The sequence below is a fragment of the Zea mays genome, chromosome 5 (genome assembly GCF_902167145.1).
Source record: "Zea mays cultivar B73 chromosome 5, Zm-B73-REFERENCE-NAM-5.0, whole genome shotgun sequence".
Classification (NCBI taxonomy): Eukaryota; Viridiplantae; Streptophyta; class Magnoliopsida; order Poales; family Poaceae; genus Zea; species Zea mays.
In genome coordinates this window covers 203899103-203970023 of record NC_050100.1, presented here as the reverse complement: position 1 = coordinate 203970023, position 70921 = coordinate 203899103, and the positions used below count along the sequence as shown (strand labels likewise).

General features: G+C 47.1%; 3 protein-coding genes across 7 annotated transcripts; all 3 read right to left on the bottom strand.

The window, feature by feature from the left end:
- Positions 1-27967: 27967 nt before the first annotated feature.
- On the bottom strand, positions 27968-30337 carry LOC100283366 (protein HOTHEAD). Its single transcript, NM_001367101.1, has 4 exons — positions 30216-30337; positions 29449-30096; positions 28857-29266; positions 27968-28761 (listed from the first exon to the last, which is right to left on the bottom strand). The coding sequence occupies exons 1-4, from the start codon at positions 30271-30273 to the stop codon at positions 28147-28149; spliced, it is 1731 nt and encodes a 576-aa protein (NP_001354030.1). The 5' UTR covers positions 30274-30337; the 3' UTR covers positions 27968-28146.
- A 627-nt stretch (positions 30338-30964) lies between these two features.
- On the bottom strand, positions 30965-36552 carry LOC100501893 (SPX domain-containing membrane protein). 4 transcript variants are annotated; one of them, XM_008645991.3, is made up of 12 exons: positions 36145-36547; positions 36003-36061; positions 34446-34518; positions 33934-34054; positions 33506-33817; positions 33321-33425; positions 32772-33223; positions 32383-32687; positions 32106-32272; positions 31787-31977; positions 31535-31668; positions 30965-31415 (listed from the first exon to the last, which is right to left on the bottom strand). In XM_008645991.3, exons 3-12 carry the CDS (start codon positions 34496-34498, stop codon positions 31177-31179), a joined length of 2079 nt encoding a protein of 692 aa, XP_008644213.1. In that variant the 5' UTR covers positions 34499-34518; positions 36003-36061; positions 36145-36547; the 3' UTR covers positions 30965-31176.
- Positions 36553-40575: 4023 nt separating this feature from the next.
- On the bottom strand, positions 40576-46965 carry LOC100192554 (nucleic acid binding protein). Of its 2 annotated transcripts, none has more exons than XR_566510.4 (9): positions 46230-46965; positions 46049-46144; positions 45864-45953; positions 45537-45638; positions 45299-45445; positions 44288-44435; positions 44144-44203; positions 41140-41237; positions 40576-41056 (listed from the first exon to the last, which is right to left on the bottom strand). XR_566510.4 is itself a non-coding variant. In NM_001137770.1 (9 exons), exons 1-9 carry the CDS (start codon positions 46662-46664, stop codon positions 40921-40923), a joined length of 1284 nt encoding a protein of 427 aa, NP_001131242.1. In that variant the 5' UTR covers positions 46665-46908; the 3' UTR covers positions 40577-40920. The 2 variants fall into 2 exon arrangements, 1 of the variants encoding a protein (NP_001131242.1); NM_001137770.1 differs by having other exon boundaries at positions 40577-41056; positions 44316-44435; positions 46230-46908.
- Positions 46966-70921: the final 23956 nt, after the last annotated feature.

Genomic DNA, 70921 nt, shown 5'->3' with positions numbered 1-70921 from the left:
TCAGCAGGTAGCACTGCCTCCGACCCATAGACCATGAAGAAAGGAGTGTTTCCATGCAGGGCCCGGCTAGGTTGGGTTCTCAGGCTCCAAACAACATAAGGCAGTTCTCTTATCCATTTTCCCGCGAATTTTTCATTCTTATCGAAGACCCTTTTCCTGAGTGCCTCCAATATCATTCCGTTGGCTCGCTCAACCTGCCCGTTGGCTCTTGGATGTGCTACGGATGCGTACTTGATCTGAATGCTCTTTTGCTCGCAGAAGTCAAAGAATTCTGAGCTGGTGAAGTTGGATCCCAAGTCAGTAATAATACTGTTTGGTATCCCAAATCTGAATATTATGCTTTGAATGAACTCCACGGCTTTAGCAGAGGTTAAAGAAGCAATGGGCTGGAACTCTATCCATTTAGTGAATTTGTCAATTGCCACCAATACATGGGTATATCCTCCTTGAGCTTTCTTGAAAGGTCCAATCATATCCAATCCCCAGCATGCGAAAGGCCAAGTTACTGGTATGGTCTGTAGCTGCTGTGCTGGCATGTGCTCTTGCTTTGACGGGTATTGGCAAGCTTCGCATCTCTGAACTAACTCGGCTGCATCGTTCTTAGCCATCGGCCAATAGAATCCTGACCTGAAAACCTTCCCGACTAGTGTTCTGGATGCTGCATGTACTCCACACTGCCCTGCATGGACTTCCTCCAGAAGTTGCTTCCCGGTGGACGGGAGAACGCACTTCATGAGGACGCCTGACGCGCCCCTCCTGTATAATACCTCCCCAATGTGTGTATAGTGAGCTGATTGTCTGGCAATGCGTTCCGCCGAGTGCTTGTCATCTGGTTCTTCTTCATTCTTTATATACTTAATAATCGGCTGTCTCCAATCGTCAGAGTCTGACTTGGGTTGATCTATGATGTTGCACTCTTCTATTTGATCCGTCGAGATACTCGGCTGGAGAATTTCTTGCACGAAGACCCCGGGCGGGACCTGAGTCCGACCAGATCCGAGCTTGGACAGTACATCGGCCGCCGTGTTCCGATCTCTTTCTATATGATGAAACTCCAGACCCTCGAATTTATCTTCCAGTTTTCGGACGGCGGCGCAGTATTTTCCCATTGAATCACTTGAACAATCCCATTCCTTGTTTATCTGGCTGATGACTACTAGAGAATCTCCATATACCATCAGTCTCTTGACGCCCAGTGATATGGCGATGTTTAATCAATGTATCAAAGCTTCATACTCGGCTGCGTTGTTAGAGGCCGGGAATAGCAACTGGAGAGCATACTTGAGGTGTTCGCCTCCAGGTGCGGTGAAGAGAATCCCTGCTCCTGCTCCCTGCAGCTTCAGCGAGCCATCAAAATACATTCGCCATACTTCTGCCGTTTCTGGATTGTCTGGAACTTGCTGTTCTGTCCACTCTGATATGAAATCGACCAATGCTTGAGTTTTGATGGCAGTGCGAGGTCGGAATTCGATATCATGGGATCCCAACTCGCAGGCCCACTTGACTATTCGGCCAATGGCTTCCTTGTTGTGAAGAATGTCCCCTATTGGAAAACCAGTAACTACTATGACTTTGTGGTCGTCAAAGTAGTGACGCAGCTTACGGGCAGTTAGAAGTACTGCATATAATAGCTTCTGAACCTGAGGATACTTTTTCTTCGAGGGGCCTAGAACCTCATTGATGAAATAAACAGGATGTTGTACTGGATAGGCATGTCCTTCTTCTACTCGCTCGACTACCAACGCAGTGCTTACCACGTGAGTCGTGCAAGAGATATACAGCAACAAATCTTCAGCCGGTTGAGTTGGCGTAGCTCGCCGGGGTGGTTTCAATACTGGCGGTGTTGTCAAGAATTTCTTCAGTGCGTCTAGAGCTTCTTGTGCTTCTGAAGTCCACTGAAACTTATCCACCTTCTTGAGTAGTTTGTAAAATGGCAAACCTTTTTCTCCCAGCCTGGATATAAATCTGCTCAGGGCTGCCATACATCCAGTGAGTCGCTGAACCTTCTTTTGTGACCGAGGAGCTTCCATCTTCATGATAGCTTCAATCTTATCTGGATTAGCCTCAATTCCCCGGTGGCTGACGATAAATCCGAGCAACTTTCCTGCTGGTACCCCGAAAACACATTTTTCAGGATTGAGCTTCCATCTATATCTTCTCAGGCTATTGAAAACCAGCTGTAAATCTTCGATGAAGTTTTCTGGATTCTCTGTTTTGATCACCACGTCATCTACGTAAGCCTCCACACGCTTGCCCCAGTGATCGGCTAAGCATGTTTGAATGGCTCTCTGATAAGTCGCTCCAGCGTTTTTGAGGCCGAACGGCATGGAGGTATAACAGAAAGCACCAAACGGGGTGATGAACGCCGTTTTTTCCTCGTTTTTTTTGCCAAACTAATCTGATGATACCCGGAATAGCAATCTAAGAAAGACAGCACAGAACATCCAGCAGTGGAATCCACCACTTGATCTATCCTCGGGAGCCCGAAGGGATCCTTCGGACAGTGTTTGTTGAGATCAGTATAGTCGACGCACATGCGCCAATCCACTTTATTCTTTTTGAGTACAAGAACAGGGTTGGCTAACCACTCGGGGTGTAATACTTCTCTAATAAATCCAGCCGCGACCAAGCGAGCTAACTCGACACGAATGGCCTCTCTCTTGTCGGGCGTGAAACGACGCAGCTTTTGCCGGATCGGCCTCGCCTGAGGATAGACCTTCAATTTGTGCTCGGCCAGTTCTCTTGGGACTCCCGGCATATCCGCAGGTTGCCATGCGAATACGTCTCGGTTATCTTGCAGGAACTGGACGAGCGCGCTTTCCTATTTGTCATTCAAACTAGAGCTGATGATGGCCGTCTTGCGCTCATCAGCAAACCCCAGGTTGATCCGCTTGGTTTCTTCAGTCGGCCGCATAGAGGTCACGGCCTGAGCTTCGTTTGCCGGTACGGCGAGGTCTTCCTCAGGCTTAGAGTTCGCCGGCGTAGAAGGAACCGTTGACGGCTTGGTGGTGAGGGCTGCTTGGATGGCCACTCGGAAACATTCTGCGGCGCCTTGGAAGTCGGCGCGCACAGTTATGATTCCTTGCGGTCCTGGCATCTTCAGTATCATGTATGTATAGTGCGGAATGGCCATGAATTTGGCCAGCCCCGGCCTCCCGATGATGGCGTTGTACCCGCAGTCGAAGTTCGCCACCTCGAACCTCAGGAACTCGGTTCTATAGTTCTCCGGAGTCCCGAAGGTGACCGGCATGTAGATGTGGCCCAGCGGGTATTCCCCTTCCGTCGGCACGATGCCGAAGAAAGGAGTGTCTGACTTGTGGAGCTCTTTGAGATGAACTCCCAAGCCTCGGAGCGTACAGGGGAAGGTGACGTTGATGCTGCTCTCCCCGTCCACTAACACCTTCTTTACCCGGCTCTCTCGGATCACCGGATCGACGAGGAGCGGGTACTTGCCTGGATGGTCAAAGTTGAGCCATTGATCCTCTCGAGTGAAAGTGATCGGGTGCTCCGACCACCGGTATGGGGCGGGCGGTCCGGTGGTCGCCACCAGTATCTGGCGGTCGTTGAGCTTTTGTTGTCTTTTGCTCTCCTGCGACCCATGTCCACCGAAGATGACGTTGACCTCCCTGTCAACGCGTGGGAAAGCTCCTCCTCCCCCCTCCTCCTGCTGATGGGGCTGTCGTGGTTCATCTGGTCCTCCCCTCGGCGGAGGAGGCGGTAGAGGTTGGAAGGGTCGGCCGTGCCCGATGGAGTGCTTGAAGTCCCGGCAGTTACGGAGAGTATGGCGCATGTCCTTGTGGTACGGGCACTGGGCGTCGAGGATGTCGTCCAGCGTGCGCTCGCCTCCACGAGGCCCTCCTCGGGCGTGAGAGGCGGGTGGTCCGGCGGCGTGTACTTCTTCACGAGGCCTCTTCTCCCAGCGTTTGTCGAGTGGCTGGTTCGCGTCGCGTCGTGGTGCTGCTGGTGCAGGCTTTGCTCCTCCGATGAGATCCTGGGCCCGCTCGTCGGCGGTGATGTAGAGGTCGGCTTCCCGGAACAGCTCCTCGGAGGTAGTCGGCGCCTTTTGTAATATGGCTCGGACGAAAGCTGAGTCATTGGATCCTCTGTAGAAGTCCTCGATCACGGCCGCCTCCGTGACCTCGGGGATGCGGTTTCTCATGGTCTGGAACCTTTTGAGGTACGACCGGAGAGTCTCGTCCCCTCGGCGCTTGATGGATTTGAGGTCCCATGGTTGCGCTGGCTTGTCGGAGAGGGACTGGAAGTTGGCGATGAAACGTCGACTGAAACCTCCCCAGTCGTCGATGCAGTGTCGGGGTAGATGTCGTAGCCACTGCAGCGCATCTTTCCCAAGGACGATGGGCAGATACGCAGTCATGACGTCTTCGGATGCTCCGGCAGCCCGAGCAGCGGTGGTGTAAACGGCTAACCAACCTCCCGGATCCTGCTTAGGTTCATATTTGTCGACATTGGATACCTTGAAGTTGGGAGGCCATTGGATGGCCCTAAGGCGCGGAGTAAGAGCGGATACTCCGCACGTGTCCTCCTGTCGTCGGGGATGTCGTCTGTCCCGGGGAGGGGAGTTGTGATGGTGGTTCCTCGACCGTCCCCGGGTGGTACCACCAGTTGAAGCTGTTGCCGACTCAGTCCTGGTGGCCTGGCTTTGAGTCGGGAAGCCATGATCTCGGTCATACTCCTCCCGACGGCGAATTTCGTTTTTATGCCGCCGTTCGCGCGAAGCATTGATAGAGCTTCGCGCGTCTCGGCGACTGTTGATGGCGTGTCGCAGATCGTTCGGCGGGTGAGCGAGCATATATTTTGTCTCTGGCAGCCGAGTTTGCAATCCATCCGTATCTTGCTAGGTAATGCAATTTATTTGCTTCTGCGACTTGATTGGACGTTTGATGGACGTTCTCTGTCTAGTCCTCACATCGCTTCTGTCGGCCATCTCTTGTACTTTGCTGGCTATATTTGGCCTTCCTCTGATCCTTACTGATGTCTCATTTTTGTCTTGAAGTATTTTACTGCGCGCCCTGCACGGATGTGACCGTTTTGAAAAATATACTGATAATTCCTGGGCGTCCCCCCCCAATGGGTGTGGGCAGGGGATGGCTTGGTACACTGAGTGTTTTAGCCGGCTGTTTCTGAGTAGTAATGTGATGGGACGACTAGTGTAATCATATCCTTTGCGCTGTTGACTGGAGTCCCAATGGGTGTGGTGCTGCATGAAACGGTGTCCGCCGTCTGACGTGTCTTCAGATGGGTGGGAGTGCTTATTGAATGCTTTGCGACTGTTCAGTGACCGCGGTTGGAAGTGAGCGGTTGCCTTTCCTCTCTATAAATAACGCCTTTGCTTCTCTGGTTTTTTCACATCTCTTCGCTGTTATTTACTGCCTTCTTCTCCTCCCTTCTGTCTGCTTCCACCATGGGCAAGGGCACCAAGCGCAAGCGCGAGCCGACTCCTCCGTCGGATGATTTCGGTGACTCGGAATACTCGGAGGAGGAGTTCTCCTCCGAGTCCGAGGGATCTCCGGCTCCCGCCTCTCCCCCGACGTCGTCTGATGATTCAGACGACTCCCAGGGGATTGCCGCGGAGGTCTGGACGTACATCCGGGCCGTCGAGCGCTCTGGGCTCGAGGGCTCGGATGAGTCGGAGTTCTCCTCGGAAGAGGAGGACTCGGACGGCGACGAGGGGGAGGATGACGACGACGACGACGACGACGGCGATGGCGACGGCAGTGGCGGTTGCAGCGGCGGCGGCGAGGTGAGCAAGGGCGGCACCAAGGGCGGCAGCAGCGTGGGCAGCACCGGAGGCGGCGGCAGCAAAGGCGGCACCAGGGGCGGCGGCGGTGGTAGCAGCAGCAAGGCCAGTGGCTAAACGCCACTGGTCTTTAGATATTAGTATAGTTAGAATAATGTAGTAGTAATGTAGAGTTGTATAGTGTAGTTTAGTAGTAGTAGTAATGTAGAGTAGAAGTAGGGAAGCACCAACTCGCGAAGAGTTGGTTTGTAAACTTATTAACTTCCCCTTAATGAAGAACTGTTGTTGGCCCCATCTCGATGATTCGCTTTCTCTGATTGTTGAACTGGTTCTTTTGATATAGTAGATGAATAACTTGCGCATCACATTAACGCTTCCAGAAGTAGCTGCCGAGTAATATTGTAGTCGGTATCGGCATTTTAGAAGCAACGCCGAGCGATTGAAGGTTGACATCAGCGTTTTAGAAGTAACACTGAGCAATCGAACACGAGATCGGCGTTTTAGAGGCCACGCCGAGTGACTGAAGGTCGGTGTCGGCATTTTAGAAGCAACGCCGAGCGATAGAATGCAAGTTCAGCGTTTTGGAGGCAACGCCGGGTGATTGGAGGTCGGCGTCGGCTTTTTAGAAGTAACGTCGAGCGATTGAACACGAGGTCGGCGTGTTAGAAACCGCGCCAAGTGATTGAAGGTCAGCATCGGCATTTTAGAAGTAATGCCGAGCGATAGAATACAGGGTCAGCGTTTTAGAGGCAACACTGAGTGATTTGAAGGTCGGCGTCGGCATTTTAGAAGTAATGCCGAGCGGTAGAATACAGGGTCAGCGTTTTAGAGGCAACGCTGAGTGATTTGAAGGTCGGCGTCGGCATTTTAGAAGTAATGCCGAGCGGTTGAATACGGGGTCAGCGTCTTAGAGGCAACGCCGAGTGGTTTGAAGGTCTGCGTCGGCATTTTAGAAGTAATGCCGAGCGATTGAATACGAAGTCAGCGTCTTAGAGTCAACGCTGAGTACTAGCCAGCCGCGCGGGTTATTTTGAGGATAATATCCGAGTGATGAGGTGGCACGCCGACTTTTTCGGAAATAACTGCCAGATGTCCATGTGGCATGCTGAGGTTTCGGAAATAACCGCCGGGTGATGACTGGGCACTTTTTGAAGCGGTATCTGGCTTAAGAGTATCCCATAAGAGTTGCGCTTTTAGCCGCCTTTGCTTTCCGTGCCCTAGTTCTTGCATTTCCGCATCTGAATCTTCTCTGCCACTCGTCTCCTACTCTGTTCGCCAGTGAGAAGCAAGATGGCGCCCAAGAGGAAAATTGCGAACTCGTCTTCTGCAGTGATCCCCGCAATCGACCCCAACAGTCAGTTACCCTTTGCAGGTAACCATATGTCTGTTATTTCCGAAGCTGAGCTTCTCCGTCTTGTCTCCATCGGGGTTCTTCCTCCGCGGGAACTCTGTTCTTGGCGGATTTGCCACGGGACTACTGTCCCAACCGAAGATACCCACGAGTCAGTAGTTTACGCTCCTTTCCTTCTCCGCGGCCTCGGCCTTCCCATCTCTCCTTTTTTCCGTGGCCTCCTTAATTTTTATCACATCAACTTGACTCATTTGAACCCTAATTCCATTCTTCAAATCTCCATTTTCGTTCACCTATGCGAAGCCTACCTCGGTGTGTTGCCGCATTTCGGTTTATGGAAGTATCTGTATCACTGCCGTCCTGGGATGGCCGGGGGGCAACATCAGCTGGTCGGAGGTGCCAGTTTAGAGATGCGCCGTGGGCGGAAGACCGAGTATCTCGAGATTCCCCTCAAAGATAGCATTAAAGGTTGGCGTCTGGAGTGGTTTATAGTTGATAATTATGGAAATTTTCTCCCCTCCCGGTCAGGAAGACAGCCAGACGTTCGTACTCCGAGTTGGACTGAGTCTCCCACGGATCAGGAAGTGGCCGAGGCAGGCGTGTTGCTTACTGAAGTCGGATTACTGAAAGAGAGAGGTCTGACTGCCGAAGCTGTGGTAACAGATTTCGTTTTCAAGAACATTCAGCCGCTGAAAGACAGGGCCTATCCGGCATATCTGTATCGAGGGCTGGCCGACTCAACCCGGGTTACCAATAGGAGAATTCCTTCTGTTGACTTGGTAAGCCGACTTGAGATGATCCTCAGGGGTAAAGTTTCAAATGTTGGTGCTCCAGTTGCATACTCGGCTTGGAACCTACCTCCTCCCAAAGCTTTCACCCTTTTTGTGTCCAATCCGCCCGTGACTGATAGCAATTTGGGTCTTAGAGTGCGACCCTCTGCTGAAGAAGTCTGTACTTTGGTTGCTTCGCTCGGGGAGATTCCTGATGATGAACGGCAGGTTTATTTTGAAGTGCCCCTGAACCTTAGTGATGCAGACATAAATGTCATGCTTGATCTGTTAGCTGAGGATTCATCTGATGCTGCTCCTGATGGTACGTTGGCAGTGGTGTCACTTCTTTAGTGGACCCAGGGGATATCTATTCCCCACACTTGTTCCTTAACTAATCTTATATTGGAAATCAAAAAGTTGTGTTAGATCTTTATCTTAATGTCATACAAGCCTCTTATGCAGTCTGTCTCACTAACTCTTTTACCCTCTGACTAGATGATAAACCCCAATGGAAATGAAGTAAATGATGCCAATGACAATACTCCTACCTTAATGACTATGAACGAGAAAAATGAGTCACAGAGATATTCAATGAATGGAATGAAGAACAACAAAAGGAATAGGAAAATGTTTGGATACATGAGTAGTCCACCTCAACCACAAGCAAAAGCCCTGAAACACATGAGTACCCAAACAGAAGAATCAATCCAGACTCAGCTATATGAGATACAGATACCCAATCATCCCTCATCACATGTTGGTCAAGCAAAGTTGACTCGCAAAGAACTCAAAGCAAGAGGTGCTTGCTACTACTGAAAAAATGAAGAACATATTATTCGCGAATGCCCCAAGAAGCGTCTAGACCAACTAAAGAAGAAGACAGTGAAGCAAGACCCAAACAATAACCCAGAAGACCAACCAGTTATAAGTACAATGATGAAGATCGCTTGATTAGTAGTCATTGCGGAGCGAAGAAATAATTAGTTCCCTACATTTAGAAGAGTTAAAGTGTGAACCAAGGACCTACGAGTAACCATATATCACCGTTGTTTTCTTGCTAGCCTTCCCTAATCTCGAGGACGAGATTCTTTTTAAGGGGGTAGATTTTGTAACACCCTAAATCTAACAATTGAAAATAACTTAGTCTATATTATTAATTTCCAGTAGAAAAGGAAATTTTTTTTTATGTTTTCAATAATGAAATCATGGTATAAATAAATTGAACGATTTCTTGATTACATAAAATTCTACTAAATGTTTGATGCATTCATGCTGAAGCATAAATTTTTGGTTGATTTGAATATCAAAATCTATTTTTAGATTTAGGTTATGTGAAAGATCTCATTTTATAATACATTAATGAGCTGTTAAAATATTATTTTTGAAATTATATAATTTTTTGGAATATATATATATATATATATATATATATATAACTTACGTTAAAAAAAGAAAGAAAATAGAAAACGATTTTTGAAATTTAAAAAAAAACGACACACACCCAGACACACCCATCACGCATGCTCTCTCCCCTTCATTCTATATGACATGTGAGCCCCACCATCATTTTATTCTCTGCACCAGCTTTTCCTTCATTCGTTGCCCGTACGGCCAGGAACAACAGCTGCCACTGTGTCGCCCGGCTCTTCCTCTCCCACACATCATCCTTTCTTTTATGTTCTTCTTCCCAGAAGCTCACACGACGCTGGTTCCCTGGCGTTTCCTCGCAGCTGCGAGCCGTTTCCGCGCCGCTCGGCCTCCTCCGCACGCACGCTGCCTCGCCATCCATAAAAAAATGGAGCACGACGCCACACCTGTTCCCCTTCCTCTCCCCTCCTCTATTGCGCTGCGCAAGCGTTTCTTCTCCACATCCGTTTCTACTCACAACCATTACAGTCGTCTTTAATGGAAACGAAAGCTTGAATGCAATTCAACCGGACCCATAACTTAATTCTCTCTCCCACGATTCTCTCCTCCTCAACCAATATAAAGCCGTCCTTGAGCCGTCTCTCCTCGCCACTGCTATTGTCGCACTCGTCGTTGTTCTATGCCACGACGTCATCTGTCCATGTTCGTCGGTCGTCATCCGTTTGTTGCCATCGACCACGATGAAGCCCCATCACCGGTGCACAACTGTCTCTGCTCTGTGCCGACCAAAGGTAGAAGAAAGCCCATCCGTACTACCCTATATTATGCAAATAATTGTGATCTAGCCATTACGCTAATCTTCGTTATATATAAAAAAGTAATACTTAGTGTTCCAATAAATTAATTATAAATCTGCTAATTTTATAAAATAAAGATTAAGCATTTTAACTATTGTTTTTCATCAATTTTTAAGTTCACGAAATTTGTTTGAATCATAGTAAATTTATACACAGTTTTCTAAGTATGAAGTTAAAAGAAATTTTAGACCACATTTTCATAACAAAAACATTAGATAAATAATTATATGACTATCTATACGCATAAAATGTTATTTAGATTTATAATAAAAGTGTTATATGCATAAATATTGTCTATTCACACTAAGAAATAATAAAGTTTTCTAATAAAGTTAAAGTGGCTTATTTAAAGTGCTCACGTCTTTATAATATTAGTAACAAAAAAATAGTTTATATGTTGTTGAACATAGTATCTTTTTAACGATATAGATCATTTGTTCCAAAATAAAAACTAAAGATAATTAAAAGATTAAGTATCCTTTCTCATAATTTATTAGTCAACCCTATTGTCAACTTGTGCATAACTAGTTATATAGGCTTGATTAATCATTGTATCACATTTAGTCCATGCTGTATAAATCACTTAGTTTTTCTTGAAGAATAAAATAATGAAATTAGTGTTTATGTTCTTTTATAATAACTAAAGATGTTAGTTTACATATATAACTATCTTAATAAAGAATATAGGCCATGTACTTTCTAATAATAATAAAAGATAGTCATTTGTACATTGTCTTTTGCATGAAAATCCACTTAAGGGCCTATAACCTAGTTTGTCATAAAATAGGTATTTAATAATAATGATCTTTTCATATAAAACCTATTTAGACTTATATCTTAGTTTATCATAAGTGAAGGTTTAACAATGAATTATAATATGTTCCATAATACTTCTAAAATTAATAATGTGATTAGTAGCAGATTAACCTTAGATATATAACATATATCTTTTCTAAAAGGTTAAAAAGGTTTAATATTGTTATAACGTGTTTTATTGTCTTATAAACCCTTAATTTTAGACATATCACATATGACGTTTTATAAAAGATTAATTTGGTGCACCTAATATTTGTATATTTTAATTAAGATATTTTAAGCTCATGTCTTGTTTTATAAAGTATAGGATCACACATTTTTGAAAAGAATACCTTCTTATTATAACCATTACTTGCGACGTTTTTGAAAAGCGAATGCTCTTTTTGTTAAGCTTTCTTTAAGCTTTGCGTATGGTGAATGTTGTATGTTATTGAGTGGTGCTTGTTTCTTCTTGTTTGTTTGTGTGATATTCAGTGGTTGATCTAGTAGTTAAGAATCAAGATCTATTCCGATCCGTGGAAGAAACTCAAGTTTTCAATAAGCAAGGCAAGTGGACTTCTCCCTCTGCATACTCTGTTTGATCCCAAACAATACATTTAATAAAGTTTATTCTTCAATGAATATATGCATAATTTGACGGGTTACCTATTTAGATAACCTTTCCAACCTTACTCCTTGTTTAACTTGGGATTATGATCTAATCAAGTAGCTATGATATTGCTACACTTAACTTTATGCAGTCACTCCCGCTTATGATATTAATGTTCTAAAATGGTAAGTTTACATTACTGTTGTTAACCCGATGGTTAAACAAGATTATTGCATATTAATTGGAACATGGAGTGACCACCCGGGAAAACAGTGCTACCATGAGAACTATCATGGCTCTGGTCTTGGCTAAATAACTAGGAAAGTCTTATGTTGGGTGCTGGTCGTGGTCGACCGGAACGGGGGCATCTGGCAAGCTCTTATAGTTCCGGCTCAGGCAGATTGGATACGGGCATAGTTCCAAAAGCTTTACCCTGAGTCTGGACTATAAGTTGGTTACGGTAGGTGTGCCTTATGCAGTTTGACCATTTCCAGCATTTGCGTAATGATGACTCTAGGGAGAAGCCTCGTAGTGAGACCCTGGCCATTCACCTCGGAAGTGAATACGGGTCTAGCTAACCCGGGCTAGAAGGGAATCGCGACTCATGGGTAAAGATGTGCCACCTCTGTAGAGTGTAAAACTGATATATCAGCCGTGCTCACGGTTATGAGCAGCCTGGACTCCTCACATGATAATTGAACTTGAAGATGGAAATAAATCGAGATCCGATGATCTACCAATGGTTTGCTTAAGTGGTTTCACTTAAGTGTTTTTATATACTCTTATACCTTTGTTTAATGGGATACTTGGGATTCACACTTATTAGTAAGACAGGTGTTGTTAATAAAATGTTGACCAACTAAAATGCTTACTGCTCAACCTTAGCCTCACCTTGTTACCTTGCATTAGTTTTTCCCCCACTTGCTGAGCCCCGACCATAAGTGAGCTCACACTTGCTTAATTTTGATCAGAAGTTGTAGATGAAGATATGATGCTGAACTCCATGGATGCTAGTCTAGTGATACCCCCGGTCATCTTCCTGTGGATGGATGTCCTTGTTTCGCTGTACTTTGATGAATAAAGGTTAAGACATTATGTTCGTTCAAAGTGTAATATGTTAATATAATCCTTATTTACGCTTTTATGCATTATTCTTTTGATATATTACACTTGTGACGTCAACATATGTGTGGAAATAGATCCTGGCACACATATGCGATGCACCCGGCTCTGCCCTTGGGAAACGGGTGTGACAGAAGTGGTATCAAAGCAATGTGACCGTAGGTCGCTAGATTAGTTAGAAATGGAAAGCCCAGTCAGTCTTTCAAAACCTGATATATTTTCCTCCATAAAAAAACTTACTTTATATCAAAACTCGTCTCTTTTATCTTCAAACCTTCTTGTCTGATTCTTCATCATAAGAAGGTTCTAATGAGAAGCATTGCAAGATGATCAAGCTATGATTACGGAACTTGAAGCGAAGTTTGCTAGAAGAAATCTTTTCGAAGCTATCAACGATGTCCTATTCTTTGTCTTATCCCCACTCCACAAGAAGTTTTGTTATGGATCCCCTGGATCTATTATTTGACTTCTTGGCTAGGTTGATAGGATTGTTCTTTAGTATTAAGATTTTCGACTAGATCGGTAAAGACGACATTATATTATAGTGGTTTTCTAATCCATAATATTGCTATAAAACCCTTGACTTCTTATACTTTTGTTTCCTTGCCATTGTATTGCCATCCTTAGGCAATATCTACCTTGATATATTAAACTTTTGCCTCTCTACTTTTCTCCTAGATAATGCTTTCTCCCTATTGAATTCTTATACTTTTGTTTTCTTGCCATTGTATTGTCATCCTTGGACAATATCTACCTCGAGATATTGAACCTTTTGTCTCTCTACTTGATAATGCCCTTGGTATTTTGTATCCTTAAAAAAAGGTAAAAAAAACTTTCTCATATCCTTGGTTGTATAATTTATCCTCGCTTCACCAGTTAGTGGTTATCTTATTTCATTATTGGTCATTAACAATAATGTTTTGGTCTTGTCTAACTCCTTGATAATTCTTACCTGACTCCTTGACTTTATAATATCTTTCTTATTCCAAACCTTGTCTCACCTTTTGTTTTGGTTGAATGAGTAGAATTGGATTGTGTTGTGCTGGTATACTTGAATTCATTGTCCTTTGTGTTCATGTTTGATTTGCTTCTTTGAAATGATTGTTGGTGTATTGTGTGACTTTTGTCCACAATGGCATCAGTTAGCTAGGTAAAACCTTAGATAAATGGGTTTTTTTCTCTGCTCTCCATAATATGTCTTTGCTCAACCCTTTCGTCCCTTCCATTCTTCCATACCCATACAGATGTCAGACCTTGGAATGTCAACGACAAGTGATGTCACTAAGTGCAAAGAATGCGGTGTGTTGGCAAGTCAAAACAACACTATAAATAAAACAGCTGACGAACAGACATTCAAGACCCAAAAGGATGCACAACCAAACCAATAGACAAGTGAACTTGGAACGTGCTGTTGTTGTGAGTACTATGGAATTCCTTGTCGCCAGATCAATATAAACGAAAGTGAAACTACAAAACAGAAGAACCAGATTTTATTTTCTGGCATAAACAGACAGATGTCTCCCCAAGAACAACTAATAGCAGATTCTCTCATACCTAATGCACTGTCAGTTGATGAATTGCAAAGTATTCCAAAAAGGAAACATCATAAGGATACCCAGCCCCAAGAAGAAACACATGAGTGTTACATTGATGGATGGACTATTACTTGCACACAGTTTCAGCCTCGTCGTCGCATCAGGACCAAGAAACAAAAAGGGAAACATGGAAAAAGTCAAGAAATAACTTCAAGAAAAACTTGCTATCAATGTGGACGTGAAGGTCATTACTTCCGTAACTGCCCTGAGAAACGTTCACTACAGATCACCTCCGAGATGAAGCTATCTTGTCTTCAGACATGGAATATGAACAAAAATGCAAAGAAACTTCTACCAACAACGTAAAGACAACTCCACCAGATAACTTATCAAGTCGTGCTTGCTTTGGCTGTGGTGATACCAGCCATCTTGTTAATGGTTGTCCTAAGAGAGATGTGAAGATCAATAAGGTCCAAAAGAAAAGACAACATCCTCAAACTCATGCATCAACAAAGAATAAACAACGGAAAAAGTCCATAGGAAGGATAAGTTATGCAGTGACAGGAACCATTCCTTATGATGATGCAGTAACTTTTGGAACACTAGTCATTCACACAACCATCGCCACCGTGTTGTATGATCCTCATACAACACATTCCTTTATCAGTTCCCAGTTTGCAAACAAAGTATGGTATCTTTAAGTGTCCCTTGAGATCAAGGAAGACCATCAGTGCACCCGAAGGAAAAATGTTAGTAAACTACATATGTCCAAATGTAAGTGTTAAAATCAACGGGATAGATTTTCCAGCTGATCTCCTAGTGATAGAATCAATGGGAAAGGATGTGATTCTTGGAAATAATTGGTTACAAAGAACTAAGGCAGTAATCCAACATACTGAGAGAACCATGTGTTTGGAAACCCCGTCTGGAGAAAAAATAGTAGTTGAAGACAATCGATCTCCAGCTCAGATTGGTACATCTATCAAGGAAGAATAATATATCGTTTAGCTAGAAGAAGGAGTATGTCTCAAAAAAAATGTCAAAGTGTTGCCCCTTTTCAAGATTTGTAATTGTGCTAAGTGATATATGAATAAATTTGGAGAATCTCTCGCACCTATTGTGTTTTGCCTCTTTATAAAGAGAATAAAGTATGGTGTCATCTGCTATATGCAAACAATGTGATGCTCTATTCTAGTTGCCCTAAAAGTCCCGCTCAAGTCTTTCTCTCAATTTGTCCTCAAAGAAATACTCTTGGATCAGAAAGATGATTTGGATATCATGCTCTGAAATCTATAAAGTTCAAAAGATCTTTGTTAAGGAATATAACACCTGTAAACTCTTGTGGTATGATGAAGCTAGGCGGAAATCTGAAACCATCCTTGTTCCTTAACTAATCTTATATTGGAAATCAAAAAGTTGTGTTAGATCTTTATCTTAATGTCATACAAGCCTCTTATGCAGTCTGTCTCACTAACTCTTTTACCCTCTGACTAGATGATGAACCCCAATGGAAATGAAGTAAATGATGCCAATGACAATACTCCTACCTTAATGACTATGAACGAGAAAAATGAGTCACAGAGATATTCAATGAATGGAATGAAGAACAACAAAAGGAATAGGAAAATGTTTGGATACATGAGTAGTCCACCTCAACCACAAGCAAAAGCCCTGAAACACATGAGTACCCAAACAGAAGAATCAATCCAGACTCAGCTATATGAGATACAGATACCCAATCATCCCTCATCACATGTTGGTCAAGCAAAGTTGACTCGCAAAGAACTCAAAGCAAGAGGTGCTTGCTACTACTGAAAAAATGAAGAACATATTATTCGCGAATGCCCCAAGAAGCGTCTAGACCAACTAAAGAAGAAGACAGTGAAGCAAGACCCAAACAATAACCCAGAAGACCAACCAGTTATAAGTACAATGATGAAGATCGCTTGATTAGTAGTCATTGCGGAGCGAAGAAATAATTAGTTCCCTACATTTAGAAGAGTTAAAGTGTGAACCAAGGACCTACGAGTAACCATATATCACCATTGTTTTCTTGCTAGCCTTCCCTAATCTCGAGGACGAGATTCTTTTTAAGGGGGTAGATTTTGTAACACCCTAAATCTAACAATTGAAAATAACTTAGTCTATATTATTAATTTCCAGTAGAAAAGGAAAATTTTTTTTATGTTTTCAATAATGAAATCATGGTATAAATAAATTGAACGATTTCTTGATTACATAAAATTCTACTAAATGTTTGATGCATTCATGCTGAAGCATAAATTTTTGGTTGATTTGAATATCAAAATCTATTTTTAGATTTAGGTTATGTGAAAGATCTCATTTTATAATACATTAATGAGCTGTTAAAATATTATTTTTGAAATTATATAATTTTTTGGAATATATATATATATATATATAACTTACGTTAAAAAAAGAAAGAAAATAGAAAACGATTTTTGAAATTTAAAAAAAAACGACACACACCCAGACACACCCATCACGCATGCTCTCTCCCCTTCATTCTATATGACATGTGAGCCCCACCATCATTTTATTCTCTGCACCAGCTTTTCCTTCATTCGTTGCCCGTACGGCCAGGAACAACAGCTGCCACTGTGTCGCCCGGCTCTTCCTCTCCCACACATCATCCTTTCTTTTATGTTCTTCTTCCCAGAAGCTCACACGACGCTGGTTCCCTGGCGTTTCCTCGCAGCTGCGAGCCGTTTCCGCGCCGCTCGGCCTCCTCCGCACGCACGCTGCCTCGCCATCCATAAAAAAATGGAGCACGACGCCACACCTGTTCCCCTTCCTCTCCCCTCCTCTATTGCGCTGCGCAAGCGTTTCTTCTCCACATCCGTTTCTACTCACAACCATTACAGTCGTCTTTAATGGAAACGAAAGCTTGAATGCAATTCAACCGGACCCATAACTTAATTCTCTCTCCCACGATTCTCTCCTCCTCAACCAATATAAAGCCGTCCTTGAGCCGTCTCTCCTCGCCACTGCTATTGTCGCACTCGTCGTTGTTCTATGCCACGACGTCATCTGTCCATGTTCGTCGGTCGTCATCCGTTTGTTGCCATCGACCACGATGAAGCCCCATCACCGGTGCACAACTGTCTCTGCTCTGTGCCGACCAAAGGTAGAAGAAAGCCCATCCGTACTACCCTATATTATGCAAATAATTGTGATCTAGCCATTACGCTAATCTTCGTTATATATAAAAAAGTAATACTTAGTGTTCCAATAAATTAATTATAAATCTGCTAATTTTATAAAATAAAGATTAAGCATTTTAACTATTGTTTTTCATCAATTTTTAAGTTCACGAAATTTGTTTGAATCATAGTAAATTTATACACAGTTTTCTAAGTATGAAGTTAAAAGAAATTTTAGACCACATTTTCATAACAAAAACATTAGATAAATAATTATATGACTATCTATACGCATAAAATGTTATTTAGATTTATAATAAAAGTGTTATATGCATAAATATTGTCTATTCACACTAAGAAATAATAAAGTTTTCTAATAAAGTTAAAGTGGCTTATTTAAAGTGCTCACGTCTTTATAATATTAGTAACAAAAAAATAGTTTATATGTTGTTGAACATAGTATCTTTTTAACGATATAGATCATTTGTTCCAAAATAAAAACTAAAGATAATTAAAAGATTAAGTATCCTTTCTCATAATTTATTAGTCAATCCTATTGTCAACTTGTGCATAACTAGTTATATAGGCTTGATTAATCATTGTATCACATTTAGTCCATGCTGTATAAATCACTTAGTTTTTCCTGAAGAATAAAATAATGAAATTAGTGTTTATGTTCTTTTATAATAACTAAAGATGTTAGTTTACATATATAACTATCTTAATAAAGAATATAGGCCATGTACTTTCTAATAATAATAAAAGATAGTCATTTGTACATTGTCTTTTGCATGAAAATCCACTTAAGGGCCTATAACCTAGTTTGTCATAAAATAGGTATTTAATAATAATGATCTTTTCATATAAAACCTATTTAGACTTATATCTTAGTTTATCATAAGTGAAGGTTTAACAATGAATTATAATATGTTCCATAATACTTCTAAAATTAATAATGTGATTAGTAGCAGATTAACCTTAGATATATAACATATATCTTTTCTAAAAGGTTAAAAAGGTTTAATATTGTTATAACGTGTTTTATTGTCTTATAAGCCCTTAATTTTAGACATATCACATATGACGTTTTATAAAAGATTAATTTGGTGCACCTAATATTTGTATATTTTAATTAAGATATTTTAAGCTCATGTCTTGTTTTATAAAGTATAGGATCACACATTTTTGAAAAGAATACCTTCTTATTATAACCATTACTTGCGACGTTTTTGAAAAGCGAATGCTCTTTTTGTTAAGCTTTCTTTAAGCTTTGCGTATGGTGAATGTTGTATGTTATTGAGTGGTGCTTGTTTCTTCTTGTTTGTTTGTGTGATATTCAGTGGTTGATCTAGTAGTTAAGAATCAAGATCTATTCCGATCCGTGGAAGAAACTCAAGTTTTCAATAAGCAAGGCAAGTGGACTTCTCCCTCTGCATACTCTGTTTGATCCCAAACAATACATTTAATAAAGTTTATTCTTCAATGAATATATGCATAATTTGACGGGTTACCTATTTAGATAACCTTTCCAACCTTACTCCTTGTTTAACTTGGGATTATGATCTAATCAAGTAGCTATGATATTGCTACACTTAACTTTATGCAGTCACTCCCGCTTATGATATTAATGTTCTAAAATGGTAAGTTTACATTACTGTTGTTAACCCGATGGTTAAACAAGATTATTGCATATTAATTGGAACATGGAGTGACCACCCGGGAAAACAGTGCTACCATGAGAACTATCATGGCTCTGATCTTGGCTAAATAACTAGGGAAGTCTTATGTTGGGTGCTGGTCGTGGTCGACCGGAACGGGGGCATCTGGCAAGCTCTTATAGTTCTGGCTCAGGCAGATTGGATACGGGCATAGTTCCAAAAGCTTTACCCTGTAGTCTGGACTATAAGTTGGTTACGGTAGGTGTGCCTTATGCAGTTTGACCATTTCCAGCATTTGCGTAATGATGACTCTAGGGAGAAGCCTCGTAGTGAGACCCTGGCCATTCACCTCGGAAGTGAATACAGGTCTAGCTAACCCGGGCTAGAAGGGAATCGCGACTCATGGGTAAAGATGTGCCACCTCTGTAGAGTGTAAAACTGATATATCAGCCGTGCTCACGGTTATGAGCAGCCTGGACTCCTCACATGATAATTGAACTTGAAGATGGAAATAAATCGAGATCCGATGATCTACCAATGGTTTGCTTAAGTGGTTTCACTTAAGTGTTTTTTATATACTCTTATACCTTTGTTTAATGGGATACTTGGGATTCACACTTATTAGTAAGACAGGTGTTGTTAATAAAATGTTGACCAACTAAAATGCTTACTGCTCAACCTTAGCCTTACCTTGTTACTTTGCATTAGTTTTTCCCCCACTTGCTGAGCCCCGACCATAAGTGAGCTCACCCTTGCTTAATTTTGATCAGAAGTTGTAGATGAAGATATGATGTTGAACTCCATGGATGCTAGTCTAGTGATACCCCCGGTCATCTTCCTGTGGATGGATGTCCTTGTTTCGCTGTACTTTGATGAATAAAGGTTAAGACATTATGTTCGTTCAAAGTGTAATATGTTAATATAATCCTTATTTACGCTTTTATGCATTGTTCTTTTGATATATTACACTTGTGACGTCAACATATGTGTGGAAATAGATCCTGGCACACATATGCGATGCACCCGGCTCTGCCCTTGGGAAACGGGTGTGACAGTCGGCCATCGCCAAATGAAGGGGGTGGTGGCGGAGCGGACAAGGTGTGCGGTTTTCTTTCTCTGGCTATTCCCTTAGGTTGCGGAAACCAAAGCAGGAGGCGAGCAGCAGAGTAAAGAGCCACCACCGGTCCCTCTTACGGGTATATAAAGGCTCGGGCAAGACCCGTTCAACACTTCGCCCGAACCCGCCGCGAAATTCAAAATCGAAGGCGAAACACCCGTTCCTCGAACGACTCGCGCACGCGCAACGGCTGCCCCGCGAACCACCTGTCCTGTCGCATTAACTTCGCGGCAGGGCAAGCGACACCTTTGGCAGGCGAAGCGGACGATGTTTCACCTCCGCCATGATGACCGCGTCAAAAAAGGTGCGCCACATCGTTTAAATTTGTATCCTTTTCTTCTTCCCCTTTCTCTCTCTTGCTACAAGGACCAGGAAAGGGGATATTTCGAAAGGGATCCTTCTCCACGAAGGAAGCGGGCCCCGAGCCCTCCTACTGATCAGGGGTTCAAAGGCTGGACCCTCGGAAGGGTTCGACAGCCGCCCCAGAGCACTCGGGCTTCAGGCTCATTACTGATCAGACGTTCGAAGGCTGGCCCCTCAGAAGGGTTCGACAGCCGCCTCTGAGCACTCGGGCTCCACGCCCACTACTGATCAGGGGTTCGAAGGCTGGCCCCTCGAAGGGTTCGACAGCCGCCCCAGAGCACGCAGAGCGAGGGATGACTCTGGGTACGTCCGATACATGGCCGAGGCTCGGGCTACGCTCCCGAGGTACCCTAGGACATTTCCGAGACCAGCAGGAGCGATTTTGTAACGGAATACCATCAGAGGGAGGCATCGAGCCCTTGGACCCTATCAAACGGGACCGGGTCCGGCAAATCACCTACAGGTACTTTTGGAGCGCGCCTCCGGGCCACTAGCCGACCCTTATCGAATGGGGCACGGGCGTCCACTCGGATCACCCATTAGCAACTCACTGGAGACACCATGTTCGGCGTCCTCCAAGGGCAACATGGCGCTTTCCCCCCTCCTCCTTGCGGAAAGGCGACGAAGGGGCGTATGATAAAAGCCCAGTCAGTCCTTGATCGTCCTCTCGCTCTGTGCAGAGGCTCGGGGGCTGCTCTTGCAAACCCGGCTCCGGCCAAACAATTGACAGCGTCAACAAACCAGCCTGAAAACTTGGAACCTGACCATGCACCCAGGCTACGATCAGATCGCATGAGGGAACAACCAGACCGACCAAGGCATCATGAAAGGCATTAAGACCTCGGAGGAGTCAAACCACTCCTCCGAGGCCTCGGGGGCTACACCCGGCGGGTGCACTCGCGCGCACCCACCGGAACAAAATACAACCGAGAAAGGTCGGTTCCCTTGCTAAAAAGTGCGACAAAGCCTCCAAGCGAGTACCAACACTCCCTTTGAGGCTCGGGGGCTACTGTCGGGTACCATAATTAGGGGTACCCCCAACACTCCTAAACTCGGCTGGTAATCACCATCAGCGCAAACTACAGAGACTGATGGGCGCAATTCAGGTCAAGGCCTCATCTACTCAAGGGACGCAATCTCGCCTCGCCCGAGCCCAGCCTCGGGCGAGAACAGTAGTCCCAGGTGAATTCATGCCTCGCCTGAGGGCCTCCTCAGCAACGGGCGCACCCTCGACTCGCCTGAAGCCTAGCTCAGACAGGCTTCGTTGTGAAGCAACCTTGGCCAAATTACCTCACCAACCGACCGTATCGCAGGCGCATTCAATGCAAGGATCGCCTGACGCCTTATCCTGACACGCATTCCTCAGTCGGCAAGGTCGAAGTGACCGCAGTCACTTCGCCCTCCCACTGACTGACCTGACAGGAAAACAGCGCCACTCGCCCCTCTCCGACTGTTGTGCCACCCGCCAGGGTGAGGCTGACAGCAGCTGAGTCCAGCCTCAAGCGACACAGGAAGCTCCGCCTCACCCGACCTTGGGCCTCGGCCTCAGGAGAAGTCTCCGCCTCGCCCGACCCCAGGGCTCAGCCTCAACCTCAACCTCGGAAGGTGGTCTCTGCCTCGCCCGACCCCAGGGCCCGGCCTCAACCTCAATCTCGGGCGGAATCGCGTCCTCGCCCGACCCTGGCCTCGACCTCAGGAGGAGTCTCCACCTCGCCCGACCTTGGGCTCGGACCGACCACGCCGCAGGGGGTATATCATTACCCTACCCCTAGCTAGCTCAGGCTACGGGGGAACAAGACCGGCGTCCCATCCAGGCTCGCCCCGGTAACAAGTAATGATGGCCCCCCGCGTGCGTCCATGACGACGGTGGCTCTCAGCCCCTTACGGAAGCAAGGAGACGTCAGCAAGGTCCCGATAGCCCCGACAGTTGTGCTTCTACAGGGCTCAAACGCTCCTCCGACGGCCACGACACCGCGTACACAGGGCTCTAGCACCTCTCCGACAGCCACGTTGGCATGTACATAGGGCTCTGGCTCCTCTCTACCGGACACCTTAGCATATTGCTATACCCCCATTGTACACCTGGACCCTCTCCTTGCATCTATAAAAGGAAGGGCCAGGGCCCTCATACGAGAGGGTGGTCGCGCGAGACTCCCTCTCTCCCTCGCGAGCGCTTGTAACCCCTACTGCAAGCGCACCCACTCTGGCGCAGGATAACACGAGCCGCGGTTTTCCCCCTTCGTGTTCCGTCTCGCACCAACCCATCTGGGCTGGGGCACGCAGCGACAATTTTACTCGTCGGTCCAGGGACCCCCCGGGGTCGAAACGCCGACAATTAGGGTACTCACTATCTTCAAAGCCAGGAGGTTGCTCAACATAGAGCTCTTCCTTGATAGGTCCATTGAGGAAGGCACTTTTCACGTCCATTTGATAGAGCTTAAAGCCATGGTAAGTAGCATAGGCAAGTAATATACGAATTGACTCAAGCCTAGCTACGGGTGCATAGGTTTCTCCGAAATCCAAACCTTCGACTTGTGAATATCCCTTGGCCACAAGTCAGGCTTTGTTCCTTGTCACCACACCATGCTCATCTTGTTTGTTGCGGAAGACCCACTTGGTTCCTACAACATTTTGGTTAGGACGTGGAACTAAATGTCATACATCATTCCTCGTGATGTTGTTGAGTTCCTCTTGCATCGCCAACACCCAATCCGAATCCCTTAATGCGTCTTCGACCGGGGTGATCTCGTTGTATTGCTTGGTGGACTCTTGGGTGTGGCGGCCTTGTGCCCTCATCATCTTCCTTGTCTTGATCATTAGCATGTCCCCCTTGATCATTGTCCTCCTCTTGAGGTGGCTCCTCTTGATCTTCATTTTCATCATCTTGAGCTTGATCCTCATTTTGAGTTGGTGGAGATGCTTGCATGGAGGAAGATGGTTGATCTTGTGCATGTGTAGGCTCTTCGGATTCCTCAGGACACACATCCCCTAGAATGAATTCTCCTAACCTTATGTTCAGGATAACCGACAGGGTATAAAATGTAACCCTCGTTATCCTAAACCATGGGAGCTTTGCCCTTAACAAAGTTAGACAATCTTTTAGGGGTATTAAGCTTGTCATTGTCTCCCTTTTGGAAGCCAACGCCATCCTTAATGCCAGGGCGTCTCCCACTATAGAGCATACTTCTAGCAAATTTAAATTTTTCATTTTCTAAGTCATGCTCATTGATTTTAGCACTAAGTTGAGCTATGTGATCATTTTGCTGTTTAATTAAAACTAGGTGATCATGAATAGCATCAACATTAATATCTCTACATCTAGTACAAATAGTAACATGCTCAATGGTAGATGTAGAGGGTTTGCAAACATTTAATTCATCAATCTTAGCATGTAACGAAACATTTTCATTTCTAAGATTGGAAATCACATCATTGCAAACATTTAAACCTTTAGCCTTAGCAATTAATTTTTCATTCTCAATCTTAAGGCTAGAGAGTGATGCATTCAATTTGTCAATCTTAGTAATCAAATTTGCATTATCATTTCTAAGACTAACAATTGAATCATCACAAACATTTAACTTCTCAACCTTAGCAATTAATTTAGCATTTTCATTTCTAAGGTTTGAGATAACATCATGGCAAGTGCTTAGCTCACTAGTTAATTTTTCACACTTTTCTACTTCCTGAGCATAAGCATTTTTAACTTTAACATGCTTCTTATTTTCTTTAATAAGGAAGTCCTCTTGGCTATCCAAGAGTTCATCCTTCTCATGAATAGCACTAATCAATTCATTCAATTTTTCTTTTTGTTGCATGTTTAAGTTGGCAAAAAGGGTGAGCAAATCATCCTCATCATCACTAGAGCTAGCCTCATCACTAGATGTTGCATATTTAGTGGAAGCTCTAGATTTTACCTTCTTCTTTTTGTCGTCCTTTGCCATGAGGCACTTGTGGTCGACGTTGGGGAAGAGGAGACCCTTGTTGACGGCGATGTTGGCGGCGTCCTCGTCGGAGGAGGAGTCGGTGGAGCTCTCATCGGAGTCCCATTTCCGACAAACATGGGCATCGCCGTCCTTCTTCTTGTAGTATTTCTTCTTTTCTCTCATCTTTCCCTTCTTGTCGTCGCCCCTATCACTATCACTAGATAATGGACATTTTGCAATAAAATGATCGGGCTTACCACACTTGTAGCAAACTTTCTTGGAGCGGGGCTTGTAGTCCTTCCCCCTCCTTTGCTTAAGGATTTGGCGAAAGCTTTTGATGATTAAAGCCATCTCCTCATTGTCGAGCTTGGAGGCATCGATGGGAAGCCTACTCGATGTAGACTCTTCCTTCTTCTCCTCCGTCGCTTTGAAGGCGACGGGTTGCACCTCGGGTGTGGAGGTGGCGCCTCGCTCAATGATTTGTTTGGAGCCTTTGGTCATTAGCTCAAAGCTCACAAACTTTCCTATCACTTCCTCGGGAGACATTAGTTTATATCTTGGATCACCATGAATTAATTGAACTTGAGTAGGGTTAAGGAAAACGAGTGATCTAAGAATAACCGTGACCATTTCATAGTCATCCCATTTGGTGCTCCCGAGGTTGCGCACTTGGTTCACCAAGGTCTTGAGCCGGTTGTACATGGCTTGTGGCTCCTCCCCTTGGTGAAGCATGAATCGACCAAGCTCCCCCTCGATCGTCTCTCGCTTGGTGATCTTGGTCACCTCGTCTCCTTCGTGCGCGGTCTTGACCACGTCCCAAATCTCTTTGGCACTCTTCAACCCTTGCACCTTATTATACTCCTCTCGACTTAGAGAGGCGAGGAGTATAGTAGTGGCTTGGGAGTTGAAGTGTCGGATTTGGGCTACCTCGTCCGAGTCATAGCCTTCATCCCCTACGGATGGTTCCTGCGCACCAAACTCAACAATGTCCCAAATGCTAGCGTGGAGTGAGGTTAGATAGTGCCTCATTTTATCACTCCACATACAATAATCTTCACCGTCAAAAATCGGTGGTTTGCCTAGTGGGACGGAAAGTAAAGGAGTGTGTTTGGAAATGCGAGGATAGCGTAAGGGGATCTTACTAAACTTCTTGCGCTCATGGCGCTTAGAAGTGACGGACGGCGCGTCGGAGCCGGTGGTGGAAGGCGACGAAGAATCGGTCTCATAGTAGACCACTTTCTTCATTTTCTTCTTCTTGTCGCCACTCCGGTGTGACTTGACGCGGGGAGGTGATTCCTCCCTCTTTTTGTTGCCGGACTCCTCCGATAGAGCCTTCTCGTGGCTTGTGGCGGGCTTCTCGCCGGTCACCATCTCCTTCTTGGCGTGAGCTCCCGACATAACTTCGAGCGGTTAGGCTCTAATGAAGTATCAGGCTCTGATACCAATTGAAAGTTGCCTAGAGGGGGGTGAATAGGCAAATCTAAAATTTATAAAGTTTAAGCACAACTACAAGCCGGGGTTAGCGTTTAGAAATAAAGTCGAGTCCAAAAGAGAGGGCGAAAACAAATCACAAGCGAATAAGAACGAATGACACGGTGATTTGTTTTACCGAGGTTTGGTTCTTGCAAACCTACTCCCCGTTGAGGTGGTCACAAAGACCGGGTTTTTTTAACCCTTTCCCTCTCTCAAACGGTCACTTAGACCGAGTGAGCTTCCTTCCTTGATTTCCCAGGTCACTTAGACCCCGCAAGGACCACCACACAATTGGTGACTCTTGCTTAGCTTACATGGCTTTGAGAGTAAGAATGAGAGAAAGAAGAAAGCCAACCAAGCAACAAGAACAACAAAAGAACACAAGTCGATCTCCTCACAAGTCCTAAAAACTAGAGTTGAATTGTGGACTTTGATTTGATCGGAGGCTTTGATTTGTGTCTTGGAGTGTTGTGTATTGCTCTTGTATTGAATGAGGAGTAGTTAATGTTTGGGTGCCTTGAAGAGTGGTGGTTGGGGGGTATTTATAGCCCAGCCACCAAAATGGCCGTTGGGGAACTCTGCTGTCGACGGGCGCACCGGACAGTCCGGTGCGCCATCGGAAACTGTCCGGTGTACCAGCCACGTCACCCAACCGTTATGGTTCGACCGTTGGAGCTCTGACATGTGGGGCCACCGGACAGTCCGGTGGTGCACCGGACAGTCACTGTTCACTGTCCGGTGCGCCATCTGGCGCCTGCTCTGACTCTACGCGCGCAGTCGCGCACTGTTTACTGTTGCTTTTGCAGACGACCGTTGGCGCAGTTAGCCGTTGCTCCGCTGGCACACCGGACAGTCCGGTGCTACACCGGACAGTCCGGTGAATTATAGCGGAGGGGCTCCCCGAATTCCCGAAGCTCAGCAGTTCAGAGTGATTCTCCCTGGTGCACCGGACAGTCCGGTGCGCCAGACCAGGGCAACCTTTGGTTGTCTTTTGCTCTTTTTATTTGAACCCTTTCTTGGACTTTTTATTGGTTTGTGTTGAACCATTGGCACCTGTAAAACTTATAATCTAGAGCAAACTAGTTAGTCCATTTATTTGTGTTGGGCAATTCAACCACCAAAATTATTTAGGAAAAGGTGTGAGCCTATTTCCCTTTCACTGTTGATCTGTAGCAACCCACTCTTCATAGGCGAGATTGGAGACCTATGCTTCGTTGCCATCCTTCGTCTCCTTGATCATGGCTGTGGGGGCTTTGCTGCACCTATGAGGAAACCTTCCACGCGCGCGCCCCTCACAACTGCGAGAACTTGCATGCGCCATAGCGCGAAGTTGGCCTTCGTCAGCTTCTCGGAGACTCCTTGGCCGGCCAGGGGATTGATGGCGACGGTGGAATAGGGTGTTGACATGGTGGAGGTTTGATTGGATTAGATCTAAGTGTAGGCTCTGATTACCATGAAAGATTATTAGAGGGCTTGAAGCGTGCACTTTGTCACTGTGAAGATGATTCTGGATCTTCCCTTTCCTTTGTGTAAGCTACGTTTAGGAGCTATTCCTAGCCTATATAAACATGCAGACGGCACGAGATAAAGTGTACGCTTCAAGCCCTCTGTTAATCTTTCAGAGCTCATGTCGAGTTAATTATAAATCAAGCTAGCTCACGAGCAATGAATATTTTATCCCGTCCTAATCCTCGCACAGTTTTTTGACAGATTTTTGACCCTTTGGAGACCGATTTTTGTGGGCGGCGAAAAATGACTACTACTATGTCCTGCTACTACTTCATGCACGGTTCATAGCTTCGTGCGGTCTTGCCGACAAGCACGGATCAGAATCTCAGATCGAATTCTCATAAATACGTAGACTACTTTAGAAACTGGTGGCTCTCAGTTTCGATAGGACACAGACATGTTAATTTATTAGGGAACTCGTAAATATATTAGCTTTTTACATGTTTTTTTTATAAAATCTCAAAACCTAAACTTATTTGTGGGTTCCTAGACAACCCTGCTTCCATAAGTCTTTGCGTGATGCTTACAATTTTTCTGTGCTGTTAGTCTTGGTTAGCTGGAGCTTTGCAGTAGAGTTCGACTGAGACAACGAAGTGAACGATGTGCTGAATTATACCATCCACATTTTGTGCAAATTAATCGGTGTGGAATTCATCCATTACAATTAGCATCTCCAATTAACTTGTACGATCGCCACTAAAAGAATCTTCAAGGTTAAACGCACCCTGTAGAGATGTAGAGATGTGAGTGAGACTAGGCCTTTTTCTGCTTCATCCTTCCAGAAGCATCCTCTCCTTCAAGAGCTTGACGCCCATGTACCTGCCGAGCATCATGACCGTGGCCTGCGGGTTGGTGCCCGGCGAGGCGTTGAACGTGGAGCCGTCGATGACGCGGAGGGCGTCGACGCCGAGCACCCTGTAGTCGCGGTCCACGACCCGGCCGACCTGGCACCCGCCGTGGTAGTGCCAGATGGTCATCACTGTGTCCCTGCAGAACCGCTCCAGCGCCCTGGGGTCGCCGCCGCGCCGGTACAGCGTGTTCACGGGGAACTCGGCCGTGACGTTGAGCGCGGCCGGGAACGCGAAGTTTTGGTAGGTGAACCGCGAGAAGGCCCTGGAGCGGATCACCCGCTCGATGGCGGCGATGCCCGCGACGCAGCGGCGGAGGTCGTCCGGGTGCGCGAAGTAGTTGAACCGCACCGAAGGGTTGTCGTCGGGGTTCAGGTTGCGGAGCGCCAGCTGGCCCACGGACTGCGGGCCCAGCACCTTCTCCAGGATGAACCCGCCCCGGAGCGCCGCGTCGGGGACCTGGCTCATGGCCTCCACGGCGCGCGCGATGGCCTCCGGCGTCCGCTCCTTGGGCGGCACCGTCGCGAGCTGCCCCGTCTGCGAGCGACAAACACACGTCTCTACTCCATGTCCATTGTGCACCTCTGTCTGATCCGTATAAAAGCACTAGTAGGGGGAGAGCGAACGTTTACCTGCGGAGAGAACATGCCGAAGTTCCGAGGAGGAGGAGGAGGAGGCTGCGTGCCCGAGGGGTGGCTGTTCCAGTTGGCCCCGCTGGCGCCCTCGATGTAGCTGCCGAACCGGGTGATCCCGACCACCTGGATCAGCGACACCTCCACCGGCGACGGCGACGGCACGTAGATGGCGTTCATGGGGTTATCTGACATGCCCTGCCCCACGCCCGGCAGGTCCAGGATCACGTCGATGCCGAGCGAGCGGAGGTGGTCGGCCGGGCCGATGCCGCTGAGCATCAGCTGCTGCGGGCTGCCCAGCGCCCCCGCCGACAGGATGACCTCGCTGGCGGCGCCGGGGCTGAGGTACGCCTCGTGAGTGTTGCCTCGCGAGTCGTAGTACACAACGCCGTCCGCCACCGGCTTGGTTCCTGCAACGAAATATTGGCGCGCCGATCAGTTCTCCGCCCTCCAAAGCGCGTGACGCCGACAAAGACGCCACAGACAGGTACTACAGTTACATTTACCTGCAACCGTTCCTTAATACCGTTACACTCACTCGCTCTTTATTCTTTAATAACAAATATTACCGGATTTGGCATTTCAATTATACCTTTGAAACGGAACAAGATCTTGGCCACTCTCGCCCGGAGGTACAGGTCGATGCCGTCCGGGTTGGCGTACCGGAGCAAGTCCGCCGCCGTGTGCCGGCGGCCGTCGGCGTCGAAGATGGAGCCGCCGACCTTTGTCCCCGGGATGTGGTCGTACGTGGCCCCGTTGTCCGGCAGCACGCCGGTCTCCAGCAGGCCCATCCGCACGGCGGCCTGCCACGGGCCCAGCGCCGGGCGGAACGCGACCACGTCCTCCACCCACCGGTACGCCGCCCGCACCTCCCTGGGGTCCCAGCCGGCGGCCCTGACGTAGCCCGCGCCGGCGCGCGTGAAGAAGCCGGCGTTGATGCAGCTGCCGCCGCCCAGCACGCGCGGGCGGGAGTTGATCACGCCGTCCTCCGACACGAACCGCTGCGACGGGGACGACGCCGACGTGTCCGCCAGCACGTCCGAGAAGTGGGCCATGTTCAGGACGCGCGCGTCCTCGTACGGAGAGCCCCCGCGCTCCAGCAGCAGCACCCGCGCGCGGGCCGACAGGGTGGCCGCCAGCGGGCAGCCCGCCGTGCCGCCGCCGACTATGATGTAGTCGTAGAAGCCCGTCCGCGGCGCGTGCACCGCGTCCTTCATGAACGTGTAGTTCGCAGCCCGCGCTGCCACGCACGCACGCACGCGTCACAAAAGGAGTGAAGAGTCGTCAGTCAGGCACAACGTGCAAGGTGCAACAGTGACGAGCGACTCTGACATTAGAAACTAGAAGACGAGCGGTCACCTTGTTGAGAGATGCACACAAGTGCGAAGAAGCTTGCGACGGTGAGGATGGTGGCCATTGTTCGTGCTGAGCTCAGAAGAGAAGCCGTTAATTGGATCGCCAGGAAGGAAGCTGTTGGGTTTCGAGTGTGATGATGGTGTCAACTCTCAGAGGTTCGTGTGCTTATATACTACTAGCAAGCAATCAGAGGTTGCTGAAGAAACTGTTCTTGGGGTGAGTTGGTAGTTTGTTTGTTTGTTGCGGTTTGAGCTGACACACCGGCTCTTTTGGTCTCAATGGTCCGCAGCCTTTGTGTCACTCTCTCCTCGGAAGTCTCCTCCTGGCGAGTCGTAGTTGTCCATAGGCAAAATAAACATTTGATTTTGCACAGCTTCACCGAGCATGCCATGAGTGTGAGGAAAGAAAGGCCTCAACAACCCGTCGGGAAGAACTGCCAGCGGCTTTTTTTTTACTTGGTTGCACAATTACGCAACAACCTTGTGTTCGCGCGGTGCCTCGCATCAACACTCAAACATGTATGGTGTTCAGTGCTAGTATATCCTATTCAAGGAATCTGGCAAATGAATTTCTGAACTTGAAACCCTAACGGCAATTTTGAACTTGCCATGTCAGCAACCGAAGGGGAGAATAGCAGGAAGGCGATGTGGGGGTGAGGACAGGATTCTTGCAGTCCGAGGACGAGAGCTCTTCCTGCCTTCCTGGTAATGCAATTGTTGGGCTGGGCCGACACATGAGGAGCGATGACAGGGTACTTCAGTAGGGCATTTTATTTAACGCGCACGTGTCATGTTACAGCCGTAGCAAGTTCGCAACACTACAGGCGTCGATACACATGGACCGCTCGTCCACCCGCAGGCCGCAGCAGTTTACATTAGCAGCAGCAGCCCGAAAATTTTCAGCGTCACTGCAAGACGCAATTCGGCAACTTGTATAAGAGGGAGAGGAGTTCATCGACCGGTAATCAGTAGAGTGAGTTGTAAGTGCAGAACGTCGCGACGATAGATGCTAGACAGATCACCAAGGACGGCAGGAGGGTGGCGTTCAGGAGGCGGCCCTGCCCCAGATAGCCAGCGGCCGTGATGGTCATGTCAGCGGCAACGCGGGCCAGCGTGCCGGCCTCCGTCGAGAGCAGCCCGCCGTTGTAGGTCCCGCGGGAGAGCCTCGACGACATCACGCGGGAGAGGAGGGACAAGTTCACCCCTGCAACGCATTGCTCACAGGCGGTCAGAGACACGTGGGGGGGGGGGGGGGGGGGGGGGGGATGATGACTACTTGAAAAACACCGCGCGCAGCTTCAAAGTTCTGCAGTCGCCACTTACCTTCGAGCACCTCGGCGAACACGAACGTGATGAGAGCTGACGTGACATACTGGGGGACGGAGTAGTGAGGGGTGAAGCAGAAGCTCATGACGATGCCGATCAACACCATGATCTCGGAGGCCACCAGGATTTGCCTTTGGTAGTTGAGCAAGAAAAAGAAAACAAGTGCAGGATTAGCAAAACGCGGGTTGGTCTGATGGTCTCTCCGGTCCGGCTTTCAGAGTAAGCGAATAACGAACATCATGCACGTACCTGTCCTGGAACAGGTTGGTGACGTAGCTCCCAACGATGACATTAACTGGGAGAACCGTCAGACCAAGAACTGCCAGAAAGATCGCCACGGTACTAGTTGTCCACTTGAAATAGAACGTGGTCACGACACTCGACTCCGAGAGTAGGATTTCCATGGCGAACTTGAGCATGAAGTAGATCAGTAGCTGAACCTGAGAAGTTTCAGAGAACAGACGTGAAGCTAATATATGCAGAGGAAACGGTGAGGAGGTGACGCACCGTGTGTCCATGATAGTAAAGGGCAAAACATCTGGAAAAAAAAATTGGTAGAGTATGGAACCTTCACAGATGGTGTCAGCAATCTGTATGCTGCAGCAAGCGATGTGGCAGGTGTATGAGATTCTTCGGGGTCGTCATTGTCCTCGTCGTCCTCATCCTGCCCTGCCTTTGCGTCTATGAGCAAAGGCTCTCCGAGGCCACCCTCCAAGTTACCGCTTACTCGACGGCCTGTTTTGACCGCGAGAAACTGTGTAAGGCCACGTTTTGAAAGCATATGCTTCCTGACAGCGATAAGAGTCGCGTTTTTTTCTAAATCACGCAAAGTAAAAAGAGCTTACCAGAATCAGATGATTGCGTGCTGACTGAATTCTCTGTGGCAATGTGGCCCGGCTCTTTGAATGAAATCCACAGCCAGAACAAATATGCAATCCAAGCAAGGCACATGACCCACCCAGGCAAGGTGTTCTGATTGAATGTAAGCCCATAAATCTTAAACTTTGTCTGCAGCAGACCGGCAAGAGCGGGACCACATGCCATTCCAAGAGCGCTAGCGCTGACAAACCCAGCCGACGCCTGCAGCCTGGTTTTCAGGGGTACACAGTCGCTGATGTAGCGGCGGTTCACGGCTCTGGCCGAACCCAAACTGCAGATGATTGCCAAATTTAATCAAACGTCAGTTTCTGATTTCTACCGAGAAAAAAAAACAAGGAGATAATAGTGACTATACCCGCACAGTAGCCGGCCAGCAATAAGAACAGTTAGGGAATTCAGATCGTATGCCAAAGCATACAATAGGTTCCCCAGAAACAACATGATGCAGCTAAATACGAGGGGTCTGAAGTACGATCTGTTCGACCAGGCACTGAAATATACCGAGGAGAAGATTTGTGCAACTGCCATTGATCCGATAATCACACCGCAAACAGTCGCTGCAGCTCCGAGGCTTACTGAATAGTCATCGGCAGTTGGAACGATGATGTATGTGTTAACCATGTACAGAAACGTGTTTACTAGGTTCAGCAGCAGTGACAGGAAATGGTAATCCTTGTCATCACCGAGATCTGAGCCGCTCTGCATATCCCCCGGAACGATAAGTGCATGCTGCCCTAGAAATTGCAGAAAGCTTGTGGAGTGTGTGAGTTTCTGTACTGAGTGATTTATTTGTTCTATGACGGGATCCTGCAAATGAGAAGAAAAGGTGAGCATGTTGACTTTAGAGTTCAGATCATATGGGAACACATTACATGGTTAACATGGTAGAAAAGGAAACTGAGACCTTCAAGATGAGTGATGGGTAATCATAGATATTTGCTAGGCTTCCTTGATGATCTTGTAGATAAGAAAGGTTGCGAGACAAAGCACCAACAACAGCCACGACTCCCTGTATTTCAAGAACTGCAATTAGAGGAAAAGAATGATCCTTTTTTCAAATAGAAAGGACGCAGTAGCATGATAATTTACCACTTGCTTGAAGATCTGCTGGAGCTGAGAATAAGGATGGTTTGCTCGAGTAGAGACGTAATAATCTGTAAACTTATAGCCAAAGCGCTTATCGAACTTCTTAAGTATCTTCCGGATACCAGTAGCGTTCGAATCAAGAAACCTAAGTAGCTTCACAAGATCATATCCAACTTCCCTGTAAGCCTGGCGTATTTGACAAATTTGGGATACATCAGACCGTTCCATAAGCACGACACGCTGTTCTCCTAAATTCTCGATCCTCCTAGCAAGATGACCTTGTTGTTGCAGAAGAAATAGCACAATCTTTTCAATCTACGAGAAAGAAGCTTATGTGAACAAGCTGTTGGTAAGATAGCACCATGCAACTGAAGATGGACATTTTGGTGTTGTTAGTTGGGAGGTGGGGGTGGGGATAAGCTCAATGGTACCTGATCATCAAGCATCCTTGAGAACTCCTTAAGAACCTGGTCACGATTTTTTCCACCAGTTTGGGTCTGCTGTACATACTGTTTTACCTTTTTCTTCATCATCTTATAATTAATATAGTACCTGTAGAAAGCAGAGACAGAGAGAGAGAGAGAGAGAGAATAATGTTATGGATAATTTTTAAGGAAAAACTTGTTAATATTGTGAAAAAATGATGTATCATAAGAAGTGGAACTGAAGAGAGCTCTAGGTATACAGAACTATCGGGTATATAAAGAGTCCTGCAATTATATTTCTCGATTTTCATTGTTATTTCAGTATAGCACAATTAACAAAGAGCCTTATATATAGCTTGATGGTTCAACCTTCAGTTTCATTTCTAACCTCAAAGGTTCAAAGTAAGAGCAGCAGTACGGACATTTTAACTAAATATCTATGTATGCATATCTCTAGTTACATAATGAGACCATAGCTTAAAGTGATTGGAAATTTTCTGAGTGCCGAAGCAACTTACTCTCGCCACTCCTCCAACTGGTCTGCCATCAATTTCTTACCGAAATTAACCATCTTGGTTTCAGCACCTGAAACTGAAAAGGATGGTTATTATGACTCTATTTTCAGTCGAGTTGTATGCACTTAGATAAAAAAAAGACCGAACAATAAATCTTAATGAAGTCCCTGCCGTAATTTAATATAGAACACATCTTAAGTGCTAAAGTGCGGATCAAAGGTCACCCTGCATGAAGGCGAAAAATACCCAAAGCCCCACATGCCACTGACTAATTGGACAAAAAGGCACTTTACAGTCGAGAACCTAAGATAACATTGAAGTTTCTGGGCAAAGCAAAGTAAAATAACAAAAAAAATTCTAGACAGATCCAAAAGAATATGGCACGTGGCAAGCAAGGTGACATAGAATCGTCTAGTGACATTGCCGAATCAAGCCACTTTAGGATGCTCCTTCGCTGTCCAGGATATACAGTAACACTAATACACAGAAACGGCTCTAGGGACTCCCAAGAGCTAAGCACCTTTATGACGACATCCTTTACGATCTTCCTGAACATGCTACCCGTGGAGAGAACTGCCCATGTAGGGTTAATTTGGAAACTAAAATCCCCTAAGGATCCCTGCATTTTCCAAGGTGAGCAATCTCAGGGATATTGTTTACATAAGGGCTAGTTTGGGAACCACATTTTTTCAAGGGATTTCAATTTTTCTAGAGGAAATTAGTTCATTTTCCTTTGGGAAAATAGAAATCCCATAGAAAAATAGAGTTCTCAAACTACCCTAAGATATTTAGTTATTTGTGGAAAGTTTTGTCTCCCTAGATATATCTCCCCTTTGTTGTAAACCAGCCCGGAAATTAGTAAAGCCCTAGTGTGTCTGGATGGAAAGTGAAAGTGCAATGCATACTCTGTTTAAAAAAAAGGACCAAAAAAGGAAAGAAAAAAAACAATTATATTTGGACTTAACATGCAGTTGGTATTGCGAAAGTGAACTATCAGGTTAAACGATCATGAAAAGACCCGCACAGCAGAGGATTGTTACTCTGAAAAAATAGGGACACACTAGCGTGAAAGTTATTTTTTATGGAAAACGAGTGAATGAAAATCACCATGTTTTTTCCTTTAGAATATATACGCAATCTTAAGAAGAAAATAATTGCATCTGAAGATGTTTGCTTCATCAGTGTACATACAAACTGGTGCAGCCTCTGATCTCAACCGGGGTGTTATGATTCCGTAACAATTTAACAAAAATGACATGCATGAGTATAGAATGTATTCATTTGGAAATGATTGATGATGTGTTTTGTTACTTCTCTCTGTTCATTCAGACATTCACCATCACTCGTTTGTTGAGATAGTGAGAGAGCGAAAAAAAAGGTAGCATGTACTGTCACCACTAATGAAACAGAAAAAAAAACATAACTAAGTTCCAAGCGCAGCAGACAAAATGGCAAAAAAAAACGAAGTTGAGAGTTGAATGTCGAAATTCCGTACATGAGGAGGGGAAGCTAAAACTTATTTCGGGTTTAAACAGGGGAATAGCAGAACAGATGGCTTACCGTGGCCACGTTTTTTTCACGTACGAGCTAGGGCGTGCGGCTCGTCAACTCCTGCGATCCTGCTAGATGACCATCAACAAAACTCGATCGCGCACGCACAGGACCGGCAAACGGAGGCAATTTGTGTGCTTCAGCTGGGTACCGTCAAATCAAAGCAGAGAGAATGCAAGCCCTATGGAGACGGACGGGCATACGGCACCAAAGCCAGGAGCAGGGGCGGAGCGATCGATCCGGCGAGACGAACGGCACGGCGATGAGGGCTTCGGGAGCTCGTGCGCTACAATGGCGCGTGGGCGAATGTTTGGCGAATGCAATGGGCTTGTGTGTGTGTGTGTGTGTCAGTATGTGCTTGGCGTTGGAGATGGGAGGGAAGGAGGCGGCGGCAAGAGGTATTTATAGCGGCGACGCGGCAGGGAGAGAGAGAGAGAGAGAGAGAGAGGACGGAGGGGAGGAGGTGTGGACGGAGGGGGAGGGGGGCCTCGCCGGGGTTGTGGCGGAGACAGGCACTCTGCCCGCGGCCGTGTTCCTGCCGGGTCGCCGATGCGGACGTGGCGGATTCGATGGGACGACGCCTTTTGGCTGCGCCCCTGTGGCCAAAAATGCCTCGCCACCCCTGGCCTCTGCTCCTGACTCCTGTTTCTTTTTTCCTTTCCCCCATCTCCTTCCCGATTGATCGGTCGAGATGGTTGGATTTCGGCACGGGTTGGATTTCGACACAAAGAAACTTCCCTATAAAATATTTTTGAAAGCTTCCGCAAACAGCTTGCAAATTGCAATAGGTTCGTTGTAATCGATAGGAAAATTGAACCCACTATACTAATGACAAATAAATGAAATAGCAAAGTAGCATCAGAGATGGTTTATCTTTGGTCGCGATATTGTATTCCTTGAGCAGGGCACAACTTTGTGTTAATGCGAATAATACTAACGAAAAGTGTGATTTGCTTCATTCAAGAGAGCATCTTCAACAACGTGACCTATAAAAATGTCTTATAATTTAAAAATAAGTAAATTTTATAGAATTTAGGGCACCAACAAAACACCGCGCTCCAACAGTAAAGCCTCAAATCTAGATTATAGGGCAGCCCACTACGGTGTAGTATATTTGAGGCACTTGAGAGGGTGCTCTATAGTTTTTTGACAAAATTTGTTGAATTGAGGCACTGTTGGAATGGTTTTTCCTGTGTGGAGCCCTATATTTTGATTTAAGGCATTAGTTTGAGGCATTGTTGGAGATGCTCTGACATATCATCAAAGAGACGAAGGATGCGATTGCTTGTGAATTTTAATGGCCCTTTTCTCTGAATCGCTATAGTTCTTTTTAAATAAATGCAGACAGAAAGTTGTCGATTTTATTTAATAAAGAAAAGGATGACATAGACTAGGTAAACTAGCGCCCCTTCAAAAGGAGGTTGCGGAGAAGAATAGGACCACTACAATGGTTAAGACAACCCTACTAACAGCAAATCAATCGCAACACAACAATAGTTGCCGGCACGATGCCACGAGGTAAATAGGAACAGAGAGGGAGTACTTTCTAGTGCAACCTCGATGTAAAAGATTAGGACTTGATAAAATTAAATTTTCTATATTTTAGTTTCTTTTCAGATGCTGATAATTAAATATATTTTACTTCAAATTACAGTTTTAGTTTGCTGTAATTTTTATATACACGATCTATATTTTCTGTTTCAAACATAAAAAAACCGTTAAACGGAACCAAAAACTCAACAAGGCATGATTTGTGTTGGCAACTCGGCATAAAGACAATTATGCAATTTATAATTATTTTCTAGTAAGGACAAAAAAAATGATATGTTATAATATAAATACAAGTCACAAAAAATAGCATTTTATTTATACTAAGCCAGTGGTACAAGTCGCCTAAAATCATCTTGACTGAATTATACAGGACGAGTGGTAAAGTTTAAACACCTGAATTACTGAATTATATAGGACAGCGGTAAAGTTTAGATAGAGACTGTCACTCTGTCAGTTACTCAGGGAATAAACCCACGAATATTCAATATACCTACCCAAAGCTTCGTCGTCTTTGCCCGGAGGCAAGAGGCCAACCGCCTCTCTTTTTCTTTTTTTCTTTTCTCAAGTCCCCGTCACTAGCTAGTAGCTCCTCATCCTCATCTAGCTAAAAGCTGGAGACGATTTTTTTACAGAGAGAGAATCTCCGAAGATGCGGTGAACATGCTCCAGTACCTTTTTTTTAGAGTGAAATCTGTATAGTACTATAGTGCATTTGCTAGGGATTCCAACCGCCATATGTAACCCATTTCTATGATCTCGATCGGCCAAATGAAGTGCAAAGTGTGAACTTCGTTTATCTTCAATACAATCATAGTCTACGGAGTCCACTTTGTATTAATGTAAAGTTTCAGAACAAAGAACATCCTTTTCGCGCACATGTTAGTTGAATCGTTCATTACAAAAGTAGTGATGCTTTGATACTAAGGCCATAAGACCATGTTTGATCCTTCTGCCTAAATGTTTGCCAGTGGCTAATTAGTAGGTAAACAATTAGCTATGGTATATTTAGTCTTGGCTAATAGGTGTTTAAAATATAGTCTGTCAGCATCTATTAGTAATGTCAAATGTTTAGTGGGCAAACAATTTGCCAATTCTCTGGCCCACAACTTGCCAGTTCGTTTGAAACCCTAGGCGCTAAGCCGGCAGATTAAATTAGTTAATTTAGAGCATCTCTAAGATACTCTTTATTTTTGACTCTCTATTTGACTCTTTATTTGTCTCTCCATAAATATTAAACTCTATATATAACATCTCATTCCAACAGACTCTCCAAAATGCAATTTAGCTTGTCTAGCGAGAGTTGCTAGCAAAATTTTTGGCTAGTGAGGGAGTTAATTTAGAGAGCCAGATAGCTTAGCAAGTTAAATGGCTACTCTGTTGGAGAGCTATTATGCTATTAAGTAGCTAAAATTTAGCTTGACAAACTATTTAGCTAGTCTTTTGGAGATACTCTTATTAGCTAGTTCGTTTGAAACCCAAAGTGCGAAAATTAACCGATCACTTAGCTAATTTTGTTCTGTCCATATTTGTCTCGGAGAAGGCAAATATTTGTCATGACTACTGTGTGCTTGTGTGCTGGACGCGACGCATCGATCTTGTTCGTTGTTTTTCTAACCATGTCTCAAACTAAAATACAATGTTTTACGCAGAAAAAACTATACAATTTGGTTAAAATAAATCATTGGACACTCTATCTCAAATATACTACACCGTAGTGAGCCTTATAATTTAGATTTAATGTTTTGCTATTGGAGCGAAATGTTTTGTTGATGCCTTAAATTTTATAAAATATACTCATTTTTAAATTGTAGATCATTTTTATTGGTCACATTGTTGGAGATATTGTTGGAGATGCTCTTATGGCATGCATGTGCCAAATAGCTTAACAAAATTATACGTTATTCGAGCATGCGATTAAGAAGCAACATATGGTACTGCCAGCAAACAAAATACTTGTTCTGTCCGCAGCTTGATTATCCTAACGTGTCGAGATTCCAAACGGCCGCGTTTACCTCGCCCTGGTTTTTTCTTTTTTCAGATATACCGCTGGTCTGAAAGAAAACTCGCAACTTGCGACAAGAATACAAGCAGCTGACCATGAAAGATGAACCGAACTCCTCCCTCCGTCATGTTGCCTACTTTTTCCGCAGGAGGCTACTGTTGGGATGACTTAGAGAGTTGCCACGTAGACGTGTTCTTCTGGTCGTATCGCTGCACATGGGGCAAATACTAAAATCCCTGAAAACTGCTAACGGATGGCTCCTCTCCTAGATATTACCACAAAGAATCAGCACACTCGTCAGCACTGCATGTCATCGATCCTGTGAATGTGATGTTCCTTTTCCAACCTTTCCAAGCACTGCATGTCGCGGGGCCACTGTAGGATTTGTCATGACTCGTGATCTTGTGCAGTGGCCCTAGGACGTGCAGTGCTGCTTTCGGTCACATATTCTGTGACCACAATACTTTTGAATTTTGATTGGAAGGAGTTCTTGTTGATCTGCTGACAAGATCAACGTATCATAGTACAAACAGCAACAGCCATGAAAAGGAAACACGAGTCACACGACCAGCATGGCTCCAAGCCTCACAAGTACAACCCAACTTTTCGCGCCGGAACGGATCGTGGAATGGAATATTCGAGTGATGGCGTCGAAACAAGTATAGCGGCATTCCTTGTGTCCGGGTAAATTCTATGATCTCAGAATAAAAATGAACCGGGGAAAGAAATGCATACAGATTTGACCGTTAGTTGCACCTGTTTCCGATCCAACGACGCATGGAGACAGGTCAGTGCAGCGCCACTACACAATTCCAATTGGCTCCATTTATTTTCTCGCGAAGTAGAAAATATCATCAGAGCCTGAGCCTGGAAGCTATCCAGGAACAAATATAGATAAATATCGGCACAGGTTCTGTGTGCAGCTTCCAAAAACCGAGCCAAATGACTGATCGAGGTTACAAAAAAAACATGATCATTCAACAGTTGTGAAAAATGGTACGGCCGTGAAAAGACCTGCTCATTTGCAAATGCGGCTGAACAAACCCTTGTATATTAGCATATATCCTTTTGAAACTGCCACCACCTCCAAGCAGTCGTCAGAATTGCTCGTTCCAGTGCCTTACATATTACAACAACCAATTATTCTCCTGTCTTAAAATCCATTCCAGGACAAAACTACAGTCCATAACACATACTCTGCTTCTGATTTTACTGCCGAACAGATCCACCGAATCTCGTGTCATTTGTGACAAATGTGGGGCATATTACAAAAAAAGAACTGGCCACCGACCACAACCTGAACTCATTATGCGTATTTGTACGAACTCCCTCATAAAATACATGAGAGAAAACTAATCTAGCACACTATGTTCATTAGGTTTGGGCTAAATCTACCCACTGCCAAACCTTGAGCTCACCAGTTCCATCCCCGGTAAAAAATAAACCACCAGGACCCATCTGTATTGCCCTAATTTCTTTTTTGGAGAATAATCTGCCTCTGTCACTGAACCTATAAAACAAACAAGAGTCACTCCCGATAGCATTGTATAAATAAAATATATTAAAAATATCATAATATTGCAGCTTGCTTACGATGGCAGATCATATAAGCGGACAGTGTTGTCATTTAATGAACACAGTAGCACAGGTTTTGACTGTGCGTCAGGCATACCACTGAGGGCAAGTGCACCCTGAAGGTGGAAGAGAACCATTAGCATACACGTCAAAACATAAGAAAAGATAATGAAGGATTGCATTTGCATGTTACAGAATAAATTGGCAAAGATGATGAACCCTGTTAGGCCTTTTCGTTTTGTACTTAAACCATGTGGATTGAGGTGGATTTTGACTAGTTGTGGATTTATTCCCCCCTCAATCCACATGGATTTGGAAAAAACGAAAAGAAATGCTGACAAAACAAACGATTCTGATGGACAGTAATAACTAATGGGTACAGGCAGAAGTCATAGTTCTCAATTCAAAAATTCAGAAAAAGAACAGTACAGATATAACAAGTTGACAACTGTTCTTGGTTTTAAAGACTAAAAGATGTTAGTTGGAGAGTTAGAGGGTGTTAGTGATTAAGAATTCAAAATACTATTCTCAAATACCACTTAGGAAGATTAAGACATTTTAAGGGTTTAGTGCCTACTGGGTATGGGAAACGTAACCTCAAAAACCTTCTATTTTATGGAAGATGTAGGGCATGCTATAATTTGTTTGCCAGGTTTGTTATGGTCCGCTTGGGCACTTTTAGATCTCTTGCCTAGTCTTACTTGACCTTGCTGGGCAAGGATACATATTTGGCAGGAGTACTAAGAGCTTGCTTTGCTAGGCAAGCTTCATGGCACTACCAAGAAAATCCTCATTGAGCCGGAGCCGATTTGGCTCCCCTACTTGGACAAGATTAGCACGAGCAGTGAGGAAAAACACTTGGCATAAGGAAACAGGTGTGATCCCAAGCCAGCCAACCAACATGCCTCACCGACCCTGGGACCTGCTTCTTTTCTGGGTACGAAAGGCACAAGCTCCTATTATTTGCACATGACTGCCTACCATCAAGAGATGTACTAGCACAGATTATCATCTGGGTTAGGATTTTCTGTTCAAGTCTCCAGTTACTCTGCGACATGTACTAGCATAGATGCTAGCTAAATAATAGTGCACATACAATAGGCACTAGGCAGACCTGGTGACGGAGGCTCCCACATGAGTGGCGTCTAGAGAAGAAATAAATTGAGGCAAGCCTTCCGCCGCAGCTGCGGAGAGGCTGCTTCGAACACAGGACCTAGTGACTCAGTGAAATAGCTCTAATAGTGCACATACAATACTGACAAAAAAAAACTAAACCATATATTGCATGATCAAACCACTAGTCTAGTTCTTGGATTGCTTAAATTTCAACATAACTTACATAAATAAATAACTATATTGGAATGGTTAACACTAAAAACAATAAGAAAATTCCTTATCTGACATTAAAAAAAGATTGAAATCCTATATTCGCCATGAAAAAAGTTGTCATGCCTGCCATCATTTCGATTTTTCATTCCCTGTCTATCACTGCCATCTAATTTTGCTGAAACAGTAGTTAACAGGAGTCTAAAATTGTTATTTTGTTCTTCTCTACCCAGCTCTTATTTCTCCTTCACCTACATGCCTCAAAGGTCACTGGAACACAGCTGTACAGGAACCAGGGCAAATGGGATACACGTTTGATGGAGGCCTGTGCTCAATCAGTCGTTACAGCCTGCTATGGTGCCACTGGCTCCACACTCTGACTCAGGCTTGCATTGCACGCACCTTGCCAGCCTGCCGCGTCCCACGCCCTTCACCTCAGCACCACACATGTTCAATTGTTCATCACCACGGTCATAGGCCACTGCACGTCAGAGGCTGGCGTTCCTTGCTGTGTTGCTGCGTGTCTCGCGTTCTGCCTTGTGCTTGCATTGTGCAGCCACAGGTCAGAGGTCCAACACCTAATGCGTGCTCTCCTTCCCTTTTCCCTCTTGACTATCAAATCAACATAGGCCACGACAAGGAAGACCCCACGTAGGCTGAGCGCCGGGCGCAGTTAGACTCACCTTTGCCATGGCGACTGAGAGGCAGGTCTCACTGTTGTCATCCTTTGCTGCCATGTTGTCGCTGCTAGCCCTGAACCACGGCATCCCCAGTGGAGTCGATGTCTGCCACCGAGGACACCCCTTTCCCTTCCCCTAGCCCGCCTTCACCATAGTGCACCTACACTGGTCTTAGAGATCCACCAAGATGCTGTGTTGTGACACCAGCACAGTATAGGCCGCCATGCGGGCATGGAGCCATGGCACCAGAGTAGAGCACCCTTCTGCACTGCATGTCTTCTGTGGTGTGCCTCCGTGATCTCTGTGTCGCTGATCCGCGAGTGTGCTTCTTGTGGAAGAAGCAAGTGGCACCACCCACGGCATATCCGCCAGCATCAGTGCCTCAAAGGCCACTGCCGAAGCCATGTCCCCATCCCCTGCACCACCGCTCAGTGCTCCATGTGCAAGTGCAGGGCCACAGCTGTGTCCAGGAAGTGGGAGATCTTGGGACTTAATCGGATGGAGCTAGTGCCTAATGTCCTTTAGGGGAGAAGAAATGAAGGGAGAAAAGGAAGCTTTCTCTTTTGCTTGTTTGGTGCAGAGGAAGCAAGGGTGATCTAATCATTTCCCATAGTAATTGACACTTAAAGGGAACTACAGATTTTTTTTAGTGGCAAGAAAGGAATTTCAATCTTTTATGCTGGTCTACAGGTTTCCAAGAACAATCCGAGTATCCCCCCCCCCCCCCCCCCCCCCCCCGCGGTCACCAACCGTATCCCTCCAAAACAGAAGAAGCACAAGGAAACATATGGTGGCTTTGTAGGCATGATACATTGATTAATCATTGAGAACAAAAATAATCATTGGCCCCTCAAGCCACCACCCCACACCCAAAGCCCCCAAAAAATCCCCTGGAGAACAGGTGTATCCAAGTTAGCCCCTAGTTTTAACTGGAAAAGTGGGTTGCAATAAACAGATTATAATAGCACAACACAGACATGTGACAATTAAGACTGTACTAGTGTAGGGCCTTATACCTGATCCTCTTTGTGTGTATATGTTACTTCTAAGTTTCCACTCTCTGTAGCGGCCCAAACCTGCGCCAAAATAATTATTAGAACCATGAACAGCTTTGACAAGGGAAATACCTAATATCGACAGAGAATTATGAAATTACTCAACAAAATGATGATGTAGATGGCGACTAACTTTTATTGTTTGATCCAAAGAGCAAGATAATAGAAATTGATCCCAGCAAAGCACGGACATAACAACATCGGTATGATCAGAAAGAGTCTGTATGCACTGCAAAGTTGCCAAATCCCATACCTGAAATTCACACCTGTGTTACTATTATTTTGAGAAGACTTTACAAGATAGGCAAGGATATTTCTGTTGTCTTGATAGAAAAATGTAAAATGTGATAAAATAACATCTGAGAGTTATCATGAACAAGCAATTCAATTGACAATTCAGGCACATTACAACACATCTCCAAAGGAGCGAAGACACCAAAACACTGGAGTGACGAGCATTCACTGCACTGTGAATAAATTCAACTTTCAGATGCACCGTCATGCACATATCTTCTAAGCACTAGTACACAGTTCCAGCATTGATAGGTATCCTTTGGAAATCAAATCATACAGTACTATAGTGCACTTCTTTTCTTTCACACACTAGCTCCAACTGTTCTGCAGCCAATTGGAAATATCAACACAAAACGTCCATGCATGCTGGCTATTATATGAGAATCAAGGGATTGTCACTGCAGAGAAAATACTATATAATGCATGCATGTACCACCTACATAACGAGACTACAAGGGTGCCTACTCAGGACCAGATTTGCACCAGCATTAAGTTTCAATAGTTTCATGAATTTATGTTGATTGAAATACTAAGCATACATTCAAGAGATGATCATACATGATTGTTAAATAGAATTCAAATAGCAACATCCACTTAGAAAACTATGGAGCGCGTGGAATTAATTGAGCATGCAGTGCACTATAAAAGCACAGGTAACAGAAATGATTAAAAAAACAGTATGGTTTTAAGTGAAGGCGGGCATAAAGCAAGGGAGTCAAACATCAACAAGAACTTAAAATCTCATGACACAGCATATACTTCTTCATATATTGAATCTATCTTAAGACTGAGCATGAGTGTGGGTGAACAAGCTTTGCATACTCTGATAGTTTTATCCATTGAAGCAGAATAAAGCCTCATGCCTCCTACTATCAATGAAACAACAGCAAGCTTATGGCCATCTAGAGAAGCAGCTGGCTCAAAACAGTTAGTTGCGGCACTAAATCTCCATGCTAAAATCCTCCCAGCCTGCACCAAGCAACAAAATAGAATTGAAACAATGAAGAATTTGAAGTTTCACAACAAAACAAAGATAAACCCAAAATAGGGGGAAGCTTACTTGTGTTGCAGCAAAGAGTAACTCACTGGCAACGGCGAGTGCATAGACTTGCCCAGTTGGTCCAGTAAGGCTCATTTCCGCTGCTGTTTGCATATTCCAAACCTGAAGTAAAAGACTATATATTCATGCATGCAGAACACCAATGGTGATAAACTTCATCAGAATTTAAAAAGAGCTAAGGGAGCAGCGGCGATGCCTAATGTCCAATCAGATGATAGGCAGGAGAGACGTGCCTTGAGCCTATAACATTGATGAGCTAGTGCTAAGTTGCCTCAACTTCTGAAATCTGAAACAATGAGAAATGCACAATTTTGAAGTATTACGTACCTTCACTGCATCAGGTATTCCAACAAATAACCACGGACCTTCAATGATCATACACCCAACCTCACGACCCATGGTGATGACACCAGCACACTAACAGACCACCAACAGCAAAGATGTACTGAATTTTTGTCACAAGGAACATAACAAAAGTCTCAAAAGATTGGATCTAATGGCATCTCAGCTACCTGCCCAGTTTGGCAATCCCACATGCGAACAGTTCCATCCTTACTCCCGGAATAAAGCTTGTCTGACCCAGCGGGCAGTGCAATGCCCGTGACACCCTGAAGGCAACCAATGCAGCTCGGTTAGAAAAAAACTTCCATGTTTTTTTGCCAGACAGGCAAATTGGCAGAGATTAAACTTTACCTGCTCGTGTCCCTTGAGCAAGGTAAGCATCGCGATACTATCGCTTATGCAGTAGCTGTGCGGATAGCGGCACCTCTCGCCATAGCTACATTCGGTACCGGCGAGAAAGTACTTGCAGGGCCTCTCAGGCGGCTTGTGGCTCGCAATCCCGCTGCCCCCTCCTGGGCCCTTCCCCCATCTATTGTGATGGCCACCTCCTCGTCCTCCGGTGTTGGGGTTGCGCCATACGTTCCCCCCGGGTCCAGTGGGGCGCTTGGGCGGCGCAGCCTCGGGGAGCTCGCTGTGGAGGAAGGGGCACGGAAAGCGGTTGCACCGACCGGCACGCCAGTAGTTGCAGACCTTTCCGTTGGTAGATGGTGGAGCGCCGCCGGAGCCCGGGCCTAGGCGATTGTGCACTCGTTTGTTGCCGAATCGTCCGTCGGCCTCTATGTCCATGGGTGGCGGCGGCTAGGGTTTGCTGGGCTCGGGAGAAGATAAGCAAACAGGTAATATGGTGAACGCAACCTTGGTGCGTGCGGCGGCGGGTAAGCCGGATAGATAGATTGATATGAGAAGTAGTCGGTCGCGTGGAGGCGACGCGGCGATGGCTCGCCGGAGCGGGTGGGGAGATCCGGATCGGAGAGGAAAGGAGCGGTGGCCTGGTTGCTGGGTCGGGTTTAGCTAACGCGGTCGCGGGCAGAAGGGAGGGCCCGACTTCGGACTCCGGCTACTGGTTGCGTTTAGGCTGTCTCCCCAGCACGCACTAACTAAAGCGTCTATTTCACGATTGAGCTATTCCATCATCTTCTCAGTCTTCACTATTTTTGTTTGGTTTATGGAATAGAATGAGTTGATCTCTCACCACCTCATTCCTCATAATTAATTAGTTAGTACTAATATGATGAATAAAGTTATCCCACCAAATTTGAGGAATGAACCCATGATGCACCACCTCAATTTGGATATAGTGATTCCTTAAACCAAACACCCCCTAGAGTACCTTTACGTCCCCTACGGGTACAAGAACGTCCTCTATAGCGTCCTCTAAAATTTAGCGCATCACCAAGTGAAAGTAGCCTAGAGGGGGTGAATAGGCTACACCTGAAATTTTCCACTAAAAACTTCGAAATAGTGTCAAATTCAAGTTGCACTGGTGCAAACCGGTTCAGTTGATTTTGTTTACAACTGAACAAGTTTGAACCTGCTCAGCTTAGATTAGATAAACAGTTAAACAAATGTGACGAAGTAGTTAGAGATTATGCTAAAGTCTTGCCCTATAGAAAATCCACTCAAATAGATGACAAATCGGTGTGAATTGTTTTCACACAATTTGCACACAATATAACCGAATATGAACTAACCAACCAATTAAAGTGCTTATCAAGAACACACAAGAACACACGATTTAACCCGAGGTTCGGCAACCACCACAAAGGTGTCCTACTCCTCGTTGAGGAGCCCACAAAGGGCCGGGTCTTTTCCAACCCTAATCCTCCACAAGCCGACCACCAAGGTCAAGGCAATCTCTTCTCAAATTTGCTCAAAGAGCGGGTGATACAAACTTCTTGGGGTCGTCCACAAATTTGGAGACTCCCAAGCAACCTCTAACCGTCAAGGAACACAAGGTTCCAAGAGTAACAAATCCGCACAAGGTTAAGTTTGCAATGAGCTCGAGAGTGAAGAGAATAGGAGAATCAAGATGAAATCAACAGTGTGTTAGATCGACTTCACCTCACGCCAAGGATCCTTCAAACGATTGAAGGGGATGTGATTTCGGGTGTGAGAGGTGAAATGAATGCCTTTGTTTTGAGGTTGGTCAGCCAAGAATTCGTGGAAGGGCAGAAGTGAATGAAGAGAGAGAGTGTGGGGGTATTTAAAGGATCCCCCAAAAGCTGGCAGCCGTTGGGAGAAAAAGACCAAAAACCGGTTGAACCGGTTTCCACCAGGGGGTTCTCAGTTCACTGACCTACTCAGGCGGAGACTCGACCGGACTCAAAATCGGTTGAGCCGGGCTCAAATCCGGTTGAACCAGTTTTCAAAAAATATCCGCACACGACTTTTCTGACAGCTTTTGACTGTCAGACTGGCAGGACAGAAGTGGCAGGAGAGACAGTCCAGAAACCGGTTGAACCGGTTTCAGGTCCGGTTGAACCGGTTTTTGAAATTGAAGAGCAAGTTTTGACAAATCTGAAGTGAACCAAGGTGGAACTTTTGTGGGGAGTAAGAATGGTTTTTCAAAGGGCATTCATAATCTAGAAAAGTGTTCTCTTAGTAGATTTTGAAGGAATTTGAATTGAGCTCATTGCATAACTCACTTAACTTATTGCGAATCGAACGACGATTTCTATAACTCAAGAATTATAAAATAGATACTATCGTTGTTTCCAAGCACTTGGAGCACGCCATATGATGTAGAATTTAAATCCGATGTGCTTTACATTTGCATACTCATAAGATCCATGCTTCTCCTGTCTGTAGAATAACTGTGTACATGCTAGGAGCAAACTTGTTAGAATCTATGTTTGTTTTGTCATTTAATCACCAAAACCCTCAATTAGGGTTGATTGCACTTACAATCTCCCCCTTTTTGGTGATTGATGCCAAAACAAACTAGAGTAGAGATAAAAATTAAAAAGTAAGAACACTGGCGAGATATAAGTACTTGTGTATGTGCAGCTCCCCCTAAATATGTGCATGAGTTTTGTGATATTCATATTGACTTTATATGTCAATTTGCAACATATTTGGGGAGAGTGAACAACCAACACAATGCACAAAAACTGAGGATGCAATCAGAATTATATAATATGTGATAAGAAAAATAGCATTACACAGACAAGTCCATCATTGTATAGCATAAGATATGAAATGGTACTGGCTATTACAATAAGGTCATCACATCATTAAAATATTTGTGGCTCTAGGCCATCACCACATGCATCACAATAGTCAGGCGAATAAAATTATTACAGACCAGGTGTTCATTACAAAAATTAAAAGCGCTGCCAAGATGAGAATCCTTCTCCCCCTTTTTGGCAACTAGCACCAAAAAGGAGAGAACCATCAGCCACAAATCACCACTGAGGAGGAGGCGGACCAAAGAATTGAGTTGCCAAGTTAGCCGCAAAGTTTTCTTCTCTAGGCTGAGCTGGGGGAGGAAAGCTGCCTGAAGGATCCTGAGGAGGAGGATATGAAGAGGATTGATCCGGATCCCCCTGGTGGGGAGGCGTGGCAAACTGCTCACGATCATCAAAAAATTCTTCTTCTTCATCTTCAGCTGACATAAAGGGCACCCCATAGGTCTGCTGGTGTCATTCATTGATTTCTGGTGGCGGAGGATGAAGAGGCACATCAGGCGAGTGGGGAGCAAATGGCATACTCATGGAAGAATCTTGACGACGGAGGTTGTCGTCAGTCTCCCGCTGGCACCTCGCCAGCTCATGCACATCAGAAGATATGTTCCTGCACATGGAGAAGAATGCTGCAATACCATGGGCCAGTCGAGCGCCCATCCCACGACCATGACCTCGACCACGACCACGACCACGTGGTGTGGGAGATCCGCGACCAGGAGATGGACGCGAGGGGCCGGCAGCAGCAGGTCCACGAGAGCTGGAGGGAGCTTTCCTCAGACGCCCTGCTGGATTGTTTGGATCAATCCAGAAGGGGGTGTACGAGAGATGTATTGTTCCTTTTTCAAAGTGAAACTGAGTCACCACCTCGATCATCTTCATGATGAAGGGGGCGTGAAGACATCCCTTGAGAGGGAAGCAGGCAGCATGAATGATTTCTTGCCAAATCATGTCAAATACATTGATACTTTCTGAACTATTTGGCTTCATAAATGAGAGCAAGACCTTGCTCTCACCTAGGATATTCATTTGGTTACCTCCTTTTGGAATGCGAGTTATTCTGCAGAGCGAGTTAATATATCTGTAGAACTTATGTAGATTGGTTGACTCCCAATATTTATCAGTCTCAGAGATATGAAGATCCCTGGCTTCATCCTTGGTGGGAGGACGAAAGTCATGAATCTTAATCTTATCACCAGAAATATCTCCATCAGAAAATCCAAGGATGTGAGCAAACCTCCGGTAGCTCACCTTATACCAGTTGCCTTCGATATAGAAATTGAGATAAGGAAAATTATAAGGACTTTCCTCATCAGCCAGCTTGATCCAAAGGGTAGAATAGAACTGAGCAATAACTTCATCATTCCAATCATATTGGAATGTCATAATGTTCTTCATCCTCTTCCTCTCACAGGCCCTCAAAGCCTGTGTCATCTCTGGATCACCAATTGCTTCACATCCTTCCCAGTTAATATATCTTTGATGCAGGATAGGCTGATGCTTCTTGGGAAGAATCACAGAGTTGTAAAAATCAACATGTTGAAGGGTCCAGAACCGATTACCATCGATCCTAGCATCACGAATACTTAATGTAGGATTTTGGAAGCGGATGTCCTGGAGAAGGGTAGACCCTCCGCTGGCAGTGAAATCTATGACAGGCTCATTTGCAGATCGACGAGCCTTCGCCCTGTGAAGAACCAACCCCCGGATAATGGGTGCGTTGGCAGAGGGGAGATCAACTTCATCATCCTTGCCTCCATCATCATCGCTAGTTGGCTCCCATGCCTGTGGATTGGCCACGGGTCAAGACCGACCGGAGGGATTCCGGGTCGTTCGATCGCGAGCACCATGAGACCCTGAGGCCTCACCACCTTGCATCACATTTCCGGATCCTCGCCCGCGCTTGGATCTGGAACGCGGAGGAGTTTCTTCATGAATTTTTTAATCATCATCGGAGTCAGATTCAACTACTGACGGGTTCCTACGACGCACCATCCTTAAGATAAAAAGGAGAACATATGGTGAGGAAATCGATGTTCAAGGATTTTAACAAACACGTTTGAGTAAAGACACGTATGATATTGAGCATGCACTTCAACCGTTCATGTGAGCGGTTCAACTACAACGAACAATACCAAACAACTAAACTCAAACAATGCTCGAGACAAAAGAAAACAGTTTAAGTGTGGCAAGCACCTAAACTACACAGTATCCTTGAAAAGATACACACGATAATCAAGAATGGTTTAGATCGAGTCAAGAAAATGGGAAAAGACAATACCTCGATCTGATGATTCAACCACAGAAATCCCAATGAAGAGGAAGGAGTTGATGGAGGAGGCCGAGAGGAACAAATCTCCAACAAACTCCTTAAGGATTTGATGACTCGAAAGGGATTTGGAGTGTGGTGTGAGTGTGTGTGTGAGAGAGAGAGGAAAAGTGAAGGCGACGGCGGCAGTCACAAATGAAAGGGTAAAGAGTGAAAGAAGGAAGGGGAGGAGAAAAAGGAGGAGGCGATGGCTGGTTAGCGGACCAAAACCGGTTCAACCGGTTTTGCTGCAGCGTGAACAGTTAAAGCACACAGAAAACGACGTTGACTGCGTGGAAAACCTGCCACACTGATAGCGCAGTCTGCGAAACTGACGGCGCAGACTGCGGGGCTGACAGACAGCGCGGACGTAGAGGCGACAAAAACCGGTTCAACCGGTTCTCACCAGAGGAAAACCGATTGAGTGGCCTACTCAGCCGGTTTACTCAACCAGATTTTAGATATAGCCTGGTAAGGCCTAAAACACAATCAATATTTATGACATGAGTAACTTTGGCAATAAAAACATGATTTCACATGTCATTTTGTGCATAAAGCAATTTTATATCAAACAATCATGATTCAAATTTAAGTTTTAAGACACGTTTCGAGAATCCGAGATGTTTAGTTCACTCCTAAGAAAACAAAACCTAGTCTCATCAAGGGGTTTGGTGAAGATATCGGCTAGTTGATTTTCAGTGCTCACATGAAATAATTCGATATCTCTTTTGGCTTCATGGTCTCTCAAGAAATGATGTCTAATATCAATGTGTTTGGTTCTAGAGTGTTGCACAGGATTGTTTGCAAGTTTTATGACACTCTCATTGTCACACAGTAGTGGAATCTTATTAAACTCACAACCAAAGTCTCTAAGGGTTTACTTCATCCATAACAACTGTGCACAACATGCTCCAGCTGCTATGTACTCAGCTTCTGCAGTGGAAAGTGCAACACAATTTTGTTTTTTGGAACTCCATGACACTAAGGACCACCCAAGGAATTGGCAAGTCCCAGTAGTGCTTTTTCGATCTATTTTGCAACCGACATAGTCTGAGTCAGAGTAGCCAAGTAAATCGAAAAGGGAGCCTTTAGGATACCATAATCCTAGTTTTTGGGTGTGGACTAAGTATCTTAGGATTCTCTTAATGGCAACAAGATGGCAATCTTTAGGATTAGCTTGAAAACGTGCACACATGCAAAACACTTAACATGATGTCAGGTCTAGATGCACATAAGTAAAGCAGCGACCTTATCATTGATCTATATAATTTTTGGTCTACCGGTTTACCTTCTTCATTTAGGTCAAGATGTCCATTTGATGACATTGGAGTCTTGGCGTGCTTTGCCTTTTCCATGCCAAACTTCCTGAGCATGTCTTGTGTATATTTGGTTTGGCATAAAAAGGTACCTTCCTTGAGTTGTTTGACTTGAAACCCCAGGAAGTATTTGAGCTCGCCCATCATAGACATCTCAAACCTGTTCGTCATTACTTTGCTAAATTCTTCACAAAAATTTTCATTAGTACTACCAAATATAATGTCATTGACATATATTTGGCACACAAATAACTCATTATCAACTTTGCGAGTGAATAATGTAGAGTCAGCTTTTCCTATTGTAAATCCATTCTTAATTAAAAAATCTTTAAGACAATCATACCAAGCTCTAGGGGCTTGTTTAAGCCCGTAGAGCGCTTTGTGAAGTAGATAGACGTGGTTTGGCTTGCTTGGATCTTCAAAGCCCGGTGGTTGCTCCACATAGACCCTCTCTTGTAGTGGTCCATTTAAAAATGCGCTCTTGATGTCCATTTGGTATAACTTGAAATCATGGTTAGTAGCATAGGCAATTAATATTCTAATTGACTCTAACCTTGCTACCGGCGCATATGTTTCACCAAAATCAAGTCCCTCCACTTGAGTGTAGCCTTGGGCAACCAACCGTGCTTTGTTTCTTGTAACAATGCCATGTTCATCTTGTTTGTTCCTAAAGACCCATTTTGTCCCAATCACATTTTGCTTGGGTCTTTGAACCAAGGACCAGACTTCATTTCGGGTGAAGTTGTTCAACTCCTCTTGCATGGCAATTATCCAATCCGGATCACCCAGCGCTTCTTCAACCTTAAGTGGCTCAAGAGAGGAGACAAATGAGTAAAATTCACAAAAATTTGCTAAACCGGATCGAGTTGTTACCCCTCTCCTGATGCTACCCAGGATGTTGTCCACCGGATGATCTCTTTGAATGGTATGATGGACTCGAGGATGGGACACTGATGGTTGTCTTTGAATTTACTCCTCCTCATCATCCACTTGATCAAGAGGTACTTCACCATCAACACTTTCATGTTCATCTTCTACCACGGTTGGCATCCTTTGGGGTTGATGACCTTCTTCAAGACTTGGATGACTTGAGGTTGATGGGTTTGCTTGGGTGGAGGATTTATCACCCACCACCTTTGCGCCCACATCAAAAACCTCATTGGTCATCCACAAGGTTCCTTCCTCATCATCCTTTTCTTGAGGTCTCACTTCACCTATTGCAAGCTTCTTTATGGCCTCACAAGGTGGTTCTTCATTTCCTGCAATGTCATTAGAAACATGCCCTTGCGAGCCATTAGACTCATCAAATGTCACGTCTATCGCTATTTCAACAAGACCGGTGGTATTGTTGAAAACACGATATCCATGCGCATTTGATGCATAACCAAGCAAGAAGCCTTAGTCCACTCTAGGAGCAAACTTTGAGCTCTTGACTTTCTTGTTAAGAATAAAGCATTTACAACCAAATACTCTAAAGTAATCAACTTTAGGTTTGTTACCTGTGAGAAGCTCGTAGGTAGTCTTCTTGTAGATCTTGTGAAGATAAAGGCGGTTGATTGCATGACAGGCGGTGTTGACCGCCTCTGCCCAAAAATTGCCAGGGGTCTTGTACTCATCCAACATGGTTCTAGCGGCTTCAATTAGTGTTCGGTTCTTCCTTTCCACAACACCATTTTGTTGTGGAGTGTAGGGAACCGAGAACTCATGTTTGATTCCTTCTTTGCCTAAGAATTCTTCGACACCTGTGTTCTTGAATTCTGTCCCATTGTCACTTCTCACTTTCTTGATTTTAAGCTCAAACTCATTTTGAGCTATTCTCATGAATTTCTTCAAGGTCTCTTGGGTTTCACCTTTGTCACTCAAAAATAAAACCCAGGTGAAGCGAGAAAAATCATCAACAATAACTAAGCCATACTTACTACCACTAATACTGATGTAAGCCACAGGTCCGAAGAGGTCCATGTGAAGAAGCTCCAATGGCCTCTTTGTTGTGACCACATTCTTTGATTGATGTGGGACTCCATGTTGCTTTCCTGCTTGGCATGCGCCACAAACCCTATCTTTCTCAAACACAACATTTGTTAGTCCAATGATGTGACTATCCTTTTGAAGTTTGGCCAAATTCCTCATACTGACATGAGCTAGCCGGCGATGCCATAGCCAACCCTTGTCGGACTTTGCCACTAAACAGGTCTCAAGCGTCACCTTACTTGTTGTGAAATCAACAAGATAAAGCTTGCCCTTCAGGCGACCCGTAAAGGCAACTGAGGAATCCTCCCTTCTAAGGATCTTCACATCCACATCAGAAAATAGACAATTATAACCCATTCCACAAAGTTGTGAAACAGACATCAAATTGTAGCTTAAAGATTCTACTAGTAAAACATTTGAAAGTGATTGTTGGTCAGAGATAGGAAGTTTACCAATATCAATCACCTTACTCTTGCCACTATCTCCAAACACAATTTCTTGTGCTTCTTGAGTTAGTTGCAAGGAATGAAACATGTCTTTCTCCCCGATCATGTGATTTGTACATCCACTGTCAAGCACCCAACTTGACCCACCAGAGGAGTAGACCTGCAAAACAAATTTAGGCTATGCTTTTAGGTACCCAAATTGAATTGGGTCCTGCAATGTTAGTTATAGCCTTGGGTACCTACACACTTCTTTTCATGACTTTTCTTTTAGTGTAGGCACCCACATATTTAACAACCAATTTCCCTGAATCCCAAGTCAACATATAATCACAAAGATAAGAGTGAGAAATGGGAGCATTAAATTTTTCTCCACTTGTGGATCCCGCTTCCTTCATCTTATTCTTTGTGGAACTCAAGTTTACCTTTACTTGAGTTGACTTGTCATTTGAGGAGTGAATCCTCCCCAAGGCATCATATAGGGTGGTTCCCTCTATGAACTTGGGGGATCTCCACCCCTTATGCACTATGCTAGGGTTTTCCTTAAATGAGTTGAACCCAAGCCCCCTTTTTCCATTGTTGGGCTTCAAGGATTTGTACTTGGGTTCAACTTTCTTTAACCAATCATTGCTAGAACATCTCTTCAATATTTCTTTGACCTTCACCTGTGGGCTTTTCTTCCTTGCATGGTTAATTAAACAACAAGAAGCATGGTATTTGACACAATGTTTGCAAAAGGTATTATTTGAGGAGCTAGACTTAGATTCAATCAATAAAGATGAGGCATTGATGTTCTTGCAATTTTCAAGTTGCACTTGAAGTTCTTGATTTTGGACAGTCAAGCTTAACACGCTTGATTCAAGTGCATCCTTTTCATTTGCAAGATTAGCTATAGAGGTTTTCATATTTGTCACTTCTTTTTCTTTATCCTCTATAGTTATCTTGACTAAAGATACTTCCTTAATCAAGGCTTCTAGCATTTCATCTTTATTGAGTAGCAATTCTTGAAGCTCTAGGTTTCTCTCCTTTTCAAGGATGAGCAAGTCTTCTTGAGCATCAAGAGTTGCTTTTCTTTTATCTAGCTTCTCCATTAATTTAGTGATAACATTATATCCATTCAAGCCAAATTATTTAATCATTTTGTTTTTCATGGCAATTTGTTCATCATCATCATTTGAGAAATCATCACTAAATAAAGTTACCTTATCTCCTTTTGCCATGAGGCAAGTTGGAGTGTAGGAGTCATCTTGGAGGTTGGTGAAGAGTTGCGAGCTTGAAGTAGATTGGATGGCAATGTTTGCCACCACTTCCTCTTCTTCGGAGCTAGAACTCTCTTCATCGGAGTTCCATTCTTCACCAATATGGGCTTGACCATATTTCTTCTTCTTGAAATATCCCTTGTTCTTGCCTCCCTTTTTGAACTTGTCCTTTTTGTATTCCTTCTTTGCTTCTTGTTCATTTTTGTTAGGACAATCCGCTATGAAATGACCGGTTTGGCCACATTCATAGCATGCCCTCTTCTTTCCTTTCCTTTGAAACTTACCATTTTTCCTTACAAACCTCTTGAATGTTTTGATGAACATAGATGTGTCTTCATCACTTGAGCTATCTTCATCACTTGATGTCTCGACCACTTTCTTTGCCTTGTGGTTTTTTTCTTCTTGGGGTGTCTTGTTCATTTGAGATCAAGGCATGAGAGTCTCTTGTCTTGATTGGGGCTTCTTCAGATTCATGTTGTTGAATCTTTGCAAATAGTTGGTGAGGCGTCATTTCCTCATAGTCGTCACGATCTCTTATCATCCTTGCTAGACTCTTGTCCTTTTCTTTGTATGCTCTCATGAATAGTCTAGTAACCTTGGAGTCACTCCAATCTTCACTTCCAAGCACTCTTATTTTGTTTACCAACGCCATTAACCGATCAAAGAGTGATTGAAGTGACTCACCCTTAGTCCAATCATATCTAGCAAGCTCACTCTCCAAAGCTTCAATTCTATGTCTCTATGCTTTGGGGTCTCCTTCATGTGACATATTAAGAATGTTCCAAATGTCACGAGCATCTTCTCTTCCTTGGACTTTCCGGTATTCTTCCGGACAAAGACTTCCTTTTATTATGAACACCGCTTGAGCATTGCGGTGAACTTCTTGCATCATTTCCGGAGTCATCTCTTCTCCTTGGGCGGACTTATACATACCTATATTGACAATCTCCCAAAGACTAGGATGTACACTGATTAAATGCGACTTCATCTTATTGGCCCACTCGTCATAGTTCAACTCACTAAGAGTTGGTAACTTTCCAAGTGGGGCGGAAGAGAAGTTGGGGATAAAATTTCTAGAGTAATCAAATTGAACTTTATTGAATTCGTTACTTTTACTTTTGGTAGATGATCCTTCGGTGTTGAGACTTACCTCGCTCATCACCCTTGACACCAAAAGTTCCACTAGGTCATTATTGTATTCAATTTTCCCTTTCCTTTATCTTCTTCGGCCTTTCTCCTTGATTCTTCTTCTTCTTCCCTTTTCTTAGCATCTAACTCTTTCCTTTTGAGGAACATCTTCTCAACAATCTTCATCGTGAGGTCGAGGACCTTGGGGTCTATTTCCTCGCCGGAAGATGTGATGGGGATTTCCTCAAGGAGAGGATCCACATGGTCCCTTTGAGTAGACATGATCGTTTCCTCACGCGGTTAAGCGTAAAACGAGGTACGAAGTTCTGATACCAATTGAAAGTAGCCTAGAGGGGGGTGAATAGGCTACACCTGAAATTTTCCACTAAAAACTTCGAAATAGTGTCAAATTCAAGTTGCACTGGTGCAAACCGGTTCAGTTGATTTTGTTTACAACTAAACAAGTTTGAACCTGCTCAACTTAGATTAGATAAACAGTTAAACAAATGTGATGAAGTAGTTAGAGATTATGCTAAAGTCTTGCCCTAGAGAAAATCCACTCAAATAGATGACAAATCGGTGTGAATTGTTTTCACACGATTTGCACACAATATAACCGAATATGAACTAACCAACCAATTAAAGTGCTTATCAAGAACACGCAAGAACACACGATTTAACCTGAGGTTCGGCAACCACCACAAAGGTGTCCTACTCCTCGTTGAGGAGCCCACAAAGGGCCAGGTCTTTTCCAACCCTAATCCTCCACAAGCCGACCACCAAGGTCAAGGCAATCTCTTCTCAAATTTGCTCAAAGAGCGGGTGATACAAACTTCTTGGGGTCGTCCACAAATTTGGAGACTCCCAAGCAACCTCTAACCGTCAAGGAACACAAGGTTCCAAGAGTAACAAATCCACACAAGGTTAAGTTTGCAATGAGCTCGAGAGTGAAGAGAATAGGAGAATCAAGATGAAATCAACAGTGTGTTAGATCGACTTCACCTCACACCAAGGATCCTTCAAACGATTGAAGGGGATGCAATTTCGGGTGTGAGAGGTGAAATGAATGCCTTTGTTTTGAGGTTGGTCAGCCAAGAATTCGTGGAAGGGCAGAATTGAATGAAGAGAGAGAGAGTGTGTGTGTGGGGGGGGGGGGGGGGTATTTAAAGGATCCCCCTGTTGGGGCGAAGGCAAAGACGCCACCCTTCGCTCGAGGCCTTCGCTGCAGCCGCTGGTCCGACAGAGACAAAGCGGGCAGGGACACCCTTCGCAGGACTCGGCACTTTGACGAAGGCCTGCGGCGACGTCCTACCACGGCGCGTCCTCGTTCAGTCCCAAGGCCCACGTGTGATCTGGCCCATTGTAACGGGCCCCGCGTGGCCACCTCTGTATTACGGGCCTAACTTGTAAAGGAATACTTGTAATTACGGTTTGTAACCCTGCTTTATGGGAATATTCTGGGGATAAAATAGGTGTCTGAGGGCACATGCGTCCTTAACACAAGACGCTGGGCACTCAGATACCTATAAATACCCCCGCACAGTGCCCGTGAGAGGCTAGATCAACAGAGCTATTGCCCCCGAGCACGTAACCCTGTTGTCACCACCTTTCACCCTTGTTGGCCTCCTTGCTGCTGAGAGCAAGTTCCAACATTTGGCACCCACCGTTCGTGCTACGACAAGACCACCCGCGATGGCACCCAAGAGAGCTAACCCCAAGGCTGACGAGGCTGCGAAGGCAGCACTGCTGGCCGCAAGAAAGGGCAAGGCCCTCGCCCTCACCCAATCCACCCACCAAGAGCCCACCGAAGACAACATTCCCCGCACCTGCGAAGACGACACCTTCCGCACCTGCGGGCCCGAAGGACAATCACAGCCGCCCCCAGGCTTCGCCCCACTGGAAGGCGCGGATCTCACCGAGGACGGCGAGGTCCTCGGCGTCTCAACAGAAGAACAGTTACAGCTGCGCGCCCTGCGCCTCAAGAACCGCAATCTCCAGAGGCAGAAGGAGATACTGGAAGCCAAGCGGCAACGTGTGTCCGCACTAGCCAAGGTGCGGCAGATGATACGCGACGAGGAGCAGAAGGCCCAAGACCTCGAGCGCGAGATCGCGCTGATGCAGCGCGAAGGCCACCTCGGTCTACAGCAAGAGCCACCCCTCCAGCAGCGCGCGCAACCGGAGGACACGCGCGAAGGACACCTCGGCCTGCAGCATGGCCCACCCCTGCAACACCGGCCGCAGCCGGAGAACCCGCGTTTCCCCCAACATGATTACGCCTTCCAGCACGGCGCACCATTCCAAGGGGTCAACTACCTCGATGAGCGAAGTCCCCTGGCGCCACATCTGCAAGTGACACCGTGGCCAGCTAACTTCCGAGCAGGGGCATATCCCAAGTACAACGGCAGCACCGATCCGGCGCAATACATAATGAGTTATCAAGTCGCCGTTGCATCTGCCGGAGGGGACGACGCCACAATGGCGAAGTCTTTCATCATCGCCCTAGAGGGCCCAGCACTCACCTGGTTCACCAGATTGCCTCCGCTGTCCATTGATTCGTGGAGAAGTCTCAGGGACAAGTTCCTTCTCAACTTCCAAGGGTACCGCCCAGACACCGACGCTTTGGCCGAGCTCTCGCTTTGCAAACAGCTGGAAAAGGAGACTCCACGGGAGTATTACCGCAAATTCCTAACGCTCAAGTCACAGCTGCCCTCAGTCGATGATCAGATCGCTATCCACTACGCCATCAGTGGCCTGCGGGCCGGCGTCCTCTACAGCCACTGTATAAGAGATCCACCCAAGAACCTTCAGGAGCTATATCAGCTCTTTGAAAAATATGCCAAATCCGAAGAGCTCCACCAGCGCAAAGTTGAGTCACAGCGGAAGCCCAAGGATGCCCCGCAGTGCAGCCGCACATGGACGAGGACTCCGCAACCAGACTCCGGTCGAGATGGCCGCAGTCAGCAGCAAGTGCACAACATCGCAAACCAGCAGCCTGCTGCTGACCCCCCTCGTCGCCAGGAATATCCCCCCCAGGGCCGCGGGAACGGAACCCGTGGCAGGGGCCGAGGGCGCGCGCAGCCGCCGCGCCGGTTCTACTGCCTTTTCCACGGCGAAGACTGCGCCCACCAAACGAAAGACTGCCTCGAAACGAAGGCCACCAAAGACAGAATGGCGTGGGCGCAGCCGACCGACAATCCCAGAATTGTCGCGCATAATTACCAGCCACCCCCTCCACCATATATCCACGCCCCCGCTCCGCATCCACCGCACCACGCTTACCAACACCATCAGGAAGTACAAATCGTACCTCCTCCACCCCCACCACCACACCAGCAACACCAAAACATCCCCCACGCCCCAAAACAGGAAGACTTCGCCGATCAACCATATCGCGGAGTCATTCACATGATAACAGGGGGGTCCAGCACTGACTTCGACACCAAGCGGCAGAAGCGGGACCACTACCGCAGCATCAACCATGTCGCGGTCACCGGCCCAGTCGTACAGACGAAGTGGTCCCATATACCGCTAACCTTCGATGCACGAGACGTCGACCTGCGCAGCGCCCCCCACATCGACGCTATGGTCATCAATTGCAGCGTGGCAGGCTGGGACTTGCACAAAGTCCTAGTCGACAACGGCAGTCAGGCGGACATTATCTTCCTCCACGCCTTCGACCGCATGGGTATAAGCCACAGCCTGCTCAAGCCTTCGGACAATCCGTTGTATGGCTTCGGCGGCAAAGGCACCTTCCCCGTTGGCAAAATAGAACTTCCCCTCTCCTTCGGTGTAGCACCCAATGCCCGAAGTGAGCAAGTAACCTTCGACATCGTCGACATGGTATATCCATACAACGCCATCATGGGCCGGGGCTCAATCAATAAGTTCGAAGCCGCCATCCACGGACTGTACCTATGTATGAAGATACCAGGTCCGCTAGGCGCTATCACAATCTACGGCAACCAGCAGACGGCGCGCAACATAGAGCGGGACTTCGTGCCTGGCCAGAGGAACGTACACTGTCTCACGGCCCAGCGCGAGGTCCCCGCGCCCGCCAGCCCAGCCGACAAGCAGAACGAGAAGGCACAGTTGCAGAGCCAAGATGGAACCAGGACTGTTCCCCTTGATCAGGCCACGCCCAAGCAGACAGTCACTATCAGCGAAGACCTTACGTCACATGAAGAAGAAAGGCTTCTCTGCTGCCTGGCCAAAAATAAAGATGTCTTCGCCTGGTCCGCCCTAGACCTGGTCGGAGTCAGCCGATCCATAATTGAGCACAGCTTGGGAATTGACCCTTCGGTGCGACCAAAAAAGCAAAGGCTCCACAAAATGTCCGACGAAAAGACAGAGGCCGCCAAGGCGGAAGTGCACCGCCTCCTAGAAGCTAAATTCATCGAGCCAGTGGCTTACCCCACGTGGCTCTCCAATGTCGTAATGGTGCAGAAAAAAAGCGAGAAATGGCGAATGTGCATAGACTTCACCAGTCTCAATAAGGCCTGCCCGAAGGACAACTTCCCGTTGCCGCGGATCGACAAGATAGTCGATAGCGCGGCCGGGTGCGAGGTCATGTCACTCCTCGACTGCTTCTCCGGCTATCACCAGATATACATGAAGGAGGAAGACAAGGCTAGCACCAGCTTTATAACACCCTTCGGCACTTATTGCTTCATCAGGATGCCGGAGGGACTCAAGAATGCGGGGTCCACCTTCTCCAGACTCACCAAAACAGTACTCGAGTGCCAGGTCGGCAGAAATATATTTACATATGTGGACGACATCGTCGTCGCCAGCAAGAATAAGGAGGACCACCTCGCCGACCTCGCCGAGACATTCGCGAACATGCGAGATGCACGACTCCGCCTGAACCCGGAAAAGTGCGTCTTCGGTGTTCGCCAGGGCAAGATATTGGGTTACCTGGTGTCACACCGCGGCATCGAGGCCAACCCAACCAAGATCCAGGCCATCGTCGACATGTCGCCTCCGCAGTCCGTCAGGGACGTCCAGCGTCTGACAGGCAGACTGGCCGCTCTCAACAGATTCATCTCCAGGTCCGCCGAGCGAAGTCTCCCCTTCCTCAAAACACTCCGCGGCGCGAAGGATTTCGCTTGGGGACCGGAGCAAGCAGCGGCCTTCGCCTCACTAAAACAGTACCTGTCGGAGCTGGCCATCCTCACGAGCCCCGACTCCTCGCTCCCCTTATTGCTCTATGTCGCGGCTTCGCCGCACGCGGTCAGCGCGGCACTAGTGCAGGAGCAGTCAGTCGAAGGCGCAGTCAGACAGTGCCCTGTTTACTATGTCTCCGAAGTCCTGACACCGTCCAAATGCAACATGACAGAGCTGGAGAAGATCGCCTACGCAGTTGTCATGTCCTCGCGCAAACTGCGCCATTACTTTGAAGCATTCAAGGTCCGAGTCACCTCTGACAGAGGGCTCGGCGAACTATTCAGAAACCCGGAGGCATCGGTGAGGATTGCCAAGTGGGCAGCCGAACTCTCCGGCTACCACATCAGCTTCGAGCCCAGGACAGCCATCAAGTCGCAAGTCCTGGCAGACTTCGTCGTCGACTGGACTGGGCCAGCAACACAGTCGGACCCGTCCACAGAGAAGATCTGGACCATCCATTGCGACGGCGCATGGTGCCACGCAGGGGCAGGCGTCGCTGCAGTCGTCACCTCACCTGCCGGAGTCAAACACAGATATGCAGCACGCCTCAACTTCGCCCTGGAATCCGACAAATGTACAAACAATATAGCGGAGTATGAAGCGGTTATCCTCGGCCTCCGCAAGCTAAGGGCCCTCGGAGTCACCACATGTATCATCAAGACAGACTCCAAGATAGTTGCCGGACAGGTCGAGAAAGACTATGCAGCAAAAGACCCCGCCCTCATGCAATACCTCGCGGCTATCCGAAGTCTCGAGAGACAATTCAAGGGATTCACCCTGCAGCATGTGGATAGGGCCAAGAACGAGGAGGCCGATGCCTTAGCCAAGGCCGCCGCCAGGGGCGAGCCCCTGCCCTCCGACGTGTTTTTCCACACCATCGACACTCCAGCTGTCCGGAGCCCCGAAGGGCTCCAGATAACTAATGATAGCGAAGGCCACCGTATAGTCAACCTAATCATGACAGAAGACTGGAGGGCACCAATAACCCTGTTCCTACAGGGGTACTATCATCCAGCCGACGTCAGTGAGGCAAAGCGCCTCAGACATCGAAGCCGGGACTTCGCTCTGATCGAGGGCCAACTGTACAAGAAAGGGGTCAGTCAGCCAATGCTCAAATGCGTCACCGAAACCGAAGGCATGCAGATCCTACGCGAAGTCCACAGTGGCACGTGCGGCTCGCACGCAGGGCCAAGGGCCCTGGCTGCCAAGGTGATCCGACAATGGTTTTACTGGCCCGCAATGATCTGCGCCGCAAATCGGGTCACGAGGTCTTGCGAAGCCTGCCAGAAGTTCTCCCCTCGGTCAGGCAACCCCTCGCAATATACAAAGCTGATTGCCCATACATGGCCTCTCCAGCGCTGGGGCCTGGACATCGTCGGGCCCCTGCCCACCGCTCAGGGGAACCTTAAGTTCGCCTTCGTAGCTGTCGAATACTTCACCAAATGGATTGAAGCGAGGGCTGTTTCCACAATCACATCAAAGACTGCCCAAAAATTCTTCTGGCAGAACATCGTTTGCCGCTTCGGAGTACCGTCCGAGCTAACAGTTGACAACGGCAAGCAGTTCGACAGCCAAGATTTCAAGGATTTTTGTTTCTCCATCGGCACCAAGCTTGCCTTCGCTTCAGTCTACCATCCGCAGTCCAACGGGGTCGTGGAGCGCGCCAATGGGAAAATATTCACAGCTGTCAAAAAGATGCTCCTCGATGAAAGAAAAGGCAGATGGACCGATTTATTACCAGAGGCAGTCTGGGCGCTAAACACAACCGAGTGCAAAGCGACCGGGTTCACTCCTTTCCGCCTTCTATATGGATCGGAGGCAATGACCCCGCAAGAAATAAAGCATGGGTCCCCGCGTACAGTTCCGTCAGCCGTCCCCGACGTGGATGAGCCAACTTCAAAAGATCTCATTGACGGAGACCGGGTCTTCGCCCTACAGGCCCTAAACAAATATCAAGCCCAGACCAAAGCATGGCGCGACCGCGCAGTCATCCCGAGGGAGTTCAGCGAGGGGGACCTCGTACTCATCCGAACAGCTCGGACGGAGTCCAAGGGCAAGTTGGAGCCCAAGTGGGAGGGCCCCTTCATAGTCAAGTCAAAAGCTTCCCCCAGCGCTTACAGGCTCACAACGCCAAACGGCGAGGACCTAGAGCACTCCTGGAACGTCGACAACCTTCGCAAATTTTTTGTTTGACCCATTTAGGGCTGATTTCGCCCTTGTAATTCGCCGCAAACAATCTTGTACCGGCCCGCACTCTTTTCCTCCCGGGGGGTGAGGTTTTTAACGAGGCGGAGCCATGTAATATATGTGAGAAAAATCCCCCGCAAAAGCATGTGTCGAAAAAAGACCGCAACAACGGTCTTCGGCATTCGACCAATTCGAAGTCACCGCGAGGCTAAGCGCTAGCCACCCTCGCGTGCGACCAATCCGCGCAGAAGTCGCCTAAGGGTGCAGCCGGACTTAGCACAACAAGTGCGCAAAATCCGAAGTCTATCGCGAAGACTATCCGCGCAGAAGTCGCCTAAGGGTGCAGCCGGACTTAGCACAACAAGTGCGCAAAATCCGAAGTCTATCGCGAAGACTATCCGCGCAGAAGTCGCCTAAGGGTGCAGCCGGACTAAGCACAACAAGTGCGCAAAAATCCGAAGTCTATCGCGAAGACTATCCGCGCAGAAGTCGCCTAAGGGTGCAGCCGGACTAAGCACAACAAGTGCGCAAAAATCCGAAGTCTATCGTGAAGACTATCCGCGCAGAAGTCGCCTAAGGGTGCAGCCGGACTAAGCACAACAAGTGCGCAAAAATCCGAAGGCTATCGCGAAGACTATCCGCGCAGAAGTCGCCTAAAGGTGCAGCCGGACTAAGCACAAGCGCGCAAAAATCCGAAGCCTATCGCAAAGACTTCGCGCAAGAGCCGCCTAAGGGCGCAGCCGACCCAGTACAACAAAAGCAGAAACGACACCAAGACCAATTATAATCATGCTGGCACAGCATAATCAATCACACCAGACAAAGTACACAGCGCCCTCGCAGGCACAGGCACGCGAGGGCAGACAACTCCATTTTACAAGCCCTTACACATACACAAGCGAGGGCACCGCGCCCTACATCGGCTCAACCTTAGGAATAATCCCCATCTCTCTATAATTAAACAACATTATCCTAAGCTCCTCACCCGCAAAAAGGCTTCGCAGCTCCCCTTCCCCTGCACCCGCGGCGGCCGGCAAAGACAGCAGCTCCTGCCGACCAGCCCTGCTAACGCGAAGCCGGGCCCCTTCCTCCGCACTAATCCTACGCTTTGCAACCGCCCTTCGTCGTCGGTGCCCGGTGCTAGGACCGGGCACGTCTGGCGCGTCCGCAGCGTGTGGCGCAGCCTCCGCCGCAGCCACGTCCAAGGCCGCAAAATAATCCAAGTCCCCCTCCGAAGACTCCTCAGTCCACTCAACCGAGCTCCCAGAGTCAGTAAAATCAAAAAACTCAGAAACAGACCCACCATATTCATTTCCATCTTCCGCGGTCGAAGCCGCCAAAAACTCAGTAGTAGCGGTTGCGTGCGCAGGCCCAAAATCTTGAACCTGCGCAGCAACCAAAATTCAGTACAACATCCAAAAATTCCTCAACCCTAAACACCACCTATGCCACCTGCGAAGGCCCTGCCGCTGCGGGAGCCTCCGCCGAGGCCTCCGCCGTTGCCTCCGCCCCCACCTCCGCTGGATCTTCAGCGCTCGGCACAGCAGCTGCGGGGGCATCGGGCGCGCCTTCGGCCACCTTTGGGGGAAGGTCTTCGCCGGCCGCAGCAGGTGCAGGGGCGCCTGGTGCATCTTCCGCAGTCTCCGGGGTCGGTCCCGGGGCGACTCCAGTCGCGGCCTCCGCAGGGGTCGTCTCCGGGTCAGGCAGCGCGCTGTTCAGCGCCCCGAAGTCGTCCACCCGCTCGCCGCGCTCCGCCTAAGACAAAACGCACAAAAATTCAGCAAACACACGCACAGACCGCATCCAGCAAACGCCGAGCAAACGACAACGTTACCTGAGCCCTCGCAGCCTCGGCCCGCGCCCGGACCACCTCACAACCGTATGAACCCCACATCCGGTCATAGAGGGCCCCGGCGGATTCCTTCACCACGGGGTCTTCGACCTCAAAGATATCTCGCCCAAAATCCTCATCTGCCTGGTCGAGGGCCTCAAAGTGCCGGCAGCCTTCGCGAGAGAGCGCGTTCATCGCTGCCTCGCAGGTGACCAGGGAGGTGAACGACATCAACCCCGCCAAGATAGTGGGGAGCTCCTGCAGTTCCTCCTGCACCCATTCCAGACAGCGAAGTCCGGCCTCTCGCTCCGGCACCTCGAAGTCACCCGTCCGCACACCCAGCTCGCGATATGCAGTCATGAGCTGCGTGCGCGTCCGTTCGGCCTCCGCTCGCATCGCGGCCTCGGCCCCCTCCGCGCGGCTCTCCAGGGCAGTAAGCCGCCGCTGCAGCTCTCCGGCGAGCTCCTTGGCGATATTGCCTTCCGCCCGCGCCAGCCTGGCCTCCGCCTGAGCAGCCTGCTCTTTGGCGATGGCTTCGTTGGCCTCCCTCCTCTCCCCCGCCAGCTGGCGCCGGAGGTCAGCCTTCTCCTTCTCCAGGGCGGCCACCTTCTCCGCCAGTTTGCGGCACTTGCTGTCGGAGGCCGACTTCTCACGGACAGCGTCAGCATGTTGCGTCCGAAGTCTCTCGACCTCGGCAGACAAAGCTGCCGTAAGGGCCCCCGACGCGGTGCGGCTGGTGAAGTCAGCCACCTGCAGAACACACGTAAGGCCGTTACGTAAAAAAAAAGAGGGGGGGGCGGGCGGAGAGGGCATAGCTCGGCGGACCTGACTCAGCGCCTCCGTCGCTCGACTCAACGCCTCCGTCGCTCCCTTCAGCCGGCGGGTCGCCACGCCCGCCTCGTCCCTGACCAGTGCGAGGGCAGACACCTCGCCTCCGGCGCCAAGGGTCTCTCCCCCCGCCTTCGGCGCTGGCGCAGCCGTCGCGATCGCCGTGCCAGGCATAACTAGAGCAAGCGGGCCCTCGTCCGACCCTGCAACGCGTCAACAAATTAAAAAAAAAATGTGTATATATATTTATATAGACTTACCCCCAAGATAATCCTCCACATTAATCTCGGTGCCGAAGTCGGCAACGCGTTTGCCGGGCGGCGGTAACGTTCGGGCCGCCTTCGCAGCCTCCGCCACTCCGCTGACAGACGGCACCACCTTCGTCAGCTTGGGGCCTCCGGCGCCCACCGTCACCTCCGGCGCCTTGCCAGGCGCAGAGGCGCCCACCTTCGCCGGCAGCGGCGGCTTGCCTCCGTCGGAGGCCTCCGCCTTCGCCGTTCCCCGCTGCCTTTTCGGCCGAGCTTCGTGAACCCTCACAGTCGCCTGGCGTTTTCGCGCCGCCCCTTGGCGATCCTTGTCCATCACTGCCCACACAACATGACCGATATTTCGCCCATAAGGAAAAACTCTCCACCGATGAACCATACGAGATGTAAAACAGTCCTCCTCAGCCGCGCAGGGGATAGGAATGTCTTTAGGCCAACAACCCCCGGTAACCCTCAGCATCCGAGCCGAAGACTCCCGGAGCTCGGGCGAAGACATCCTCTCCCCCGGGGCCGCACACGTCCTCATTAACTCTCTAGCGAAACTATCAGACACCCCAAGTCTTCCCATCGCAGTACCTAATTTTCTCTTTTTCGAGGAGGCGGCGGCCACCAGCGCAGGGTCGCCTCCAGTCTCCACCGCCGGTTTCTTCCCACGGCGGTCCGCTTCGTCTTGACCAGGGTAGCCGTCGTACGACAGTTGATTTAATTCGAAGACCCTGTTCAAACGTTCATTTGACCCGCGGATGTCAAAGCTGCGCTGGCCTTCCGTCCTCGGCACGTAACGCCCCACGAGCCGCACCACCAAGTCCTCCGCATCACGCACAAAGGCGGCCGGGTCACGGTTTCGCAAATTCAGTGCGAAGGCAGGACTTCGCACCACCCTTCCTCCGTGAAAGGGCATCTGGCGAGGGCATACTTCGCCCAGCGCCCAGCCGTGCGCCAAGGGCCAGACCCCGTACGCCACGAACTCTTCAACTAAATCTCGACCGCTGCTCTGACCGGCGGCGCACCGAAGGGCCCCTTCGTCTGCATCCTCTTCTGCCACTTCATAAGGCGGATACGCAGAGTAATAGTGAGAGCACATTTCGGACACGGGGAGCCCTTTATGGCCTTCGACAGTAGCCTCAGCAACATAAAACCAAAATTCATTCCAATTGCCCCACTTGTTGCGGGCGCACGGGACCAACTCCACTACTGGCATTGTGGTCTTGCCGGTCTTCGGCGTGAATGTGCATGACCCGAACTGGGCAACTCCGTCCTCAACCATCCTTTTCTGCCAATGCAAACAATAATTCTTCGCAAAAACTTCAATTGACGGCTGTCCGCCGTACGAAGTCGTCGCCCAGACATACTTCGCCAGCGCCACTATGGCGTTCGGTGTCAGCTGATGTATTTGAACGCTGAATCTACGCAGGACTTCACCGACAAACCGGTGCGCAGGCAAGCGGAGTCCGGCGACGAAGAACGCCTCGAAAACAACCAACTCGCCCTCCGGCTCGGGGACTTCCTCCGTCCCCGGAGCACGAGCGACTCCGCCGCCAAAGTAGCCCAACCGCTGCATATCTTCAATACGGGCTGACGTCATCCGTGACACACCAAATTCAACAGAGTCGCCGGCGCGCAACTCCTCCACCATCACGTTACTCAACGTCTCCTCAGACGAGGCGGCGGCCGGCGGCGTGGCGTCAGCGGAAGAAGAAGAGGATGGCATTGCTACGTACCGTCGTCGGCGGCGGGCGGTCTGCTTCACTCGAGCCAGAACGCCGGCGAGCAAAGGGAGCAGCGAAGGAAAAGGAGCAGCAAGACGGCGGGCGGCTAGGGTTTTACGGAGCGCGGAAGGCAGAGTTCAAACAGCGCCGCCCCCGCCCCCTTTTATAGGCAGGGCGCGGCTCTTCGGGAAACCCGCAATCCGACAGGCCGCGACGCTTCGGGAAACCCGCAATCCAACAGTACGCCGTCCATCAACGGTCACATCAAAAACCCCCGCGGAACCACTTCGAGCGAGGGCAGCGTCTCCGCCATCTAGCGACGTCTTCGGCACCAGGTGACTTTGTCGAACTGGTCCCTCGGAGGGCAAATGTTGGGGCGAAGGCAAAGACGCCACCCTTCGCTCGAGGCCTTCGCTGCAGCCGCTGGTCCGACAGAGACAAAGCGGGCAGGGACACCCTTCGCAGGACTCGGCACTTTGACGAAGGCCTGCGGCGACGTCCTATCACGGCGCGTCCTCGTTCAGTCCCAAGGCCCACGTGTGATCTGGCCCATTGTAATGGGCCCCGCGTGGCCGCCTCTGTATTACGGGCCTAACTTGTAAAGGAATACTTGTAATTACGGTTTGTAACCCTGCTTTATGGGAATATTCTGGGGATAAAATAGGTGTCTGAGGGCACATGCGTCCTTAACACAAGACGCTGGGCACTCAGATACCTACAAATACCCCCGCACAGTGCCCGTGAGAGGCTAGATCAACAGAGCTATTGCCCCCGAGCACGTAACACTGTTGTCACCACCTTTCACCCTTGTTGGCCTCCTTGCTGCTGAGAGCAAGTTCCAACACCCCCAAAAGTTGGCAGTCGTTGGGAGAAAAAGACCAAAAACTTGTTGAACCGGTTCTAAAATCGGTTGAACCGGTTTCCACCAGGGGTTCTCGGTTCACTGACCTACTCAGCCGGAGACTCGACCGGACTCAAAATCGGTTGAGCCGGGCTCAAATCCGGTTGAACCGGTTTTCAAAAAAATATCTGCACACGACTTTTCTAACAACTTTGACTGTCAGACTGGCAGGTGAGAGCACCTAGAGGGGGGGGGGGTGAATAGGTGATCCTGTAAAACTTAAACTTATAGCCACAAAAACTTGTTAAGTGTTAGCACAATTATTGCCAAGTGGCTAGAGAGGAGTCTCAACAAAAGCACAAGAGATCAAGCACAGAGATGACAAAGTGGTTTATCCCGTGGTTCGGCCAAGACCAACGCTTGCCTACTCCACGTTGTGGCGTCCCAACGGACGAGGGTTGCAATCAACCCCTCTCAAGTGGTCCAAAGACCAACTTGAATACCACGGTGTTTTGCCTTGCCTTTCAATATCCCGTTTGCGAGGAATCTCCACAACTTGGACCCTCTCGCCCTTACACTTGAGATTCACAAAGAAATACGGAGTAAGGGTG

Bases quoted from the DNA above. Each gene is read 5' to 3' on its own strand.
- LOC100283366 (NM_001367101.1), bottom strand. From the start codon at position 30,273: ATGGCCACCATCCTCACCGTCGCAAGCTTCTTCGCACTTGTGTGCATC. The intron at 30,097-30,215 runs GTGACCGCTCGT...CGTGCGTGGCAG, and splicing joins TGTGTGCATCTCTCAACAAG to CGCGGGCTGCGAACTACACG. The intron at 28,762-28,856 runs GTAAACGTTCGC...TGTCGCTCGCAG, and splicing joins TCGGCATGTTCTCTCCGCAG to ACGGGGCAGCTCGCGACGGT.
- LOC100501893 (XM_035958776.1), bottom strand. From the start codon at position 34,498: ATGGTTAATTTCGGTAAGAAATTGATGGCAGACCAGTTGGAGGAGTGG. The intron at 34,055-34,445 runs GTAAGTTGCTTC...TGCTTTCTACAG, and splicing joins CAGTTGGAGGAGTGGCGAGA to GTACTATATTAATTATAAGA. The intron at 32,688-32,771 runs GTATAGTCACTA...AATCATCTGCAG, and splicing joins GCTGGCCGGCTACTGTGCGG to TTTGGGTTCGGCCAGAGCCG.
- LOC100192554 (NM_001137770.1), bottom strand. From the start codon at position 46,664: ATGGACATAGAGGCCGACGGACGATTCGGCAACAAACGAGTGCACAAT. The intron at 45,954-46,048 runs GTAGCTGAGATG...GTGGTCTGTTAG, and splicing joins GGGATTGCCAAACTGGGCAG to TGTGCTGGTGTCATCACCAT. The intron at 41,057-41,139 runs GTAAGCAAGCTG...TTTGTTTTATAG, and splicing joins CGCTTATATGATCTGCCATC to GTTCAGTGACAGAGGCAGAT.